General features: G+C 53.5%; 1 protein-coding gene, 1 long non-coding RNA gene and 1 other non-coding gene across 3 annotated transcripts; 1 reads left to right on the plus strand and 2 right to left on the minus strand.

The window, feature by feature from the left end:
• Positions 1 to 31,137: 31,137 nt before the first annotated feature.
• LOC140717744 (dual specificity protein phosphatase 10-like) lies at positions 31,138 to 41,224 on the plus strand. The gene is made up of 4 exons (XM_073031458.1): positions 31,138 to 31,221; positions 31,461 to 32,442; positions 33,683 to 34,012; positions 38,773 to 41,224. Exons 2-4 carry the CDS (start codon positions 31,488 to 31,490, stop codon positions 39,036 to 39,038), a joined length of 1,551 nt encoding a protein of 516 aa, XP_072887559.1. The 5' UTR covers positions 31,138 to 31,221; positions 31,461 to 31,487; the 3' UTR covers positions 39,039 to 41,224.
• Positions 41,225 to 48,547: 7,323 nt separating this feature from the next.
• Positions 48,548 to 48,620, minus strand: trnat-ugu (transfer RNA threonine (anticodon UGU)). The gene has a single exon. It is a non-coding gene; the product is annotated as a tRNA-Thr (tRNA).
• Positions 48,621 to 49,579: 959 nt separating this feature from the next.
• On the minus strand, positions 49,580 to 60,367 carry LOC140717745 (uncharacterized). Its single transcript, XR_012096592.1, has 2 exons — positions 59,513 to 60,367; positions 49,580 to 51,496 (listed from the first exon to the last, which is right to left on the minus strand). It is a non-coding gene; the product is annotated as an uncharacterized lncRNA (long non-coding RNA).
• Between the last annotated feature and the right edge of the window lie 581 nt (positions 60,368 to 60,948).

Genomic DNA, 60,948 nt, shown 5'->3' on the forward strand with positions numbered 1-60,948 from the left:
GGTTGCAGCGGTTAAACATAAACAAGAGAGAATCTGCAGATGCCGGGAAATCCGAGCAACACACACAAAATGCTGGAGGAACTCTGCAGGCCAGGCAGCATCGATGGAAAAAAACAACAGTCACTGCTTTGAGCTGAAACCCTGTGACAGGACTGGAGTGGAAAAAAAGCTGAGTAGATTTAGAGGGGAGAGAGAAACACCAGGTGACAGGTGAAACCTGGAGGGGAAGGGACGAAGTAAAGAGCTGGGAGATTGATTGGTGAAAGAGACAGAAGGCCGTGGAAGAAAGAAAAAGGGGAAGGAGAACCAGAGGGAGCCGATAGGCGGGCGAGGAGATGAGGTGAGCAAAAAGGGGACGGAAAATGGTGAGGAGGGTTGGCGGGGCATTACTAGAAGTTTGAGAAATCGATTTTCATGCCATCAGGTTGGAGGCTACCCAAACGGAATATGAGGTGTTGCTCCTCCACCCTGAGTGTGGCCCCATCGCAACAGCGGGGTGTATTGACGTAGTGGAATGGGACGTGGAATTAAAATGGGTGGCCAATGAGAGATCCCGCTTGTTCTGGCAGACGGAGAGTCGATGTTCGGCCAAGCGGTCTCCCAATCTACGCTGGATCTCACCGATATACACACCGGGACCCCAACAGACTCACAGGTGAAGTGCTGCCTCATTTTGGAAGGACTGTTTGGGGCCCTGAATGGTAGTGGGGGAGGTGGTGTCGTTTCTGTTCTGCTTGCAAGGATAAGTGCCCGGAGGGAGATCATTGAGGAGGGATGACTGGACAAGGGAGTCGCGTAGGGAGCGATCCCTGCGGAAAGCAGTAACTGGTGAGGAGGTGGGGGGAACGTGCTTGGTGGTGGGATCCCATTGGAGGTGGCAGAACTAGTTTCCATGAAACTTCGGTTAATTGGGGCATCCGCTTAATTGGGCCAAAATTCACTCATCCCAAAGTGCCCCAATTAAACGGAATCCACTGTACTGGGAACTTGCTGTGGTCTGTCAGTCAACAAAATTCAACAATTGTGAAGAACCAGATGAAGAACAAATTTAAAGGCGAAAGTACAGATATGGAATGCTGGCATATCCCAGAACAGGAGAACTCAGAGAGGGTGGTGAGAGTGTGGAACGGGCGAGCTGCCATCACAAGTGGTGCACGCGAGCCCGAGTTCACCGTTGCAGAGAAGTTTGGATAGGCAGGTGAGTGGTCGGGGTACGTAGGGCCATGGCCCGGCTGCAGGTAGTTAAATAATTTCAGCATGGAGGAGATGAGCTGAAGAACCTGTTTCTGTGCTGTACTTTTCTACGACTCTGTCCGGGAGCGGAAAAGTCATTGTTCTGGGGCTGTTCCAATCTATTGGCCTCCCAAGTCCAGGTGCAGCAGTGCAAGTCATCCTGACTAACTGCAGACACCCTTGGGTACAGTGGCTGATGTGTCGTGTCGTGCCCTGGGCTCTCCGCCGAGCGTTTCAGAACCGCCTACCTGGCCGCTGGGTCTCAGCCGCCCAGACCACCGGAACTGGCTTCACACGCGAGGACGGGCAGGTGCCCTTCTCACCGGGATAGGAGGCCAGCCCGTCTCTCGCTGCACACCGACCGGAGTGCGGCCGCTGCCGTGTGCATACGCAAAAAATACACAAATCCCAGCAAGTATTTGCAATGTAAACAGCTTCACATAAAGCGGTTTAAAGTGCTTAGGGTGCAGCGACCGGGTGATAGAGAGGAGTGGGGTGGGGAGCAAACCACAATGGCTGATCAGATTAACTACCTGGGGGTAGAAACTTTCAAGATGACGTGAAGTTTTTGTTTTAACAGCCCCTATCACACTTTTGAGAAGGGAACTTTTGGAAAAGGCAGGGTGGGTAGTGGATTTTGTCCTGGACACACATACATCCTGTAGTGCTGGTAGACGGCAGCCAGTGGGACGCCGTTTTCTATTGAATGGGCGAGAATTCACAATCTAGACCGTTACGACCTTCCACATGCACTGCGCTCTCTCTTCAGTTGCCACCCTGCATTCTGCTGTTTTACCTCGTTCTGCCTCAGTCACCGTCATCGTGTGCCGTGTTGTATGACATGGGTGATCACAGTCTCTCCATGACCATGATTGTTCTCGGCAAATTTTTCGGCCTTCTTCTAGGCAGTGTCTGTACAAGACGGTGACTCCAACTACAATCAAAACTCTTCAGAGATGGTCCGCCTGGCGTCAGTGGTTGCATTACCAGAGCTTGTGATCTGCACCGGCTGCTCATACGACCATCCACCACCTACAACAATGTTTAATGTGACCCTGATCGGGGGCTGAGTAGGTGCGACACCTTGCCCAAGGGTGACCTGCGGGCCAGCGGAGGGAAGGATCGCCTCACACTTTGTTGGAGACGTTATCCCTACCCCGACAGTCATCTACCTGGAAGCACTGTATAATAATCCCTGCACCTGCCCCTACACAACCTCGCTCACCTCCATTCAGGGCCCCCCAAGGCCAGGTGAGACTTCACCCGAGAGTCTGTCGGGATCAGCTACTGTGCCGGCTCCCGCTACGTCAGTAAGACCCAACGCATTTTGGTGGGGCCACCTGTCGAGCGCCTTCGCTCCGTCCGCCACAAAAGGTAGATTCTCCTGCTGGCTCCATTTCGCCTCCCCACGGACTCCTCTGCAATGAGGCCCAAAGACCCACACCTCAAGGTTCAACGATCGCGCTCTCCCCCACCCCCCCACTGCCATCAGGTTCGTGAACAAAACTGAACACCCTGACATACTTCAGACTGTATATTTTTCTTTTAACTTGCTTTAGTTTCGTTATGTTTATCTTGTTCATGGTGTTATGGTACACCACAGCCACCACGTACGCGTACCCGTACTGCTCCAGAACACGTGGATGCCAGATCAGCCTCTACAGCCAGCTCAGAACCCACCTACAGACAACCCCTCAGGAGAACATCACAACGTGCAAGTTTCACTTTCTGCTATCAGCTTGTATCCCGTTGTTATGAGGCTACTGAAGTTCAAAGTACACGCACGAGCGTTTTCGAGGGGGCATACTCAGCCAAACTATAGAATAGTAACTGTAAACAGGACCAGTGAACAATCAACCAGAGGGAAGACAACAAACTGTGCAAACGCAAATATAAATAAATAGCAATAAATAACGAGAGCATGAGGTAAAGAGTCCTTAAAGTGAGATCATTGGTTGTGGGAACATCTCAATGGATGGGCAAGTGAGCAAAGTTATCCCCTTTTGTTCAGGAGCCTGACGGTTGAGGGGTAGTAACTGTTCCTGAACCTGGTGGTGTGAGTCCTGAGGCTCCCGCACCTTCTACCTGATGGCAGCAGTGAGAAGAGAGCGTGGCCTGTTTGATTTGGGGGCTGGTCTCTGATGATGGAGGCTGCTTTCCTGCAACAGCGTTTCATGTAGAATTGCTCAATGGTGGGGAGGGCTTTACGCGGGATGGACTGGGCCATTACTTTGTGTAGGATTTTCCATTCAAGGGCGTTGGTGTTCCCGTACCAGGCCGCGATGCAGCCAGTCAGTACACTCTCCACCACACGTCTGTAGAAGTTTGTAAAATTCCTCAATGTCATGCCGAATCTCTACAAACTCCTAAAGCACCAGGGAATGCCCCTAGTATGACAAAATGGACACAACCTCGGTCTACCTCACTCAGGCCTGCACCTTCCTGTTTACCTGCACTTTCTGCGTGACTTCAGTGCTATTCTGTAACTGATTGCACAGATGTGATTAAACGGGGTGGTTTTACTTACTGAAACAGGCCAGGTCCTTCTGACTCACCGAGCCACTGCACCCAGCAACCCCACCGATCTAACGAACCGGTAGGGAGGAAACCCACACGCGTTCAGGAAGAACGGAACAAATCCCTTCCACAGGACGCTGGAACCGAACTCCAAGCTACTACGGTGCCATGCTAATCACACAAAGCTACACTACGATATCATCAGTGTGCCTCCATACGTGGACAATGTTCAGAGATTTGCCAGCTGACCAGCCCTGACTTGGGGAGGGAGGGTCAGGAGTCTCAGCTCCCACACCACCCTTCAGCCACCAGGCCGTTCACAGCAAATACAAACAAACACAACAGTCACTGAAAAATCGACGAACCAACCACCACCATCAGGACAAGAAACTGTGCAAATACAAACCGGAAAAATAACAATCATCAATAATATTCATCGATAACATGAGGATGAGTTTTTGAAAGTGAGTCCATAGCTTGCGGAATCAGTTCAGTGCTGGGGTGCGTGAAGTTGTCCCCTCTGGCTGAGGGGTAGTAACTGTTCCTGAACCTGGTGGTGTGGGACCTGATGGCTGAGGGGTAGTAACTGTTCCTGAACCTGGTGGTGTGGGACCTGATGGTTGAGGGGTAGTAACTGTTCCTGAACCTGGTGGTGTGGGACCTGATGGCTGAGGGGTAGTAACTGTTCCTGAACCTGGTGGTATGGGACCTGATGGCTGAGGGGTAGTAACTGTTCCTGAACCTGGTGGTATGGGACCTGATGGCTGAGGGGTAGTAACTGTTCCTGAACCTGGTGGTGTGGGACCTGATGGCTGAGGGGTAGTAACTGTTCCTGAACCTGGTGGTGTGGGACCTGATGGCTGAGGGGTAGTAACTGTTCCTGAACCTGATGGTGTGGGACCTGATGGTTGAGGGGTAGTAACTGTTCCTGAACCTGGTGGTGTGGGACCTGATGGCTGAGGGGTAGTAACTGTTCCTGAACCTGGTGGTGTGGGACCTGATGGTTGAGGGGTGATAACTGTTCCTGAACCTGGTGGTGTGGGACCTGATGGCTGAGGGGTAGTAACTGTTCCTGAACCTGGTGGTGTGGGACCTGATGGTTGAGGGGTAGTAACTGTTCCTGAACCTGGTGGTGTGGGACCTGATGGCTGAGGGGTAGTAACTGTTCCTGAACCTGGTGGTGTGGGACCTGATGGTTGAGGGGTGATAACTGTTCCTGAACCTGGTGGTGTGGGACCTGATGGCTGAGGGGTAGTAACTGTTTCTGAACCTGGTGGTGTGGGACCTGATGGCTGAGGGGTAGTAACTGTTCCTGAACCTGGTGGTGTGGGACCTGATGGCTGAGGGGTAGTAACTGTTCCTGAACCTGGTGGTGTGGAACCTGATGGTTGAGGGGTAGTAACTGTTCCTGAACCTGGTGGTGTGGGACCTGATGGCTGAGGGGTAGTAACTGTTCCTGAACCTGGTGGTGTGGGACCTGATGGCTGAGGGGTAGTAACTGTTCCTGAACCTGGTGGTGTGGGACCTGATGGTTGAGGGGTAGTAACTGTTCCTGAACCTGGTGGTGTGGGACCTGATGGCTGAGGGGTAGTAACTGTTCCTGAACCTGGTGGTGTGGAACCTGATGGTTGAGGAGTAGTAACTGTTCCTGAACCTGGTGGTGTGGGACCTGATGGCTGAGGGGTAGTAACTGTTCCTGAACCTGGTAGTGTGGGACCTGATGGCTGAGGGGTAGTAACTGTTCCTGAACCTGGTGGTGTGGGACCTGATGGTTGAGGGGTAGTAACTGTTTCTGAACCTGGTGGTGTGGGACCTGATGGTTGAGGGGTAGTAACTGTTCCTGAACCTGGTGGTGAGGGGTCCTGAGGCTCCTGGACCTTCTCCTGATGGCAGCAACAAGAGGAGAGCATGGCCTAGATGGTGGGGGGCCTTGATGGATGCTCCGTGTAGGTGTGCTCAATGGGGGGGGGGGGGGGTAGGCTTTGTCAGCAATGGACTGGAAGTGATCAAGGGGAGGCTGCCCCCAACTTCCGATTCTAGTTTCTGCCCCCCCCCCCCCCAAAGGACCTCAGCCCCAAATGTTGCCCGCTGTATTCCCCGCCACAGATGCGGCCTGACCTGCTGAGCTCCCTCAGCGTTCTGCGTGTAAACAGTAGCAAGCTTCCGCCTTCTCCCCTTTCACCGGGCAGGAAATGCACAGCGGCTTTCACTGGACACCAAGGCAGCCCCTCGTCTTCCATAAACGCGTTCAAATCGGGGTCTTAAACCTTCGCCGTGAATCGTGCACAGCCACGAGCGTGCAGCAGCACAGTTACGAGAAACGCAGACGCGCGCGTGCAATCACAGCCCTACTCGAGGAGACCAACGCCTCAGGAGGGAAGTAAATACAGTAAGCTTGGGGTAAATACAGGCAGCTTCCGTTTTTGCATATAAACAACGTAAGTATGTAGTTTTTTAAAATTTTATTTAGAGATACAGAGCTGAACAGGCTCTTCCGGCCCAGCAAACCACTAATTTAACCCTAGCCTAATCACAAGATAATTTACTCCGACTGATTAACACAAGCCTTGGTACGCCTTTCAGACTGTGGAAGGAAACCTATGCTCCGAGGGGGGAACGTGCAAACTCCTTACAAACAGCGCTGGGGCTGAACTCCAAGCACTGGTGCCGAGCTGTCACTGTGTTGTACTAACCACGACGCTGCCAAGCTACCCCAGAATAGAGAGAGAGAGAGAGAGACACACACACACATTCTCACTCAGTGGTACCACCTGTACCGAATAAAGTAGCCAAAGCCAGAACTGTCGCCGGCAGGAGTTGGGAAATTTGTTAACTGAGTGTATGATCGTGGCATTCTGCTGCAGTAACCCACCCACTTTCAAGGTTCGGCGTGTTGTGCGTTCAGAGATGCTCTTCTGCACACCACTGTTGTAACGTGAGTTACTGTCGACTTCCTGTCAGCTTTAACCAGTCTGGCCAATCTCCTCCGACCTCTCTCATTAACGAGGCGTTTTCACCCACAGAACTGCCCCTCACTGGATGTCTTTCTGTGGTTTTCGCACCGTTCTTCATAAACTCTGGAGACTGCTGGTGTGTGAAAATCCCAGGAGATCAGCAGTTTCTGAGATACTCAAACCCTGGCACCAACAATCACTCAAAGTCACATTTCTCCCCTACTCTGATGTTTGGTCTGAACAGCAACTGAACCTCTTGACCGTGACTGCGTGCTTTTATGCATTGAGTTGTTGCCGCGTGATTGGCTGATTAGAAATCTGCATTAACGAGCAGGTGTTACTGGTGAACCAAGTGGAGTGGCCGCATATAGAAGCTCCACCTAAACCTTTTTGACTGGTTTGCAGGGGTAATTTGGCCCCGACTTTGCAGCAGGCCGAACCAACGTCCGGGAGCAGAAACAGCTCGCTCCAAGGCAACACAGCTAAGGGGATAGTAACTGAATGTGGTCACGGCAACTTTTAGAGGAGAAGGTGGTAAATGTGCCTTCTGCAGATGGGTAGGGAAAGGAGAATGGGGTGTGGGAATAGCACACTTCAACAAATCTCACAGAGATCCCTCGAGCTAAACCCGGGTCAGGGGCAGGAAAGAGATCTCGGTGATCTCATCGCCACCCCGAGCCTGCAATCGGGAGTGGGGGGGGGGGGGGGGGGAAGGGAACAGAATCCAGGAATCCCACTGACAGACACACACACACACACAGAGAACAGGCGGCTCGGTAAGGCAGTGGCTAGCACGATCTACAGGACCAGCAAGCTGGGTTTAATTCCCGTCGCTGCCCGTAAGGGGTCTCCTCCGGGTGCTCCGGTTTCCTCCCACGGCCCAAAGACGTACCAGTTGACAGGTTAACTGGTCATTGCAAACTGTCCTGTGATTAGGCTCAGACTGAAAGGGCTGTAGGACTTTTTCCACTCTGTATCTCAAAAAAGAGATGAGAAACCACCCCCCCCCCCCAAACACTGACATTGCCAAGACCCAGGGGAGCAAATCCCAGGAAATCTGTAACACAGAGAGCTCTCCCTGCCTCGGGGAAGGATCAGCCCTGCCCGAGGAGACAAGACACCAGGGAGCCCTTGCCCCCACCGTCTCCCCCTTACCCCAGATCCAGGCAACCTCAGTTTGCCACATTAAGACGTGGCACGTTAATCCAAAGCACCAAATAAACATCCACATTACAGTCAACAGTGCACAGGGAGCCAATAAAGCGAGCCGCACTTACCTGGTCAGCCTCGTTGAGTGTAGGTAATGGTGTTCTCGTGGACATATCGATAAATTGAAATTCTCCACGCGGGAAAAAAAAACTTTTAAATTAAAAAAAAAACGAAAAATATATACAACTTCTGTTTAAAAAGAAAACTAGCTCAGCTGGTCGAGCCGGACATGGAGGAAAAAGAGAAAATCCACTAGAAGAAACTTTAGTTTTAATTGGGCAAATTGGAAAAAAAAAACGATCAGGAGTTGGGGGACGGCTCGCATGAAGGAAGGCTGCCCGGGGGTGCTGAGGGGCAACCCGGCTGGGGCGTCACTCGAACCCCGAGGCTTCGGGGCCTCCCGGGGTCGTTTTAAACCCGTCAACTTGTGGCGACCGGGGGGATTTGCAGCATAAATACCCGGGTGTGTTTCCTCTCTCCTCCTCCTGCACCCCACCTCCTCCGTGTGCACGGGCTTGGGCCCCGCTCCTCTCCTCGTCCCTCCCACCCGCCCCACGGGGGAACCCGCTCTCCCGTCTCCTCACCGCCGCCGCCGCCGCCGCCTTCAGCGGGAAAAGCGGAACCGCTCGCACACTACCGACCCAGGGTCCGGCCCGGCAAAATGGCCGCCTTCGGCAAACCTCGGCAATCTCCGCCGGCCCGAGCCCCGCCCCTTCTTCCCTCAATGGCTCCGGCGGAAACCGCGCCCCCTCGCGCATCTGACCCGCGTCCCTGCGCCCTCTCATTGGCCGCCCCCTTGACAAACTTTCCCGGGCCCCGCCCCCCCGCGCTGAGCGTGGAGGAGGAAACCACTTCTTCTATTGGCTGCCTCGGAAACTCCGTCACTGCGTTCGAAACCCACGTTAGGCCACGCCCGGCCTTTCTCATTGGTTGCACCTGTAACCACGCCTCCAAACTGTGATTAAACAGAACCACGCCCCCTCCTCTTCCACTGAGACCACGCCCACCCAGTGCAAAAGCCCGCCCCCTCCACCCACACCCGGCCAACCCTTGCTCTCCGTTTCGGTGATCCGCCCCCTTCACTCTCCTAGCCAACTACCTGCCTCTGCGTCAAAGCCGCTGCCAATGAGAGCCACCCGCTCTAATCCCCACCCCTTTGCCCCGCCTCCATCATACGTCACCACCGTGACGCCAGCCACGCCCCTTTCCGATGGACCCCAACTGTCGGAAACCCCTCTACCCGAGGACGCTCGGCAATTTTCGCCGCCTCCGGCCCGAGCAACTTTGAAAACCAGGCCTCTCGCCACTCGGCAACTCTCGGAAAGTTCCGGAAGAGCTCGGTAATCTCCGGCAACGGCGGCGATTCTATTCACCTGAGGTTGGAGGGTTGGTTTCAACATTAGAGCCGATGTCTGGTCCCTTAACCCACCCTGCAACTCTCAAAAGTGTTTGCAGACAATAAAGCAGTGGTGGATTTGTGCCAATTAATTTCCCAGGCGTAGCAAGTGAGAAACAATCGGAATAGGGTCTACTACAATGATATATGGTGCAAAATTTACTGTTTTGCAGCAACAGTAGCGCAGACGTATAAAAAAAACTACTATAAGTAACAAACATAGGTTAATATTGCAAAAGAGAAAAGGGTTCATGAGTTCAAGACTGCTCAGAAATCTGATGGCAGAGGGGAAGAACCTGTTCCTGAATCGGTCGAGTTATATATAAATGTATACATTTTAAAAATTTATTTATTGAGATACAGCACAGAAATACACCCTTCCGGTCCTAAGAGCCATACCACCCAGCAGTCTCCAGATATAACCCTTGCCTAATCATGCGTCAATCTACAATGGCCAATTAACCTATCAATCGGTACGTCTTAGTCCTGAGGGAGGAAACCCACGCGGTCACGGTGGAGAACGTACAAACTCCTCACAGGCGGCGGCGGGAATTGAACCCCGTCACAGAGACCGTGACCGCCACTCTACTGCGCCACTCTTCAGGTTCCTGTACCTCCTTCCCCGATGGCAGTACCTGAGAAGAGGGCACGTGCCGGATGCTGCGGTAGTTAATGGGTTAATCCTTAGCCGGCCCCACGTGGTAGGAGTTCACATATTGTACAGGCAGCGTTCTCGATAAGGTTGAGTTGGAGATCCCGCAGGCTGGTGTCCTGGTGGGCTCTGCACCGTCCCTCAATATCGAACACAACATGGTGTCAGAGGCGGTGGGCCGTCGATGAGTTCAGGCTACAGAACGAAGGAGAATAAGCAAGAATTTACAGTAAGAGTGGTTTTGTGTGCGCACACCCATGGAAAGTACCCAGCAAATTATCTTGCTAATTCTATGCACCATTAGGCAGAGCTGAGAGAACTAGCCAGGGTTGCTGGGCAATGCCTTTGAGCAGCATCCAAAGTGGGTACATTTTAATCATAGCCTGGGGAACTAGCCTGGGGAAGTGCACAGATACACAGGCACAGCAGAGAAGTCAGTCAAACTCTCAGGGAGAGAAAAGAAGACACCTGTAGGTCAAATAAATAAAATAAAACATGAACAAACGAATGGGGAAATGGAGCAAATAGCTGCAGTGCCTGCATCTACTTTACCGAATAAAGCCCCCTGCCACCCCCCCCCCCGAGTCATTAGCTTTCTCTTAACCAGGGGACTTTGAGAGATGGCTCAGTTGAAAGATTTAGGGTTGCAAACAATCTGATTCAGACTTCAGAAGAGTATCAAGTAAGCGCACTGACTTATTGCACGGGTGACAAAGCAGACAATATCATGGGTGGCAAAGGAGACGACATCATGGGTGGCAAAGGAGACGACATCATGGGTGACAAAGCAGACGACATCATGGGTGGCAAAGGAGACGATATCATGGGTGACAAAGCAGACGACATCATGGGTGCCAAAGCAGACGATATCATGGGTGGCAAAGGAGACGACATCATGGGTGACAAAGCAGACGATATCATGGGTGACAAAGGAGATGACATCATGGGTGACAAAGCAGATGACATCATGGGTGACAAAGCAGACGACATCATGGGTGGCAAAGCAGACGACATCATGGGTGACAAAGCAGACGACATCATGGGTGACAAAGCAGACGACATCATGGGTGACAAAGCAGACGATATCATGGGTGGCAAAGGAGACGACATCATGGGTGACAAAGCAGACGATATCATGGGTGGCAAAGGAGACGATATCATGGGTGACAAAGCAGACGACATCATGGGTGGCAAAGGAGACGATATCATGGGTGACAAAGCAGACGACATCATGGGTGCCAAAGCAGACGATATCATGGGTGGCAAAGGAGACGACATCATGGGTGACAAAGCAGACGATATCATGGGTGACAAAGGAGATGACATCATGGGTGACAAAGCAGATGACATCATGGGTGACAAAGCAGACGACATCATGGGTGGCAAAGCAGACGACATCATGGGTGACAAAGCAGACGACATCATGGGTGACAAAGCAGACGACATCATGGGTGACAAAGCAGACGATATCATGGGTGGCAAAGGAGACGACATCATGGGTGACAAAGCAGACGATATCATGGGTGACAAAGGAGACGACATCATGGGTGACAAAGCAGACGATATCATGGGTGACAAAGGAGATGACATCATGGGTGACAAAGCAGATGACATCATGGGTGACAAAGCAGACGACATCATGGGTGGCAGAGGAGACGACATCATGGGTGGCAAAGGAGACGACATCATGGATGACAAAGCAGACGACATCATGGGTGACAAAGGAGATAACATCATGGGTGGGTTAGGACTGACAGATGCTCAGGACATCTCCCTCTGCAACTGGATCCTAGACTTCCTGACTGGGAGACCTCAGTCAGTCTGGATAGGGAGCAGCATCTCCAACACCATCACACTGAGCACGGGGGCTCCCCAGGGCTGTGTGCTCAGTCCACTGCTGTTCACTCTGCTGACCCACGACTGTGCTGCAACACACAGCTCGAACCATATCATCAAGTTCGCTGATGACACGACCGTGGTGGGTCTCAACAGCAAGAATGACGAGTCACCATACAGAGAGGAGGTGCAGCGGCTAACGGATTGGTGCAGAGCCAGCAACCTGTCTCTGAATGTGAACAAAACAAAAGAGATGGTTGTTGACTTCAGGAGGGCACGGAGCGACCACTCCCCGCTGAACATCGACGGCTCCTCGGTAGAGATCGTTAACAGCACCAAATTTCTTGGTGTTCACCTGGCGGAGAATCTCACTTGGTCCCTCAACACCAGCTCCATAAGCAAAGAAAGCCCAGCAGCGTCTCTACTTCCTGCAAAGGCTGAGGAAAGTCCATCTCCCACCCCCCCATCCTCATCACATTCTACAGGGGTTGTATTGAGAGCATCCTGAGCAGCTGCGTCACTGCCTGGTTCGGAAATTGCACCATCTCGGATCGCAAGACCCTGCAGCGGATAGTGAGGTCAGCTGAGAAGATCATCGGGGTCTCTCTTCCCGCCATCACGGACATTTACACTACACGCTGCATCCGCAAAGCAAACAGTATTATGAAGGACCCCACGCACCCCTCATACAATCTCTTCTCCCTCCTGCCATCTGGGAATAGGCTCCGAAGCATTCGGGCTCTCATGACCAGACTATATAACAGTTTCTTCCCCCAAGCCATCAGACTCCTGAATACCCAGAGCCTGGACTGACACCAACCTACTGCCCTCTACTGTGCCTATTGTCTTGCTTATTATTTATTGTAATGCCTGCACTGTTCTGATAGATAGATAGATAGATAGTAACCTGTCGCTGAAACTGCTTCTCTGTCTCTGGATGGTGCTATGTAGAGGATTTTCAGAGTTTTCCATAATTGACCGTAGCCTACTCAGCGCCCTTCGCTCAGCTACCGATGTTAAACTCTCCAGTACTTTGCCCACGACAGAGCCCGCCTTCCTTACCAGCTTATTAAGACGTGAGGCGTCCCTCTTCTTAATGCTTCCTCCCCAACACGCCACCACAAAGAAGAGGGCGCTCTCCACAACTGACCTATAGAACATCTTCAGCATCTCACTACAGACATTGAATGACGCCAACCTTCTAAGGAAGTACAGTCGACTCTGTGCCTTCCTGCACAAGGCATCTGTGTTGGCAGTCCAGTCTAGCTTCTCGTCTAACTGTACTCCCAGATATTTGTAGGTCTTAACCTGCTCCACACATTCTCCATTAATGATCACTGGCTCCATATGAGGCCTAGATCTCCTAAAGATCTGTGCACTTTATGCAGTCCTGTGTAGGTCTGTAGTCTAGTGTAGTTTTTTTTTGGGTTGTTTTTACGTAGTTCAGTCTAGTTTTTGTATTGTTTCATGTAGCACCATGGTCCTGAAAAACGTTGTCTCATTTTTACTATGTACTGTACCAGCAGTTATGGTCGAAATGACAATAAAAGTGACTTGACTCTACTTGTCAGCAACAGGCAGTACTCAGGCACGAAAATGATGCTGAGGTAAAGGAAGAGGGTGTATAAAAGGGACGGTACAAAGCAGGTTCAGCCAGAAAGGGGTGACGGTAGAGCTCAGCTCAGGCAGACCGCAGGAGCTGTGGCAAGCCCCACTTTCACACCGAAGAGCCCCGTCCAGCAAAATGCCACCGAGGCGATAGAGCTGAGGCGCTGCCACAGCCGCCCCAAAGATCCATCCACAAACCTGGCGAAGAAAGCAGGCATTTCGCTGAAAGCAAACGCAGAAACGCAGCGCTGACGGGGCCAGGGAAACGTGAGCTCGGTGTGAGAGGGTGTCAGTGTTGATCAGCTCTACTGCGATGCTCATTGTGAAGCTGGATTCGCTGCACACTGTTCAGTGGCAGGAGAAGTACAAGGGCCTGGGGGGTGGGGGGAGTACCCATCCCACTGGGGCAGGCTGGATTCACTGCACACTGTTCAGTGGCAGGAGAAGTACACGGGCCTGGGGGGTGGGGTGGGGGGAGTACCCATCCCACTGGGGCAGGCTGGATTCGCTGCACACTGTTCAGTGGCAGGAGAAGTACACGGGCCTGGGGGGTGGGGGGAGTACCCATCCCACTGGGGCAGGCTGGATTCGCTGCACACTGTTCAGTGGCAGGAGAAGTACACGGGCCTGGGGGGTGGGGTGGGGGGAGTACCCATCCCACTGGGGCAGGCTGGATTCACTGCACACTGTTCAGTGGCAGGAGAAGTACACGGGCCTGGGGGGTGGGGTCGGGGGGAGTACCCATCCCACTGGGACAGGCTGGATTCGCTGCACACTGTTCAGTGGCAGGAGAAGTACACGGGCCTGGGGGGTCGGGGGGGAGTACCCATCCCACTGGGGCAGGCTGGATTCGGTGCACACTGTTCAGTGGCAGGAGAAGTACACGGGCCTGGGGTGTGGGGTCGGGGGGGGGAGTACCCATCCCACTGGGGCAGGCTGGATTCACTGCACACTGTTCAGTGGCAGGAGAAGTACACGGGCCTGGGGGGTGGGGTCAGGGGGAGTACCCATCCCACTGGGGCAGGCTGGATTCGGTGCACACTGTTCAGTGGCAGGAGAAGTACACGGGCCTGGGGTGTGGGGTCGGGGGGGGAGTACCCATCCCACTGGGGCAGGCTGGATTCACTGCACACTGTTCAGTGGCAGGAGAAGTACACGGGCCTGGGGGGTGGGGTCAGGGGGAGTACCCATCCCACTGGGGCAGGCTGGATTCGCTGCACACTGTTCAGTGGCAGGAGAAGTACACGGGCCTGGGGGGTGGGGGGAGTACCCATCCCACTGGGGCAGGCTGGATTCGCTGCACACTGTTCAGTGGCAGGAGAAGTACACGGGCCTGGGGGGTGGGGTCGGGGGAGTACCCATCCCACTGGGGCAGGCTGGATTCACTGCACACTGTTCAGTGGCAGGAGAAGTACACGGGCCTGGGGGGTGGGGTCAGGGGGAGTACCCATCCCACTGGGGCAGGCTGGATTCGCTGCACACTGTTCAGTGGCAGGAGAAGTACACGGGCCTGGGGGGTGGGGTCAGGGGGAGTACCCATCCCACTGGGGCAGGCTGGATTCGCTGCACACTGTTCAGTGGCAGGAGAAGTACACGGGCCTGGGGGGTGGGGGGGAGTACCCATCCCACTGGGGCAGGCTGGATTCGCTGCACACTGTTCAGTGGCAGGAGAAGTACACGGGCCTGGGGGGTGGGGGGGTGGGGGGGAGTACCCATCCCACTGGGGCAGGCTGGATTCGCTGCACACTGTTCAGTGGCAGGAGAAGTACACGGGCCTGGGGGGTGGGGGGGAGTACCCATCCCACTGGGGCAGGCTGGATTCGCTGCACACTGTTCAGTGGCAGGAGAAGTACACGGGCCTGGGGGGTGGGGTCAGGGGGAGTACCCATCCCACTGGGGCAGGCTGGATTCGCTGCACACTGTTCAGTGGCAGGAGAAGTACACGGGCCTGGGGGGTGGGGGGAGTACCCATCCCACTGGGGCAGGCTGGATTCGCTGCACACTGTTCAGTGGCAGGAGAAGTACACGGGCCAGGGGGGTGGGGTCGGGGGGGGAGTACCCATCCCACTGGGGCAGGCTGGATTCGCTGCACACTGTTCAGTGGCAGGAGAAGTACACGGGCCTGGGGGGTGGGGGGGTCGGGGGGGGAGTACCCATCCCACTGGGGCAGGCTGGATTCGCTGCACACTGTTCAGTGGCAGGAGAAGTACACGGGCCTGGGGGGTCGGGGGGGGAGTACCCATCCCACTGGGGCAGGCTGGATTCGCTGCACACTGTTCAGTGGCAGGAGAAGTACACGGGCCTGGGGGGTGGGGGTGGGGGGAGTACCCATCCCACTGGGGCAGGCTGGATTCGCTGCACACTGTTCAGTGGCAGGAGAAGTACACGGGCCTGGGGGGTGGGGGTGGGGGGAGTACCCATCCCACTGGGGCAGGCTGGATTCGCTGCACACTGTTCAGTGGCAGGAGAAGTACACGGGCCTGGGGGGTGGGGTCGGGGGGGAGTACCCATCCCACTGGGGCAGGCTGGATTCGCTGCACACTGTTCAGTGGCAGGAGAAGTACACGGGCCTGGGGGGTGGGGTCGGGGGGGAGTACCCATCCCACTGGGGCAGGCTGGATTCGCTGCACACTGTTCAGTGGCAGGAGAAGTACACGGGCCTGGGGGGTGGGGTCGGGGGGGGAGTACCCATCCCACTGGGGCAGGCTGGATTCGCTGCACACTGTTCAGTGGCAGGAGAAGTACACGGGCCTGGGGGGTGGGGGGAGTACCCATCCCACTGGGGCAGGCTGGATTCGCTGCACACTGTTCAGTGGCAGGAGAAGTACACGGGCCTGGGGGGTGGGGTCGGGGGAGTACCCATCCCACTGGGGCAGGCTGGATTCGCTGCACACTGTTCAGTGGCAGGAGAAGTACACGGGCCTGGGGGGTCGGGGGAGTACCCATCCCACTGGGGCAGGCTGGATTCGCTGCACACTGTTCAGTGGCAGGAGAAGTACACGGGCCTGGGGGGTGGGGGGAGTACCCATCCCACTGGGGCAGGCTGGATTCGCTGCACACTGTTCAGTGGCAGGAGAAGTACACGGGCCTGGGGGGTGGGGTCGGGGGAGTACCCATCCCACTGGGGCAGGCTGGATTCGCTGCACACTGTTCAGTGGCAGGAGAAGTACACGGGCCTGGGGGGTGGGGTCGGGGGGAGTACCCATCCCACTGGGGCAGGCTGGATTCGCTGCACACTGTTCAGTGGCAGAAGTACACGGGCCTGGGGGGTGGGGGTGGGGGGAGTACCCATCCCACTGGGGCAGGCTGGATTCACTGCACACTGTTCAGTGGCAGGAGAAGTACACGGGCCTGGGGGGTGGGGTGGGGGGAGTACCCATCCCACTGGGGCAGGCTGGATTCGCTGCACACTGTTCAGTGGCAGGAGAAGTAAACGGGCCTGGGGGGTGGGGGGTGGGGGGAGTACCCATCCCACTGGGGCAGGCTGGATTCACTGCACACTGTTCAGTGGCAGGAGAAGTACACGGGCCTGGGGGGTGGGGTGGGGGGAGTACCCATCCCACTGGGGCAGGCTGGATTCACTGCACACTGTTCAGTGGCAGGAGAAGTACACGGGCCTGGGGGGTGGGGTGGGGGGAGTACCCATCCCACTGGGGCAGGCTGGATTCGCTGCACACTGTTCAGTGGCAGGAGAAGTACACGGGCCTGGGGGGTGGGGGGAGTACCCATCCCACTGGGGCAGGCTGGATTCGCTGCACACTGTTCAGTGGCAGGAGAAGTACATGGGCCTGGGGGGTGGGGTCAGGGGGAGTACCCATCCCACTGGGGCAGGCTGGATTCGCTGCACACTGTTCAGTGGCAGGAGAAGTACACGGGCCTGGGGGGTGGGGTCGGGGGGGAGTACCCATCCCACTGGGGCAGGCTGGATTCGCTGCACACTGTTCAGTGGCAGGAGAAGTACACGGGCCTGGGGGGTGGGGTGGGGGGGAGTACCCATCCCACTGGGGCAGGCTGGATTCGCTGCACACTGTTCAGTGGCAGGAGAAGTACACGGGCCTGGGGGGTGGGGGTGGGGGGGAGTACCCATCCCACTGGGGCAGGCTGGATTCGCTGCACACTGTTCAGTGGCAGGAGAAGTACACGGGCCTGGGGGGTGGGGGGAGTACCCATCCCACTGGGGCAGGCTGGATTCGCTGCACACTGTTCAGTGGCAGGAGAAGTACACGGGCCTGGGGGGTGGGGTCAGGGGGAGTACCCATCCCACTGGGGCAGGCTGGATTCGCTGCACACTGTTCAGTGGCAGGAGAAGTACACGGGCCTGGGGGGGGGGTGGGGTGGGGGGGGTACCCATCCCACTGGGGCAGGCTGGATTCGCTGCACACTGTTCAGTGGCAGGAGAAGTACACGGGCCTGGGGGGTGGGGTCAGGGGGAGTACCCATCCCACTGGGGCAGGCTGGATTCGCTGCACACTGTTCAGTGGCAGGAGAAGTACACGGGCCTGGGGGGTGGGGTCGGGGGAGTACCCATCCCACTGGGGCAGGCTGGATTCGCTGCACACTGTTCAGTGGCAGGAGAAGTACACGGGCCTGGGGGGTGGGGTGGGGGGGTACCCATCCCACTGGGGCAGGCTGGATTCGCTGCACACTGTTCAGTGGCAGGAGAAGTACACGGGCCTGGGGGGTGGGGGTGGGGGGAGTACCCATCCCACTGGGGCAGGCTGGATTCGCTGCACACTGTTCAGTGGCAGGAGAAGTACACGGGCCTGGGGGGTGGGGTGGGGGGGTACCCATCCCACTGGGGCAGGCTGGATTCGCTGCACACTGTTCAGTGGCAGGAGAAGTACACGGGCCTGGGGGGTGGGGGTGGGGGGGAGTACCCATCCCACTGGGGCAGGCTGGATTCGCTGCACACTGTTCAGTGGCAGGAGAAGTACACGGGCCTGGGGGGTGGGGTCAGGGGGAGTACCCATCCCACTGGGGCAGGCTGGATTCGCTGCACACTGTTCAGTGGCAGGAGAAGTACACGGGCCTGGGGGGTGGGGGTGGGGGGAGTACCCATCCCACTGGGGCAGGCTGGATTCGCTGCACACTGTTCAGTGGCAGGAGAAGTACACGGGCCTGGGGGGTGGGGGTGGGGGGAGTACCCATCCCACTGGGGCAGGCTGGATTCGCTGCACACTGTTCAGTGGCAGGAGAAGTACATGGGCCTGGGGGGTGGGGGGAGTACCCATCCCACTGGGGCAGGCTGGATTCGCTGCACACTGTTCAGTGGCAGGAGAAGTACACGGGCCTGGGGGGTGGGGGTGGGGGGAGTACCCATCCCACTGGGGCAGGCTGGATTCGCTGCACACTGTTCAGTGGCAGGAGAAGTACATGGGCCTGGGGGGTGGGGGGAGTACCCATCCCACTGGGGCAGGCTGGATTCGCTGCACACTGTTCAGTGGCAGGAGAAGTACACGGGCCTGGGGGGTGGGGTCGGGGGAGTACCCATCCCACTGGGGCAGGCTGGATTCGCTGCACACTGTTCAGTGGCAGGAGAAGTACACGGGCCTGGGGGGTGGGGGGAGTACCCATCCCACTGGGGCAGGCTGGATTCGCTGCACACTGTTCAGTGGCAGGAGAAGTACACGGGCCTGGGGGGTGGGGGGGGAGTACCCATCCCACTGGGGCAGGCTGGATTCGCTGCACACTGTTCAGTGGCAGGAGAAGTACACGGGCCTGGGGGGTGGGGTGGGGGGAGTACCCATCCCACTGGGGCAGGCTGGATTCGCTGCACACTGTTCAGTGGCAGGAGAAGTACACGGGCCTGGGGGGTGGGGGTGTACCCATCCCACTGGGGCAGGCTGGATTCGCTGCACACTGTTCAGTGGCAGGAGAAGTACACGGGCCTGGGGGGTGGTGGGGTGGGGGTGTACCCATCCCACTGGGGCAGGCTGGATTCGCTGCACACTGTTCAGTGGCAGGAGAAGTACACGGGCCTGGGGGGTGGGGTGGGGGGAGTACCCATCCCACTGGGGCAGGCTGGATTCGCTGCACACTGTTCAGTGGCAGGAGAAGTACACGGGCCTGGGGGGTGGGGTCGGGGGGAGTACCCATCCCACTGGAGCAGGCTGGATTCGCTGCACACTGTTCAGTGGCAGGAGAAGTACACGGGCCTGGGGGGTGGGGTCGGGGGAGTACCCATCCCACTGGGGCAGGCTGGATTCGCTGCACACTGTTCAGTGGCAGGAGAAGTACACGGGCCTGGGGGGTGGGGTCGGGGGGGGGAGTACCCATCCCACTGGGGCAGGCTGGATTCGCTGCACACTGTTCAGTGGCAGGAGAAGTACACGGGCCTGGGGGGTGGGGTCGGGGGGGTACCCATCCCACTGGGGCAGGCTGGATTCGCTGCACACTGTTCAGTGGCAGGAGAAGTACACGGGCCTGGGGGGTGGGGTCGGGGGGGGAGTACCCATCCCACTGGGGCAGGCTGGATTCGCTGCACACTGTTCAGTGGCAGGAGAAGTACACGGGCCTGGGGGGTGGGGGGGTGGGGGGGGTACCCATCCCACCAGGGCCTAGAATGACTCACTTCTCTCTGACAACAGCGAGTGTACCGGTCCCATTGACGGACAAAGTCAAAGCTGAACTTGAGAGGGACTTGACGTCACAACTCGAGCAGGTGGACCTCCTGGATGGTTCTGTTCCCAAGCCGAACGGTGCAGCGACGTTGACCTAACAAAACTGAGGTGGGGGGAAGTTTGTTCTGCCCTCTGCTGAACACACGTTGGGTACGCTGGGCGGAACAAAGTTCTTCACCAAACCAGATGCAAACTCAGGGTCCTGGCAGATGCTTCCAGCTCCTGAACTGCACACGGGCGCTACGCCTCCAAGGCAACTCCCTTTTGGCATCCCATCAGCCCCCTGAGATGAGGATGAACCAAATCTCGGAAGGACGGGAAGGAGGAGTCTGCCACATGGATGACAGACGTCTTCGGGGGCGCAAGTGAGGGGACGTGACAGAAGAGCGGGAGCTGTCTTGGAGAAATCGAAACGGGCTGGAATCGCCCCGGAAAAGAACCGGAAAGTGGGAAGTGAATTTCCGAGGCCACCAACTGTCCCCAGAGGGAGTGCAACCAGATTCAGACGAACGGGCAGGAGTTAGGAAGATGGAACGAGCTACGAATGTATCGGAGATCCACAGTTTCCCCGGCACGGTAAGCTAGCAGGGAAAGTTCACTCCAGATCTGGCGGAGAAAGCAAAGCCACTGCTCGACTTCCTCTCCCAGAGAAACAGTTGGACGCGGGCGGGCAGGACACACCTCAGGAGAAGTCATTCTCATCACTTAACACAGAGCTCATCTCTCCCCCAGCATCAGCGTTCTTTGATCTGAACCAAGCCACCGAGGTTTCAGCAGATGCCTCTTCCTTTGCCCTCGGGCAGTGTGTGTGTGCAAACAGGAGGCAAATGCATCGAGACCACTGGCTTCTCCTGAGCAGCGTTATGCCCAAACTTACGTCGGCTCTCGTACGGGTTTGCGAAAGCTTCTGCTACTGTTTGATAGGCACTAAATTCCCACTTAAAACAGACCACAATCCTCAGCTCGAAACACTCGGATGACGTACCTCCATGTCTGCAAAGATTCAGGATGAGGCTCGCGCAATACTGTTATGACATTGGTGGCTTCGTACGAATCACAGGACGCCAGTGTTGCTTCCTCACGGTTGTTATACAGCCGGGCGGTGGGTTGTAACGGGGACAAGCTCCCGCTACTGATTAAACGCTCCCAATGGCTGCACCTCGAACAGCCTCTGACAACCCAGTCCAGCTCCCGGCTTCACGTGTGGCTCAGCCACTAAGCCCGGCAGAACCGTTTCTACTGACAGGAGAAGGGGCGAAGGTGGCTTACTGGCGGGAAGATGGGACTCGTCAACCGTGGTCGGCAGCTCAGTAGGAGAAGGAAATCTCCCACCGCAAACCTCCACTGCCCTGGGGCGATACCCACTCACGGGGAAGGCTTCGGGAGTAAACCCCAGGGGAAAAAATCCAGAGCCAGAGTGACTAAGGCAGCTCTAAGTTGAGTTCAACGCTGACTGGTAACTCCTGCTACCGAACTGTATGGGTCTCTGCGTTCTGCGTTCCTTTGGGTCCATCCGGACGCGTGGAGAGGGGGAGCTTCCTACATGGGCCACAGCTTGCCCTCCGTATCGTTCTGCCCAGGGTCGGGTATCACGTGGAAAGATGGGTTGCTACATCCATGGTCTGCCAGATGTTACGTACCCCGTAACTGGGTCACTTACCAGCAAAGATAGAGAGGTCCATTGAAGTCTGATGGTACTATTTTTAAAAGTCTTTATTTATAAAGAGGCACAAAAATAAGATTAATACAAACATTCAGATAATATACGTCGTCAATACTCAATCTAAAAGTGCGGGTATAGTAATAATCATCAATAAGAAATAGCTCTATCGTTTGTCTAGGGGATACTGTATTGTCTAATGGAAAAATGAAAGTCACTGTCATTCAAGATGCAACTCTTTGGGTTTAAGAGAGATGGTTTTAAATTTGCCCGGGTCTTTTATGAGGCCAATCCGTTGAGTCGGGGGAGTTGGGTCCCCGTTGTTAGTTCAAAGTCTTTTTCTGTGGTATCAGCCACCAGATCCCAGGCAAGGGAACTGAATGCACGTGGCTTCCTTCAAATGGCTTCCCGCTATTACGGGATCGCTAGCGTTTCTTCTGGTGCGTCTGAGGGGGCTGTTCCTACAGCCCCTCTTTTATCCTGACTTGCAGGGTTGTAGATGTCAATCAGGTTGGGGTGACGCAATCCCTTTCTCACCCAGCCCACTTTTGCCCGAAGGCGTCCACGTCGCATAGGATCGCAATCCACAAATGTGTCTCCAAGAGACAATGGATACGTCTCGTGACTTTACATCGCCGGGGAACGAGGCATTCTGCACGTCTCTCTCTCATTTCCTGGGTCCCCTGACCCAACCCAATAGTGCTCTTGCAATTCTCACAAAGGAGGGGGCTGCGGGCCTCACTCAGTCACTATGACGTCGAACGCGTCTTTGGCAAACCTTTCGCGACACCAGATACTCTGTCGAAGTTGCCTTGCGGATGGGAGCCGATTCCACCGTCATGGAAGCTACGTGGAGCCCTTCCTGAATCACCGAGTGAACTGGAGGAAGCGCAGACTGAGTTGAAAAAGAACTAAAACCTGCAGCAAGGTCATACCCTACTGTCAGCTGTTCCAAAGGCCGCTCACACACTCAGACCTCACTGGCTTGAAAGAGAAACCGTTCCCGGTGGTTTGCTGCGAAAGGGCTCCAGGCTCGTCATTCCAGCTTCCACACACGGCAAGATCACCAGTCAGCTCCATCGAGGGCATCAAGACATTTTGCCTAAGAGCAAAAGGCAATCCAAGGGTTGGCAACACACGCTACGCGCTGGAGGAACTCAGCAGGCCAGGCGGCATCTGGGCAGAAGAGTAAACGGCCAACGTTTTTTGGGTCGTGCTTTGGATCTCCAGCATCTGCAGGTCTGAGGTCTGCGAGACCCGATGCTCCGCAGAGATCTTGGGTCGGGAATCTGAATGAGGCCTGTCTGCGGGAACCAGGTCTGCTTCCAAAGCTATAACAGAGGGGATTCGCCGACCGAAGCGTCCTGGGAGACGGAAACATCGGGACAGCAGGCTGTCATCCGTACTCAAGCGACCCCCCACCCCACCCCTCTCTTTGACGAGAGCCTGGCGGTCCCCGAGTCGGAGGGCTCGGACAAGTGACGCGGAAGATCGAAACATCAGAACAGTGGGCTGCTGGTATCTGCTCTCGTTGTTACACGAGTGATCTTTCCCTCCCTCGCCGGTGAGAGAGCGGGCCTGTCTGAGATACCAGAGTGCTGGGTTATGGACTGTAGTTTTTGATGGACCCTCGACCCAGGTCTCTTTGGGGGCTTTTGTCATTGCTCGCAAAGTTGGGGGGGGAGGGAGGAGATTGGTGCTTCTGCTTGTGCATGGGAGGAGGGAGTGCTTCATGGTTCTGGTGTTTCTATCATTCATTCTTTTGGGTTTCTTGTCTGGTGGGTGTCTGTGAAGAGTAAGAATTTCAGGCTGTACACTGTATACATTCTCTGATATTAAATTGAACTATTAAGAGGCAGGACCTTGGTTTCAGTATTAATTGTCAGAAAAAGTCGCCTTCCAAGCTGATTAGAACATGACTGCAATGCAAGGACAATTTCATTATGTGAATTTAAATCATTAAATTTAGGAGGCAGAGTGGGGGTATGTTTCTACCAATGGAGGTATAAGGAGATCCTCCCCTCCATCAGCCTCGGGCAAGGTGTAGCACCTGTTTGGCCCCTCGGTCAGGGTCACGTGAAGCAGTGGGAGCAGGCGGTGGACGGTCGTACGAGCAGCCGGTGCAGATCACGTCCTGGTTGTGCGACCACCGACGCCAGGCAGACAATCTCCGAAGGGTATTGATAATGGCTGGGCTCACTGTTACGAATGAGGAGCGACTCTGATGGGCAGAAGGGTGCAGAGTCGCCCCCCCCCCCCCCCCCGCCTTTCTGAGAATCGCAAAATCGCTATTATTTCGGGTCTGATACCAGGGGAAATGAGAGAGATAAACAGCTCATGTCAGTAATGAGAGAGAGACAATGCAGGGATACACAAAGGTGGAATGTCTCCTCCTAACAAAAGCGGAACGGAACCACTGATTACTGCTATTGTCTCTTGAAGAAGGAATTGTGTATTGAGTACTGTTCTATTCATTGAAACCCCTCAGGGGGCAACCAGAGTGGTCTGGTTGAGGGATTGCATCATCCCAACCTGATTGACGCCTGAGACCCCGTGAGTGGGGATAAAAGTAGGGTCTGGGGAACACCCCTCAGACGCACCAGGAGAGACGCTATGAGACCGGTGGGGGCTTGTGTGTGTGTCCACCCTTGTCTGGGTGACGACTCCACCATGGAACGGTCTAGCTAAAGGACGGAGGGGTCATACGTCAATGGCCACAACAACAACGCATCGACGGATCAAGATCGTAAAAGGAAGTCGGCAAGTCAATAGCTGTTACTCTCTCTCTCTCTCTCTCCAATAATTGCAACATAGTGAACGACAACTACCGCAGCCTGCATGAAATGAACTGAACTTTATATTTCCATCGGACAATTCATTATCCCCTAGACAACGATAGAGCTTATTTAGTATTGATGACGTATATTATCTGTATATTTGCATTGATATTATTTTTGTGTATTTTTACTAATAAATACTGTTAAAAATAGTATCACCAGACTCCAACGGATACTCCTATCTTTGCAGGTAAGACACCCAGTTACGGGGTTCGTAACAACTTGGGGCCTCGTCTCGAGATTTGATACCAAATTGGAGGGCCAGTAAATCGGGCTTTTAAGTCCAGACTTGGATCTGGTCGCGTGGGTAACCAGACGGGAAACCAGCAAAGATGGACGTAGACGAATTTACACAAAACCCGACTTTGAAGGCGCTAGAGGGGGCCACAAAGACGGACTTGGTAAATATTGCAAAAGGATTAAATCTCACAGAGGTGAGGTCATCAATGAAAAAGTGGGAGATGTGGAGGGCCATAACTCAGTATTATATTGAGAAGAATGTGTTTTCGGCTGAGGTATTGGAAAATATCCCTGAAAAGGTACCAGCTATTGGGACGGCTCAGTTAGAGTTGGAAAAATTAAGGTTGGAACAGAAGAAAAGGGAGTATGAGCTCCAGGTACAGGAGTTAGAGGTGAAGAGGGAGCATAAAATTAGGTGAAAACAGCTGGAAGCAGCTGAAAAGGAGAAGGAAAGAGCTGAAAAGCAGAGGGAGCATGAACGTAGGTTACAACAGCTGGAAGCAGAGGAAAGGGAGAAGGAAAGAGCTGAAAAGCAGAGGGAGTATGAGGAGAAGGAGAAACAGAGGCAGCATGAGCTGGACATGGAGAAGTTCAGGCAAGAGCGAAGAGCTCAAGGGCCAGACCGAGAGGAGAGGTTTAATGTTAGTCGGGAGTTTAGGTTAGTACCTCCGTTCGAAGAGACAGATGTCGATAGTTATTTCTTGCATTTTGAAAAGGTGGCAGTGAATCAGAAGTGGCCCAGAGATCAGTGGGTGGCGCTGTTACAAAGTGTGTTAAAAGGGAAGGCACAACGAGCATATGCGGCGTTGTCTGTGGAGGAGGAGGAGTATGAGAATTACGAGGAAGTAAAACAGGCCATTCTTCGGGCCTACGAATTGGTACCTGAGGCATATAGACAAAAGTTCAGAGATTTAAAGAAAGTGTGGAATCAGCCGTGTGCAGAGTTTGCCTATGAGAAGGGTGTGCTCTTGGATCGCTGGTGTGCGGCAGAAAGGGTGGAAGAGGATTTTCGGCGTTTCAGGGAGTTAATTCTGATTGAGGAATTTAAAGGTTGTGTTTCGCATGATATCCGGATGTATTTGAACTGTTACGAATGTGCCACAACTCTGAGGGGCCGAAGGGTACAGAGTCGCCCCCTCCTTTTTGAGAATCGCAAGATCGCTATTAATTCGGGTCTGGGACCCAGGAAATGAGAGAGAATCCACAAGGTTTGGAATGTGTCCTGGCCTCAGCGATACAAAGCCACGGATAACGGCCATTGTCTCTTGGAGACGGAATTGTGTATTGAGTACTGTACTATTCATTGAAGCCCTCAGGGGGGTGACCAGAGTGGGCTGGTTGAGGGATTGCTTCATCCCAACCTGACTGACATCTGAGACCCCGTGAGTAAGGATAAAAGAGGGTCTGGGGAACAACCCCTTCAGACGCACCAGGAGAAATGCTAGAAATCCCGTGACAGCGTTTAATAGCGACAGCCGGTGGGGGCTCGCGTGCGTCCTTTTCCCTTTGCCTGGGGAATTGGTGGGATCGCCACGGAAGAATGGCTTAGCTAAAGAAGAGACACACCAGGAGAAACGTATGAGACCGGTGGAGGCTTGTGTGTGTGTCCATCCTTGCCCGGATGACAAGTCCTCCACGGAACGGCCTCGCTAAAGGACGAATACGGATCAAGAGCGGATAAAGGAAAGCTGGCAAGTTTCTATTCTCAAAATCTCTCTCTCTCTCTCCAACAATTGCAAATACAGCAGTCCCCAAAGGCTGAAGCCTGTATGAACTGAGTGACTTTTATATTTCCATCGGACAATACATTATCCCCTAGACAACGATAGAGCTATTTCTTATTGATTATTATTATACCCGCACTTTTAGATTTAGTATTGACGACGTATAGTATCTGTATGTTTGCACTGATATTATTTTTGTGTATTTTTACCAATAAATACTGTTAAAAATAGTACCAACAGACTTCAACAGACCTCTCTATCTTTGCTGGTAAGTGACCCAGTTACGGGGTTCGTAACAGAACGAGAAGCCAAATAAGTCCATATCCGAATTTGCCAGGTTCGCAGATGAATATGCCCTAACCCACGACAAAGTTTTCCTCGAATAAGAGTTACCAGAAAGACCATGGGAACGGTAGAGAAAGCCCGCCGGCTGAGGCAGAAATTCAGCCGGGAGCTAGTGGTAAAAGTAAGGAGGAAGAAAGGCAAGCTGGCAGGAGGGGTCCTGGCTTGACCTGTTTTAATTGTGAAAAGGTGGGTCATATTGCATCTAAGTGCTTTGCTCCGAGGAAGGAGACAGGAAAAGGGAAAGCAGCAGTCCCTACAGGGTGTATTGTGTCGGTCAGCAAATCGACGAGAAAGCCCCAGGTAGACAGAATACGAGAGGGGTGTGAGAAATGTATTTCAGAAGGGACCATGTCTGTGAAAGAGGGAGAAACACCAGTTCCAGTGCGGATCTGGAGAGATACTGGAGCTGAGCAGTCATTGATTCTCAGTAAGGTACTAGATTTTGGTCCTGAGACGGGAGAGTAGTTTTGAGAGGAATAGGAAAAGGGACAGAAGCTGTACCTTTGCATAGGATCATTATAAATTGTGATCTGGTATCTGGACCAGTTGAAATAGGGGTGCGATCAGAATTCCCGAGAGAAGGCGTGGACGTCCTTCTTGGTAATGATTTAGCAGGGGGTGAGGTGTGTTCAGCCATGAAGCTGACGAGCCAGCCTGTAAGTGTTGAGGTCCCGCCCCTAGGTTCCAAGATCTATCCCGCATGTGCGGTCACTCGCAGCATGTTGAGAAAGGCAGCTGAGAAAGAGACCAGTTTAATTCAGGCCAGTATCGATTTGGCTGAGACGTTTTTACCGACCCTGTACCAAGAGGGGTTAGAGGGTGGTAAAACGGAGAGCAGGGAGGTGAAAGAGAGTAAAGGAGAGGAGGTAGACCTACCCTTAGCCAGGAGGGAATTTATAGAGGCACGGAGTAAAACTAAGAAATGGATAAGGCTGTTAGAAGGTCCAGGGTTGGACATGGATGATCTGTCTGGCTTGACAGAACTGTTTGAAGAAGTTGAAAATTTTAAATGTGTCCCCGATAATGAAATGAGGGCAGTCCTAGATGAAAAGGATGCCATTACCTTGAAGGAGTCTGCTGGGTTAGAAGATGAGGTTGTTTCAACCCGCAGGGTTGAGTTTACTCCAGATGGGAGTTGCCCAGAGAGTAACTGGGAGGATCAGGGGAACTTAGAATTTGAAAAGGGGACGGGTATTGAAAGCCTGGAAGAGGTAGATGTCCCATTTGAGTGTGTTCAAGATGCGGATGCACATGGTACTGAACCTAGTAATGAAACTCAGGAAAAGTCTGAGGTATCTGATTTAGTTGAAAAGGAATGCAGTCCTTTCGGGTCAGATGGACTTGGTTCAGGGAAGAAAGGGTTAACCTTGGTACCAGTGGGAAGTGAGAATTCTCAGTTGTTTGTGTTAGAAGGTGTGTTAAAAGTTAGTGAGGAGATGGGAGCTGGTGATGTGAATATTATTATTGAAGGAGAAGGGAAAAGTGTAGTTCCTACATTGAATAGAGAAAATTTAAAGTCTGGATTGGTTTCAGAAGCAGTAACCAGGCTGAAGGAACAATGGCTTGTTAACAAGGTGCCTGTGAATCAATTACAGTTTGATTTGGAATTTAAAGGTAAACAACTTGCAGATGTTAAACTGAAAACTAATAGAATGAAGGGTCCGGAAGATAAAACTAATGACTTGCTTAAAAATAAAGAATTGTGTGGAAGTTCAGAAGATGGGCTAAGTTTGGAAAACATAGTTGATAAAATAACTCCTATGAAAGGAGCATGCGAAAGCCTATTCCACACTGGTAAGCAAGCTAACCACGTGAGAGTTAAGTGGAAAAGGGGCAAAGGTTGACAAAATGCCACTTTAAATAACAGGATCTGGTTTTAAGGGATTTCAACAAAGCATGTAAATAATAAAGACAACACCATGGAAGATTGACTGTTAAGTTTAAAAGTAAAATAAAGATTAGTATTTGCATAAACTTTTGTGATGTACTACAGAATAATCACACATGTATTGGTTCACATTTTGTATTATATACTTAAGATCACAACTCTTTAGTTTTGTTTTGCTGAAGAAAAGGAATAAAAATAGGTAGTTATTAAATTGGAGTCTGATGCTACAGGAATTTATTAAGGTACAAGATATTAAGATATTAAAGGAAGTGACAATGTAATCGCTAAATGTTTAGTTGCTAAGTTGAATGTATAACTGTATTACTCTGCAGTTAAAAAGAACTCTTTTGTATTGTGTTAGATTCTGAATTTCTGTAAGATCCTGTATTAGTTAATTTTCCCCTTTTGGGTGAAAATTCTTAGAAGGATGGGGGTGTTACGAATGTGGAGCAACTCTGATGGGCAGAAGGGTGCAGAGTCGTTCCCCCCCCCCTTTTTGAGAATCGCAAAATCGCTACTATTTCAGGTCTGATACCAAGGGAAATGAGAGAGATAAACAGCTCATGTCAGTAATAAGAGAGACAACGCAGGGATACACAAAGGTGGAATGTCTCCTCCTAACAAAAGCGGAACGGAACCACTGATTACTGCTATTGTCTCTTGAAGAAGGAATTGTGTATTGAGTACTTTTCTATTCATTGAAACCCCTCAGGGGGCAACCACGGTGGTCTGGTTGAGGGATTGCATCATCCCAACCTGATTGACACCTGAGACTCACTTGCCCATCCATTGAGATGTTCCCACAGCCAATGATCTCACTTTAAGGACTCTTTATCTCATGTTCTCATTATTTATTGCTATTCATTTATATTTGCATTTGCACAGTTTGATCCTGTTCTACAGATTTGCTGAGTTTATAGCAGGAAAGTGAATCTCAGGGTTGTATGTGGTGAAGCGTATGCACTCTGATAACAAAATTTACTTTGAACCTTTGAACATACTAGAGAAAACTCAACTTCTCCTCTCCCAGTTCCACCGTTCACCTCGTACGTCTTCCTTCCCTCCCTGACCTTCTTAGCCTGACTCCCCCCCCCCCCCCCCACTTTCTTTCAGTCCTGGAGAAGGGTGCTGGCCTGAAACAGCGACTGTCTACTCTTTTCCTTCGGCCCTGCCCAGTTCCTCCGGCATGTTGAGTGGGCCACTCGGGACTCCGAGTCAGCCGGAGGGGAAGAAGCTGTTCCTGAATCGCTGAGTGCGTGTCTACCCCCTCCCTGATGGTGGCAATGAGAAGAGGGCACATCCTGGGTGATTGATGATGGACCTCGCCTTGGAGGCATGACTGTTTGGAGATGCCGGCGAGACTAGTGCCCTTGATGGGGCGAGCTGAGTTTACGACTTCTGGGGCGAGCTGAGTTTACGACTTCTGCAGCCTTTTCCGATCCTCTGCAGAGTCCCCCCACCCACCCCACCTTCCCCCAAGACCAGACGGTGATGCAGCCAGTCACAAGTCCCTCCACCGTACATTGTGAGAGATTTTGGTGACGTACCAAAATGCACGGGAGGTTCTGCAGATTCTCAAAATCCAGAACAAGGGAGGTACTCAGCAGGTCAGGCAGCTTCTACGGAGGGGGATAAAGAGTCGATGTTTCAAGCCCAGGCTCTTCATCAGGGCAGGGAAGGGAGGAGTGAAAATGCCTGCCCCCGCCAGTGGCATTAAAATTAGATACTCCTAAGGTATGGGATCTTGCTGTGGGCAGATTCCATTTTGGCTGGACTTCGATACTTATGAACAGCTTCATCTGCCCACCTGGCTATCAGATTTCTGAACGGTCCATGAACACCATCTTAACACACAAAATGCTGGGGGAAGGGTCTCGGCCCGAGACGCCGACTGTTCACTCTTTTCCATAGATGCTGCCTGGCCTGCTGAGCTCCTCCAGCATTTTGTGTCTGTTTCCCAGCCATCTGCAGATTTTCTCGTGCTCACGAGCACCAGCTCACCATTTTACTCTCTTAATCTACGGATTTATTTTAAAACATTTCTTGTTATGACCCACAGTAATTGTTTACGTACTGCATTGTTCCGCCACCAACAAAGCAAGACATTTTCACAACATACAATCAGCGATACTAAACTTGATTTTGGTTCAATGGTCACCTGAGGTTTGAGGAGTGAGCCCCCTGCTTTTGTTCCCGGGGCGAGAGGAGCAGGTACCACACCCCCCCCCCATCAGCTGACCCCGGGGGCAGGAGTCCAAACCCGCTCACCCGGCACCGCGCCGCTTTGTTCCCCTCTCCACTTCCTGGTTCGCTGCCCGCGCACGCGCGGCACGGTCGACCCCCCCTCCCCCCCGCCGCTGGCCGCCCTGCCATTGGCTGCCGATGATGTCACCGGGGCCGACCCTGTCAATCAAGCACAACAAGGCAGCCTCGCCGCCCGGACCCGGAGCGGGCCAAGCGACCGGGCCGGCTTCTCCCCACAACGCCCGCGGCCGGATTAACGTGAGTGAGCTCCCCCCGTGCAAAGGTGCATTCGCTTATTTGCAGAGAGGAGAACGGATTGCATGCTTGGGGGGTGTGTGTGTGGGGTGGGTAGGTGGGAACGCCTTTTATTCCCCCCTTCCCAAGTTCTGTTGTTGTATCGAGTCGATGGTGCAATGGGTCATTTTGCGCGTGTTTCTGTTGTGTTCCTTCCCGCTCCACTTAATCGGACCCGCTCGCTTTGTTGTTTCGCCCCGCAGGTCTCTCCCCGCCGCCGGCGACCTCCGATGTCTCCGTCCCCCCTGGAAGAGCCTCTGGTGATACGGGTGCTGCAGAGACCCCGGTCGTTGGCGCTGCATCTCGGCGAGGGGGTGCCCGGCTTTGCGGTCGAGAGGAGCGCCGGGAGCCCGAGGCTGCGCTGCCGGGGCCAGGCGGCGGCGAGGAAGCCTTCGCTCATGCAGCAGCTGCCCGGCTTGGGGAGGAGAGCGGTGCAGCGGAAAGCAGCCTTGCAGCTGTCGCCGGCCCGGGAGAGGTCGGCCGGCGCGGCCAGCCCCGCCAGCCCGGCGGCCGGCTGCCGGGGCAGCATGCACCCCTTGAAGTGCGGCTGCCGGGGCTGCTGGCGGCTCCTGCGCCGCGAGGACTCGGGTTCCCCCGCCTCCTGCCCCGCCTGCGTCCCTTGCAAAGCCGGCATGAGGGCGCTCGGCTGCGGTGGCGGCGGGGCGGCCGCTTCCACGCTGCGGCGGCTCGGCTGCCTGCCCGCCCTGAGCTGCCTGTCCTGCGAGCCGGGCGTCAGGTCGCTGGGATCGAGCTGCAGCTTCTGCAGCAGCGACCCCATCGTGACTTACAACCCCAGGGCGGGCGCGGAGGCCGAGGGCAGTGGCCGCCGGCTCTGGCCCGATCAGCTGGCCAAGAAGATGACCGAGTCCAGGGCGCACCAGCAGACCGGCCTGATCCTGGACTGCAGCGGCCTGATGGAGTACACCAAGATGCAGCTGCACGGTGCCATCAGCCTGGGCTGGCCCGAGGGTCCGGGTCCGGGTCCGGGCGCAGGACCCGCGGGGGCGGCCGAGCCCGCCAAGCTCACCGTCTTCGACCTGCTCTCCAGCCGGGACGCCAAGCACCGCCGCTGCCAGGACAGGGGCCGGCCGGACTCGGGGCCGGGCAGGTCGGGACGCCCGGCGGTGCCGCACTCGCTGCAGCTGGTGCTCAGCCCGCTCGGCGCGCAGGACAAGGACGCGCAAGGTAGTATTTAATTCTGCCGCGACCTGCCCCCTCTCTACCACCTTACCCTCGTCCCCTCTACACTCCTCAGTCTCCCCTCTCTACGCCCTCCCCCCCACCACCTCACCCTCATCCCCTCTACACCCTCCCCCCTCTCTACCACCTCACCCTCATCCCCTCTAGACTCCTCAGTCTCCCCTCTCTACACCCTCCCCCCTCTCTACAACCTCACCCCCCTCTGCACTCCTCAGTCTCCCCACTCTACACGCTCCCCCCCACCACCTCACCCTCGTCCCCTCTACACTCCTCAGTCTTCCCTCTCTACCCCTTCTTCCTCTCCCTAACACTATCTTCCTGCCTTTTATTCTCACTCTCGTTCCCCTACCCGCTCCTTGTTCCCCTCACCCCATATCCTTCCCTCTCTTCCACCCTTCCCTCTGCAATGGGGAGCAGTAGCCGGAAAGGTGCAGGACAACTGCCCCTGGGAGGAGGGAGTGATAACTGCCCCTGGGAGGAGGGAGTAATAACTGATGTTATGCCCCATGGTGTCTGAAGACTAACACCTGGATCAAGGGAATGGGTTCGGCTGGAAATCCGGAGCATCACACTCAAGATGCCGGAGGAACTCAGCAGGCCAGGCAGCATCTGTGGAAATAAATAGACGGTCGATGTTTTTGGCCGAGCCCCCTCGTCAGGACTGGAAAAGAAGGGGGAGGGAGGATGCCAGAAAAAGGTGGTGGGGGGAGGGGGGGAGAGAGGCTACCTGGAAGGCGAAGCCTGCTGTTTGGGAGAGGATCTGATCGGAGAGGAGAGTGGGCCGTAGGGAAGGAGAAGGGGGCCCAGCGGGGAGGTGAGAAGGTTCGAAGCGGAAGGGAGGGGTGGAATTTTTGCTTGCCAGAAGGAGGAATCAGTATTCGTGCTGTCAGGTTGGGGGGTACCCAGACACAGTTTACGGTATTCCCCGCTTGGCCACGGGGAAGTCCCGTTTTCGGTGGATGGTGCGCAGGTGCTTGACAAAGCAGTTCCCCACCCAATTTGTGATGGGGTCCGGGGTCTTGCCGGAGTAGAGGAGGCCGCATCGGGAGCACGCGTAACAAATAGAAAGGTTAGATTGCTCGATATATTTGAGACTCTTGGGGCCCACGGGTGACAGAATCGCGCAGGACAAGGTGGGAGGGATTGATCTCGGGAGTAGGTTAAAGGGTTAGCAGAACTTGGTGGGCCGAAGGGCCTGTAATGCCCCCTTTCTCTTCCGTTCCAGCCGACGCCGGCGAGGGTCTAGCCTCCGTCTCGGGGAGCGAGCCTCCCAGGGGTCCGGATGCCCGGAGCATGCCCCTCGACCCGCTGACCCCGGACATCGAGAGCGTCGAGCTGAGCCCCATCCTGCCCTTCCTGTACCTGGGCAATGAGCGCGACGCCCAGGACCTGGCGCGCATGCAGCAGCTCAACGTGGGCTTCGTCATCAACGTCACCACCCACCTGCCCCTCTACCACGCCCAGGGGGGCGCCCTGCGCTACAAGAGGCTTCCCGCCACCGACAACGGCAAGCAGAACCTCCGGCAGTACTTCGAGGAGGCCTTTGAGTTCATAGGTGAGAGGTCGGTGGGGGTTGCTCGCCAGAGGTTAACCAAAGACTTGGCAGCAGAATTTGCCCACTGATTTATTATCCCTCTCCCCCCCATCTCCTGCCTTCCCCCTGTAATCTTAGATGCCCCGACTAATCACCTCCACTTTAATGACCCAATGACTTGGCCTCCTTTGTAGCAATGAATTCCACAGATTCATCGTCCTCTTCTCATCTCTGTAATAAAGGGACGTCCTTCTATTCTGAGGCTGTGTCCTCTGGTCCTAGACTCCCCCACTACAGGAAACATCCTCTCCACATCCACTCTATCTGTGTCCTCTGGTCCTAGACTCCCCCCACTATAGGAAACATCCTCTCCACATCCACTCTATCTGAGTCCTCTGGTCCTAGACTCCCCCACTATAGGAAACATCCTCTCCACATCCACTCTATCTGTGTCCTCTGGTCCTAGACTCCCCCATTATAGGAAGCATCCTCTCCACATCCACTCTATCTGTGTCCTCTGGTCCTAGACTCCCCCACTATAGGAAACATCCTCTCCACATCCACTCTATCTGTGTCCTCTGGTCCTAGACTCCCCCACTATAGGAAACATCCTCTCCACATCCACTCTATCTGTGTCCTCTGGTCCTAGACTCCCCCACTATAGGAAACATCCTCTCCACATCCACTCTGTGTCCTCTGGTCCTAGACTCCCCCACTATAGGAAACATCCTCTCCACATCCACTCTATCTGTGTCCTCTGGTCCTAGACTCCCCCACTATAGGAAACATCCTCTCCACATCCACTCTATCTGAGTCCTCTGGTCCTAGACTCCCCCACTATAGGAAACATCCTCTCCACATCCACTCTATCTGTGTCCTCTGGTCCTAGACTCCCCAACTATAGGAAACATCCTCTCCACATCCACTCTATCTGTGTCCTCTGGTCCTAGACTCCCCCACTATAGGAAACATCCTCTCCAAATCCACTCTGTGTCCTCTGGTCCTAGACTCTCCACATCCACTCTATCTGTGTCCTCTGGTCCTAGACTCCCCCACTATAGGAAACATCCTCTCCACATCCACTCTATCTGTGTCCTCTGGTCCTAGACTCCCCCACTATAGGAAGCATCCTCTCCACATCCACTGTATCTAGGCCTTTCAATATTCAACAGGTTTCTAGGCTGTAGCGAGTACAGGACTGGAGCCATCAAGCACGCCTCACACGTTAACCCTTTCATTCCCGGGATAATTCTCATGATCCTCCTCGGGGACCCTCTCCAAAGCCAGCACAGTGTTGCTGAGCAGAGAGATCTCGGGATCCAAGTTGACAGCTCCTGAAAGTGGCTCCGCAGGTCGATAGGGTTACGCAATGATTGCTTTTATTAGTCGAGGCATTGAGTTCAAAAGTCAGGAGGTTGTGTTGTAACTTTATAAAACTCTGGTTCGGCCACATCCGGAGAATTTCACGCAGTTCTGATCGCCCCACTACAGGAAGGACGTTGAGGCTTTGGAGAGGGGGCAGAGGAGGCTCACCCCGATGCTGCCCGGTTTAGAGGGCGTGTGCTATCACGAGAGGCCGGACAAACCCGTTTTCTCTGGAGTGTCGGAGGCTGAGGGGAGATCTGATCGAGGTTTATAAGATTATGAGAGGCATTGACGGAGTGGACAGGGAGTGTCTGTTTCCCAGGATTGAAGTGTGTAATACTAGAGGGCATACATTGAAGGGGAGAGGAGGGTAGGTTCAAAGGGAATGTGAAGGGTGAGTTTTAGAGAGGGGTGGATGCCCAGTACGGTGGCAGAGGCAAATACATTAGAGGCTTTTAAGAGACGTTTGGATCGGCATGTGGAGGTGAGGAGGATGGAGGGATATGGACATGGGGGGGGGGGGGGATTAGTGTTTGGATGTTTTTGATTTGCTTTTTAGCTGGTACAGCACAACATTGTGGGCCGAATGGCCTGTTCCTGTGCTGTATTGCTCTGTGTTCGATGCTCTGTCCTTTCTTGGATGTGAGCCCAAAATTGCTGACAATACTCCACGTCAGGCCTCACCAGTGCTTTCTCGAGCCCGAGCATGGAACCCTTGCTCTTGTGTTCTATAGTCCGTTCAAAATGAATGCTCATATTGCATTTGCCAGGACTGAACCTGCAAGTCAACCTCCGGGGAATCCTGCTCGATGATATCCCCCCCCCCCCGAGCTCATTTATGCATTTATTCCCCAATCTGGCCTGGCCTCTCTCCTGCCTATCACCTCCCCCCTGGGTCCCCTCCTCCTTCCCTTTCTCCTGTGGTCCTCTCCGATCAGATTCCTTCCTCTCCAGCCCTTCACCTTCCCCCCCACCCGGCTACCCTCCTTCCCCCTCCCCTCACCTGTTTATTCTGGCGTCTTCCCGCTTCCTTTCCAGTCCTGCTGAAGGGTCTCGACCCGGAACGTCGACTGTTTATTCCTCTCCACGGATGCTGCCCGGCCTCCCCAGTATTGTGTGCGTTGCTTTGGTGGTTATACACAAGCCTTTGTTCCACATTATACAAGTCTTCTGATTCTCGTACCTGTCCACATACATTTTTAGACGTTGTAATTCTATCCACGTGCCCTGGCAGCTCGTTCCATCTTCTCACCGCCCTCTGCGTGGAAAAAATTCCCCATGAGGCCTCTTTTGAATCTTGCCCCTCTCACCCTAAATCTATATACCTCTAGTTTTTTTGATCCTTTAGGGATAAAGGGCCTTCAAAGTTCAAAGTAAATTTATTACAAATAAATGTCGCCTGGAGGTTCGTTTTCTTGTGGGCATTCACAAGTAAAGAAATACAAGCCATTGTGTATATTTAAAGCAGAGGTTGATAGGTTCTTGAAGAAGGCAGGAGAACGGGGTTGAGAGGGATAATGGTGGAACAGGCTTGATGGGCCGAATGGCCCAACTCTGCTCCTATATCTCATGCCCCCTTGATTTTATACCTTTTAGATGGTCATCCCTCATTCCTCTTTGCTCCAAGGAGTAAACTCTGCCTGTGCAACCTCTGCCTTGAGGGTTTCCCAACCTGGCTGAGCTAACGGTGGGGGTCCATGGCACTGAAAGAGGGCTGGGAAGCCCCTGCCCGAGAACTCGGGCCTTTGAATCTTCACAAGTCTAGGTTGCTCGCTCCGCTGCCTTGCGGCGGGTAGAGGTTACCATGACGGGTAGAGTTTAATGCCGTCTACAGGGGTGTCCGCAGACGCTTGGGAAGCAGTTGGCGGGCACAGAGGTTCAGGTGGCCGACATTGGTTATACAGGAAAGGCCACAGTTAGAACAAGATCCAGTGCAGTGCGACGAGGTCTTCGTGTTACTATGGCGATTGCAGATTAGTGGTTTAATGGCGATTAATACTCTCTGGCCACTTTGTTAGATATACCTGCTCGTTAATGCAAATATCCAATCAGCCAATCGTGTGGCAGCAACTCGATGCATTAAAGCATGCAGACAGAGTCAAGAGGTTCACACCCAATGTCAGAACGGGGGAAGAAACGCGATCTGAGTGACTTTGACCGTGGGATGATTGTTGGTGCCAGATGGGGTGGTTTGAGTATCTCAGAAGCCGCTGATCCCCTGGGATTTTCATAAACAACAGTCTCCAGAGGTTACGGAGAGCGGTGCGATTAAAGCATCAACCAGTGAGCAGCAGTTCTTTTGGAAAAAAAACAATCTTGTTAACGAGAGAGGTCGGAGGAGAACGGCGTCTGGCCGTTCTCCTCCGACCTCTCTCGTTAACGACTGGTTCGAGCTGACAGGAAGGTGACAGTAACTCACGTTACAACAGAGGGGCGCAGAAGAGCATCTCTGAACGCACAACACGTCGAAGCTTGGAGTGGACGGGCTACAGCAGCGGAAGACCGTGAACGTACACTCCGTGGCCACTTTACTAGAGAGAGCAGAGAGTGGCCACTAAATCCATTTAGTGATTCGGGTTTTGCTAGTTGGTTCAAGAGCTCGATGGTCAAGCTGGCTTCCTCCCTCCCAAGCTGTGTACCCTTCCCCTGTACCGGTGATGAGTGGTTGGGGTATCAAAGCCAGCAGGAAGGGGTAACCCTGCCACCACTCCCAATCCTCCCGAAGGACTCTCGCACGGGGCCTGAATAAAATTTGTACGCACCAAAATGCTGTGGTAATATTCATCCACTGCTCTACCTCCGTCGGGTGAGCGAAAAGGTTTAATGAAGTTATACAAGACATTGGTCAGGCCTAATCTGGAGTATTGTGAGCGGTTCTGGTCACCGGCCTACAGGAAAGATCTCGATAAGGTTGAGCGAGTACAGAGAAGATTTAACAAGGATGTTGCCGGGTCTGGAGGGCCTGGGTTATAGGGGAAGGTTGAACAGGTTAGGACTTTACTCCCTGGAGCGTAGGAGAGTGAGGGGAGATTTGATAGAGCCGTACGAAGTTATGAGAGACAAATAGACGCGAGCGGGCATTTTCAACTGGGGCTGGGTGGGACTGGAACCAGAGGTTGTGGGTTAAGGGTGAAAGGTGACTTGCAAGGAGAACGCGAGGGGGAGCTTCGCTCGGAGGGTGGAATTAGCCCGAGCGGTGGATGCACGTTCGATCTTCAGAGGAGTTTGGATGGGTACAGTGGAAGGAGTCGTTAGCGTCAGATCAGGTCAGCGAGGCGGTGCCGGGGGGGGAGGGGGGGCAGCCCACAAGCGTGGGAACAGACGTGGCCGTGAGGCATTTGGTGGGAGGCTGGAGGGGAAGGGGGGGTGTTTCTCTCTACCGACTCTTCCGATGCCTCTTTCTTTTCCCTCACCAGAGGAGGCCCAGGAGTCGGGGAAGGGCGTGCTGATCCACTGCCAGGCGGGCGTGTCGCGGTCGGCCACTCTCGTCATCGCCTACCTGATGAAGCACACGCTGATGACCATGACCGACGCCTACAAGTACGTGAAGGGCAAGCGCCCCATCATCTCCCCCAACCTCAACTTCATGGGGCAGCTGCTGGAGTTCGAGATGGACCTCAACAAGGGCCTGACGCCCCGCATCCTCACCCCCAAGCTCACCGGGCTGGAGACGGAGGTTTAGACCCGCCCCTCCGCTGCTGGGGGGCTTCGGGAGCCAGCCGGCAAGGGGGTGACCGACCCCGAGCCCGTCTCCGCTGCGAGACTCTCACACTGTGACGAACTCCTGCCTGCCGACCTCCAGCACCCCCTCCTGCCCACGGGGGGTGGGGGAGGGAGGAGTGCTGTGGGAGTGGTCCGTTCCCCGGTGGGGAGGGAATCTATTCTGAGACTCTTTACTGTGAATTGCGTTGCTGGGCGGGCGACTTGCCGGGCCGGACGGCCGTCTCCCCGTCGGCTGGGCGCCCTGCTCGGCGGGGGAGGGCACTACCTCTGTGGCTCGAGGCTCGTTTCCTCGAGCCCTCGCTGTGCTCTGGCCCTCCCCACCGCACGCCGGGGGCGGGGTCACCCCGTCCCCTGAGGGTGGCCACACGTGGCACCAGCAGGCTCTCCTGGGTGGCTCCCCATGGGTACGGGCGGGCGGGGGGGGGCATCGCGCAGGCCCGACGGGTGAGAGAGTGGGAGGCGGAGGGTGTTGGCTGGCCCTACCTGCGTGTGTGGACGGGGGGAGGATTGGACCAACGCCGGTGGGTGAATAGAAACCGTCTTCCACACGAGGGCACCCATACTTAGGGGAGAATGGGACCCTGGATGGTGTTGCACAGGTAAGGGGGAGTAGAAAGCTTCTGCCCCGAGGAGAGAGAAGGGCCCCTCTGTGCCAGTCAACTTGCCTCAGGCTGAACGGTGCCAGCGGTCTCCCTGTTTGATGCCTCCCGCTGAGGCTTTGGACCCTGGGGGACGCCGTTTCAGGGCCGTGCTCGGTGAACCCGACAATCCCCGGCGAGCAGATGTGACCCACGAACCGCGTTCACCTCAATCCATTCAGCACGGCTTCTGCCTCCTGATAAAAGTCTTCCATTGCTTCAAGGAGCGGGTTTATTTTCGGGCACCCTGGCCCCTGGGGGGGTGGGGCCCCTCTCGTCAACCTCTGACTCTCACCTGTAAACCCTCTGCGTAGGACCAGTGCAGAATCTGACTAGGCGGTGTGGAGGGAGCTTCACTCTGTGTCTGACCCCGGGAGTGTGTGATGGGACGGTGTGGAGGGTCTGACCCCGGGAGTGTGTGATGGGATGGTGTAGAGGGAGATTCACTCTGTGTCTGACCCCGGGAGTGTGTGATGGGACGGTGTGGAGGGAGATTCACTCTGTGTCTGACCCCGGGAGTGTGTGATGGGACGGTGTGGAGGGTCTGACCCCGGGAGTGTGTGATGGGACGGTGTGGAGGGAGATTCACTCTGTGTCTGACCCCGGGAGTGTGTGATGGGACGGTGTGGAGGGTCTGACCCCGGGAGTGTGTGATGGGATGGTGTAGAGGGAGATTCACTCTGTGTCTGACCCCGGGAGTGTGTGATGGGACGGTGTGGAGGGAGATTCACTCTGTGTCTGACCCCGGGAGTGTGTGATGGGACGGTGTGGAGGGTCTGACCCCGGGAGTGTGTGATGGGACGGTGTGGAGGGAGATTCACTCTGTGTCTGACCCCGGGAGTGTGTGATGGGACGGTGTGGAGGGAGATTCACTCTGTGACCCCGGGAGTGTGTGATGGGACGGTGTGGAGGGAGATTCACTCTGTGTCTGACCCCGGGAGTGTGTGATGGGACGGTGTGGAGGGAGATTCACTCTGTGTCTGACCCCAGGAGTGTGTGATGGGACGGTGTGGAGGGTCTGACCCTGGGAGTGTGTGATGGGACTCTGCCTGACTCGGGAGTGCGAGAGGATAGGATGTGACCCTCTCTCTGATGCAGACTGCCCCTGCATTTTGCACTAGTGAACCTTCATTGCTGGGCACAGGAGCTGTGAGTGCTGTCACTGTGGGAGGCCATGCTGTGCTGCCCAGCTGTCCGAGCAGCGGAGGGTGGGAGATGGCGGGGGAGTGGGGGGACTTTACATGTCGGAGACAGGGGAGACGTTGTGGGCCTGGTCCGTCCATTGCCATTACCTACCTCCTCTCCCTGCCACGCACTGCACCAAATTATACGATGAACCTGCTCACATCGGTGACCTCAGAGCCGTGGGTCAAAGGTGAATCTTTGACCTTGGCTAGTGATTTGTGTCTATGTGTCAATTTGTGTCGTTTATCTTGCTATTTATTTATTTGTACCCTATTGGTGGCGAATTTCCATCAAGTTATTTATTAAAATTCAATTTTTAAATACGTCTGTTTGGTGAGTCATCCCTGGACGAAACACGGGGTTGAGAGGAGAGATGGAATCGTGGTGTGGAATATCTAAATGCTGAGGCTTTGGTCAGACTACACCTGGCGGATAATGAACAGTTTTGGGCCCTTTATCTAAAAAAGGCTGTACTGATATTGGAGAGGTTCCACAGGAAATTCACAGTGTTCTCAGGAATACAACGGTTGATGTATCTGGGCCTGTACTTGCTGGTGTTTAGGAGGAGGGGACAATCTTATTGAAACCAGTCAAATATTGAAAGGCCTACATAGAGTGGATGTGGAGAGGATGTTTCCTATAGTGGGGGGAGTCTAGGACCAGAGGACACGGATAGAGTGGGTGTGGAGAGGATGTTTCCTATAGTGGGGGGAGTCCAGGACCAGAGGGACACAGATAGAGTGGATGTGGAGAGGATGTTTCCTATAGTGGGGGAGTCTAGGACCAGAGTGTCCAGATAGAGTGGATGTGGAGAGGATGTTTCCTATAGTGGGGGAGTCTAGGACCAGAGGACACAGATAGAGTGGATGTGGAGAGGATGTTTCCTATAGTGGGGGAGTCTAGGACCAGAGGACACAGATAGAGTGGGTGTGGAGAGGATGTTTCCTATAGTGGGGGAGTCTAGGACCAGAGTGTACAGATAGAGTGGATGTGGAGAGGATGTTTCCTATAGTGGGGGAGTCTAGGACCAGAGGACACAGAGTGGATGTGGAGAGGATGTTTCCTATAGTGGGGGAGTCTAGGACCAGAGGACACAGATAGAGTGGATGTGGAGAGGATGTTTCCTATAGTGGGGGAGTCTAGGACCAGAGGACACAGATAGAGTGGATGTGGAGAGGATGTTTCCTATAGTGGGGGAGTCTAGGACCAGAGGGCACAGATAGAGTGAGTGTGGAGAGGATGTTTCCTATAGTGGGGGAGTCTAGGACCAGAGACACAGCCTCAGAATACAAGGAATCCCATTAGATCAGAGATGAGTTGTGGGAACGTCTCAATGGATGGGCAAGTGAGTGTAGTTATCCCCTTTCGTTCAGGAGGCTGATGGTAGAGAGGGTAACTGTTCCTGAACCCGGTGGTGCGAGTCCTGAGGCTCCTGTACCTTCTACCTGATGGCAGCAGAGTGAAGCTAAATATAATGAGTGTCGATCCTAATTTATTTTGCTGCTAACTTAGCCTAATTGAGATAAAGTAGCACCATTGTACACTTGGGAAGGCAAACGATTGACCGATGATCCAGCCATTGTTGGGAGAATCTCAGATGGAGATGGGCGAGCGTACAGGAGCGAGATATACCAGCCAGCGGAGTGGTGTTGTAGTGACAACCTGGCACTCAATGTCAGTAAGACCAAAGAGCTGATTGTGGACTTGAGGAAGGGTAAGATGAGGGAACACACACCAGTCCTCACAGAGGGATCAGATGTGGAGAGAGAGAGAGAGTGATTTCAAGTTCCTAGCTGTCAATATCTCTGAGGACCGAACCTTGAACCAACATATCGATGCCCAAATAGGAGGCACGACAGTGGCTGTATTTCATTTGGAGTTTGAGCAGGTTTGGTATGTCAATTAAAACACTTGCAGATGTCTACAGTTGTACGGTGAAAAGCTTTCTAACTGACTGCATCACTGTCTGGTATGCGGGGAAGGTGCTATCATGCGGGATCGAAGTAAGCTGCTGAGAGCTGTAAACGTACCTCCAACGTGGGCACTAGCCTCCACCTGCATAGTTTCAAAAAAGGTGGTGTCCATCATTCAGGAACTCCCCCTCTTCCCCCCCCCCCCCCAATCACTCAGGACATGCCCTCTTCTCACTGCTACCATCAGGGAGGCAGGGAGGAGGTACAGGAGCCTGAAGACACACACTCAGCGATTCAGGAACAGCTTCTTCCCCTCTGCCATCAGGGAGGAGGTACAGGAGCCTGAAGACACACACTCAGCGATTCAGGAACAGCTTCTTCCCCTCCGCTGTCAGATTTCTGAACGGACATTGAACCTGTGAACACTACCTCACTTTTTTTATTTCTATTTTCTGCACTTTTAATTTTGTGTGTGTGTGTGTGTGTATATATATATATATATATATATATATATACACATACACACACACTCATTAAAAACTCAGTTTTGTTCTCTACTATTATAAAATGAAAAAGGATCTTGTGCTTTCCAGTGTATATGATGTGTACACTGTTCTTGGGTTTAACATGGACCCGACTGGAAGCCCGAGAAGAGTTTAACACCATAAGACATGGGAGCAGAATTAGGCCATTTGGCCCATCGAGTCTGCTTCACCACTTTATTACGGCTGATCCATTTTCTCTCTCGGCCCCAATCTCCTGCCTTCTCCCTGTATCCCTTCGTGCCCCGACCACGCGAGAATCTCTCAACTTCTGCCTTTAATAAAGACTTTGGCTGCACAGCTGCTCTGGCAACGAATTCCACAGACTCACCACCATCTGGCGAAAGGATTTCCTCCTTGTTTCAGTTTTAAAAGGAGGGGCAGGGTGAGCAGGCAGATGTCTTGGTACACGTTGGTACGATATTAGGAAGAAAAAGCAGAGAGGTTCTGAAAAGAGAATTTAGAGAGCTCGGTAGGAAACTGAGGAGTAGGACGTCCAGGGTAGTAATTCCTGGATTGCTGCTTGTGCCACGAGCCAGTGAGGGCAGAAACAGGATGATGCGTGGCTGAGAAGCTGGCGTAGGGGGCAGGGCTTCAGGCTCTTGGATCTCTTCTGGGGGGGGGTATGACCTTTTCGAAAATGACGGGTTGCACCTGGACCCGAGGGGGGACCAATATTCTTGCGGGTAGGTTTGTCAGAGCTGTCGGGGAGGGTTTGGGACGGGGATGGGAGCCGGAGTGAAGGGACTCCAGGATAGGACGGATGGTAAAAAAGCAAAGATAGCGTGCGATCAGACTGTCAGGAAAGACAGGCGCGTGATAGGACAAAATGGCAGCCAGCAGGGTGAGTATCAGTGCATTAGGGATGCAGAAGCAAAATACGGTACTCGAAGCGTTAGATCTCAATGCACAGATATATGGCAGGTGATCTTTACGGGGAGAAGGCCGGGAACTTGGGTTGAGGAGGAGATAGAGAAAAAGGATCAACCATGATTGAATGGTGGAGCAGACTCGATGGGCCAAATGGCCTCGCTCTGCTCCGATGTCTTATGGTCTATCTTGTTGCACTTTTACAGATTGCTAGGTGCAATAAGGCCATCACTGAATCGTGATTGAAGGATGGTTGTAGTTGGGAGCCAAATACTCAAGTTTACATGGGTGACATGGCTCTGCTGGTAAAGAATGACATCAAATAGGAAGATGTTGGATCCTTGTAGGTTGAGTAAAAGGACACTAATGGCAGGACTGCCAATGGTAGCTAGGATGTGCACCACAAATTCCAATGAGAAAAAGAAAAAGCATGTCAAAAGGGCAATGTTATGACTGTCAAGAGATATTTCAACATGCAGGTCAATTGGGAAAATCAGGTTGGTAATGGATCTCAAGAGAGTGAGTTTGTTGAAGGCCTACGAGATGGCTTTTCAGAGCAGTTTGTTGTTGAGCCTACTAGGGGATCAGCTATACTGGATTGGGTGTTATGTAATGAACCGGAGATGATTAGGTAAAAGAACCCTTAGGAGGCAGTGATCACAATATGATTGAGTTGAACTTGAGATTTGATAGGGAGAAGGTAAGGTCTGACGTAGCAGTACTTCAGTGGAGTAAGGGAAATTAGAGCGGTATGAGAGAGGAGCTGGCCAAAGTAAATTGGATGGAGATGCTGGCAGGGATGTCAGCAGAGCAGCAATGGTGTGAGTTTCTGGGAAAAATGAGGAAGGTGCAGAATAGAATATTCCAATAATGAAGACATACTCAAATGGCAAAAATAGTGCAACCACGGCTGACAAGGGAAGTGAAAGCTATTGTAAAAGTAAAACAGAGGGCATACAACAAAACAAAACAAAAAATAGTGGGAACATAGAGGATTCGGAAGCTTTTACAACCCTACAGGGAGCAACTAAAAAATAATCATTGCAGGTAAAAGTTGAAATACGAAAGCAAATAATATCAAAGTAGATAGAAAAAGCAAAAACCTATCCAACCTGGTCTTAAATATATTTACTGAGGCAGCCTCCACTGTTTCACTGGGCAGAGAATTCCACAGATTCTCCACTCTCTGGGAAAAGCAGTTCCTCCTCATCTCCGTCCTAAATCTACTCCCCCGAATCTTGAGGCTGTGTCCCCTAGTTCTCATCGCACCCACCAGTGGAAACGACTTTCCTGCCTCTATTTTATCTATATTTCTATAAGATCTCCTCTCATCTTTTCTGAATTCCAGCAAGTACTCAATCTCTCCTCATAGTCTAACCCACTCATCTCCTTACTTTGGGGTACCTTATCGACTGCCTTGCTGACATCCATACACACTACATCTCCTGCTCTACCTTCATCAACGTGTTTAGTCACATCCTCAAAAAAATTCATTCAGGCTCGTAAGGCGCAATCTGCTTTTGACAATGCCGACGATTCCTAATCAATCAAGTCCACTTAAAACAAAGATGGGAGGAATTTCTTTGGCCAGAGGGTGGTGAATGGAGGCCAGTTTTGATAGGTTCTCGATTGGACATGACAACAAATGTTATGGGGAGAAGGTCGGGAGTGGGGCTGAGGAGGGGAGAAAAAGGATCAGCCATGATTGAATGGCAGAGCGGAGTTGACGGACAAATGGCCCAATTCTGCTCCCATGTCTCACTGATGCTCCTCTACATAGGCAACATCCTTTCCACATCCACTCTATCAAGGCCTTGCACCATTCTGGTTGCATCACTGGCTACAGCAACTTCTGAGTGGACATCAAGATCAGTTTGCTGCTCCCCTGAGGAACCATGGGTCACCAGTGATCTGAAGACTCTTCTCAACCACAAGAAGAGAGCCTTTAGATCAGGAGACAGGGGGGGACTGAAACATGTCCAGAGGGAGCTAAAGGAGAAGATCAAGGCGGCTAAAGAGGAATACAGGAGAGAGCTGGAGAACATGTTTGGGCAGAGTGACCCACGGGAGGCGTGGAGAGGCATGAAGAATATTACTGGCCTCAATCGGCCTGGCTGGAGACCCTTGGAATGTAGCCATGAATGGACTGATGTATTAAACCAATTCTTCAATAGGTTTGACGATTGCCCTCCTGTTCACACCCCTTCAGTACACCAGTCCGAATGCAGAGACACTCAGTGCTCTCTCAGCACGAGCCCATCCTCTCCCCTCCAGTTCAACACAGGCTACCACTGTCTACACTCCCTCCTTGCCCCGAACCTACCACCCACACCTCCACATACCAACTGCTGTCATCCTGATCTTCACCCCCCCCCCCAGCCCCCACCTCCCACCAACTCAGGGGTACGTTTTTTATGCAGAGAGTGGTGAGTGCGTGGACTGGGCTGCCATTGATGGTGGTGGAGGCAGATACAATAGGGTCTTTTAAGAGACTCCTGGTTGGGTACATGGAGCTCAGAAAAACAGAGGGCTATGAGTAACCCTGGGTAATTTCTAAGGCAAGGACATGTTCGGCACAGCTTTGTGGGTATAAATGGGTGTTTCTCCCGTGGGCAGTCAGTGGTGAGTGGGGTGCCGCAGGGGTCGGTGCTGGGCCCGCAGCTGTTTAGCATTTACACTGATGATTAAGGAAGAGGGGACTGAGTGTAGCGTAGCAAAATTTGCTGATGACACTAAACTGAGTGGAAAAGCAAATTGTACAGAGGATGTGGAGGGTCTGCAGAGGGATATGGATAGGTTAAGTGAGTGGGCCAAGGTCTGGCAGATGGAATACAACGTTGGTAAATGCGAGATCATCCACTTTGGAAGGAATAATAGAAGAGCCGATTATTATTTAAATGGTGAAAGATTGCAGCATGCTGCTGTGTGGAGAGACTTGGGAGTGCTTGTTCATGAATCACAAAAGTTGGTTTGCAGGTACAACAGGTTATTTATTAAGAAGGCAAATGGAATGTTGGCCTTCATTGCTAGAGGGACTGAATTCAAGAGCAGGGAGGTCATGCTGCAACTGTACAGGGTACTGGTGAGGCCGCATCTGGAGTACTGCGTGCAGTTCTGGTCTCCGTACTTGAGGAAGGATATACTGGCTTTGGAGGCAGTGCAGAGGAGGTTCACCAGGGTGATTCCAGGGATGAAGGGGTTAACCTATGAGGAGAGATGAGTCACCGGGACTCTCTGGAGTTCAGAAGAATGAGAGGAGATCTTATAGAAACATACAAAATTTTGAGAGGGACAGATAAGATTGAAGTAGGAAAGTTGTTTCTATTGGTAGGTGAGACTAGAACGAGGGGACATTGCCTCAAGATTCAGGGGAGAAGATTTAGGACGGAGGTGAGGAGAAACTGTTTTTCCCAGAGGGTGGTGAATCTGTGGAATTCTCTGCCCAGGGAAGCAGTCGAGGCTTCCTCACTAAATATATTTAAGAAACAGTAGGTAGGTTTTTATATAGTAAGGGAATTGAGGGTAATGGGGAAAAGGCAGGTAGATGGAACTGAGCTTACGGACAGATCAGCCATGATCTTATCGAATGGCGGGGCAGGCTCGATGGGCCGGATGGCCATTTCTTATGTCAGCTCTTCCATTGTATCCTGGATAACGGACTACTTGACCGGCAGACCACAGTTTGGGCAGCTTCAGAGCTGTGTGTCAGGCGTGGCGATAAGCAGCACTGGGGCCCCCACGGGGCACTGTATTGACTCCCTTCCTGTTTACCCCGTATACCTCGGACCTCCGACACAACACTGAGTCAGTCATGTCATCTGCAGGAAATCTCTGATGACTGGGTGGGAGAACGGGAGGGTGAATACAGGGCCCTGGTGGAGGACTTTGTCAAATGGTGCAAACTGAAAGCTACTGTGACACTGTAATTTCCTTTGGGATCAATGAAGGATCTATCTATTTGAAAGGCTTCAGCGCGGGTCACTCACCCTGCGTTCTTCTGACTTCCAGTGAAGACAGGACCAGAGTCTTCAAAAACTCTTCATGCGACAAGCCGCTCAACTCTGGGATCATGTTCACAAACCTCCTCCGGACCCTCTCCAGCGCCAGCACACCCTTTCTCAGATCAGGGGCCCCAAAACTGCTCAGGATACAGCCTCATAAAGCCTTTATAAATCATTCTAGGACTTACCACGCCGCGGAATTAATAAGTTCCGGGACACATGCCGCTGATGTTATACCCGGTTCGGGATCTCGGGTACATGAATGACATTTAACACAAAAAGAAGGGGGAAGGGAAGGGAAAAAAAAGGAATCCCGAGGAGGCCCCAGCGAGGATCGAACTCGCGACCCCTGGTTTACAAGACCAGTGCTCTAACCACTGAGCTATGGAGCCAGTTGCAAGGCAGCGCCTGAAAATAACGCCAAAAGCCGGTAGAGAGCGCAGGCGGGCCGGCCGGCCGGACGCTCCACCTCGGTCCCCCCGGTGCCATTGAAACCTTCCCCAGGAAGGCCGCCAGGGGGAAGCCCCGGACGGGCGGCTGAGAGGGCGGGATCATCTTTAAAGGGGCAGACCGGCGTTTAAAGCGGTTTCCGGCAAGGGCTGATAAACCCACGCGAGGTGCGCTTTATTAAAGAGACCGCACGGCCGTCAAGATGAGCATACCTGCCCCTCTCGAGCCACAGGTGCAAAATGCTGGAGGAACTGGGGGAAAGAGGGCAATAGGGAGACCCTTCTTCAGCAGGCCTGAGATGCTGACTGTTTACCCTTTCCCACCGGCGCTGCCCGGCCTGCCGAGTCCCTCCAGCGTTTTGTGTCCGTGCCTTGCTCCGGATTTCCAGCATCTGTGCAGATTTTCTCCTGTTTTCTCATGCACCCACGGCTGCTTTTCAGCCTTCTTCGTGTGAAGATTATTTTCATATATTTAGTTGTACTTTCTTGCATTTGCAACAAAACAAATCTCAAGGTTGTAGTTCTGATAGTAAATTTTTAGTCTGACTTTGAGATATGTTTTATTTTTTAAAAAATATGAACTGCAGAAATTCTCTGATGACTGGGCGTACAAAGGGAGGACGGGAGGATGAATACAGGGCCTGGTAGAGGGTGGTGTAAACTGAACTATCTGCAGCTCAACATCAGTAAGACAGAGGAGATGGTGATGGACTTTAGGAAGACTAAGCCTGCACTGCTCCCTGTTACTGTTGACGGTGAGGACCGACCAGTATCTGGTGTGTCCGTGTCGTGGTTACTTGAAAGGACCGGGAGACGCAGACAAATCTTCGAGAAGTTTAAACCATTATTTGCAAACACAGGCTGAGGCAATCGATGAACTTGTCACCGAAAGCCCCCCGAGCTCCGGTGTACAGCATTCTTTATAGTCATTTCTTATCTCAGTTACATTTCGGTTTCATCAGCATACCCAATCAATTTTTAATTGCATATCATCTATACATTAACTAATCAATCGCTCTTGCCTAGCTCTCGGTGCGCCACCAGTATTTCTCTCCAGTTCGCATTGGGGCCCTATTCCTGGCCAAGGTTATTTTTTCCAGACAACCTCCCTCACATTACAATTCCTGCTCGCACCATCCTGTCCGCCACCGTTATCTCTTACTAAACAAAGGCTGAGTGTAATACATGGAGTACATTTCAGCTAATTAGAGCAGCTAGCTAAACAGGTGTCCTGTAAGTGCCACAGTATGTAGCAAAGAGAGTACAAAGTATCTAGTAAAACAATACATAACAAAATGTGTCTGGTAGACTAATACATAGTAATATTGAGTACCTAGAAGTGATTACATAGTGTAGTAAATAGCTAGTACATAGTGGTTATATTTCAGGAATATATAATGATTATGTCAGGTATATTTCTCAATAGCGTTCACCAGGATGACAGACTTGAGCGGAGCACCAACACAGAGGCCGTGTACAAGAACGGCGAGAGTCGCCTCTACTTCCTGAGGAGACCGAGGCCCTTTGGAGTATGCAGGCCTCTCCTTCACACGTTCTACCAGTCTGTTGTCGTCAGTACATTTTCTATGCGGTGGTGAGCTGGGGCAATGGCATCAACACGGGGGATACCGACAGGCTCAGTAAACTGATTAGAGAGTCTGGCTCCGTTACGGGAGTCAAACCGGACACACTGGGGGCCGTGGTAGAACAAAGGACCCTCCGGAAAACCCTGGCAATGTTTCTCACCCTCTGCACTTCTATTAAGGTGGAGGGGGGGGGGGGGGTATATGGGAGGCAGGGTTTAAGGGTCGGCACAACATTGTGGGCCGAAGGGCCTGTACTGTGCGGTACTATCCTGTGTTCTATGTTCTAAGCACGCCACATTGGCCGAACAGAGGGGCACTTTCAGTAACAGACCGAGACAACTGCGCTGCTCCGAATAGTGCTATATGAGATCATTCTTACCCTTGGCCTTTAGGTCCTGTAGTGAGTCAACAACCTACATCATGACGGCCCCACCTGTTAACTTATTTTTTAAATCTTTCTTACTTCTCTTCTGAAATTTGTACATCTGTGCACTTGTAATGTTACTGTGACACTGTGATTTCCTCGGGGATCAATACAGTATCTATCTATCTCCAAAAAAGAAAACTAGACACGGAGACTGACAAACAACAGAGGAAGACAGGTTTAGAGCCCCGATGGTTGTGGGGGTCTCCGCTGCGGGCTGTATCGAAGGGGCTGACTCAGCATAGGGGAGGGAGACTGGAAACCCGGCTGAGCGGTGTAATGACAACAACCTCTCACTCCGTGAGACCAAGCAGCTCATTGTAAACTTCAGGAGAGCGGAACCATCGCAGGATCAGAGGTGGAGAGGGTCAGTAACTTTAAATTGCTGGACGTCGCTATCTCCGATGACTGTCCCGGGACCCAGGATGTCAATATAATTGCGAAAAGAAAAGCACAACAGCGCCTCTATTCCCCTCAGGTGTCTGTAGAGGTCTGACCTGGCAAACTTCCCTCGGCGTGCGGTGGGAAGTGCGCTGACTGGCTGCATCACGGCCCGGTATGGGAACTGAAAATCCTACAGAAGGTAGTGGACATCACGGGTAAAAACCCTCCCAACCATTGTGCATGTCTACATGAAACATCACCGCAGGAAAGCAGCATTCACCAAAGACCCTCACCAGCCAGGCCACGCTCTTTTCTCACTGCTGCCATCAGGTAGAAGGTATGAGAGTCAGAATCAGGTTTATTCTCACCGGCCTGTGTCGCGAAATTTGTTAACTTAGCGGCAGCAGTTCAACGCAATACGTAATCTAAGAAAAAATAAGTAATAATAATAATAAATAAGTAAATCGATAAATACATACATTGGATAGATTAAAAATCATGCAAAAAGCAGAAATGATATGTATTTCAAAAAGTGGTGTCGTGTCCATTTAGGAATCGGATGGCAGAGGGGATAAAGCTGTTCCTGATTTGCTGAACAGCTCTATCTGAGGTTCTACCAACAATCAGCACATTTATAGATGGTATTTGAGCCATGCCTCGCCACACAGTCATGTGTATATGGAGAGCAGAGCAGTGGGCTAAGCACACATCCCCTGAGGTGTGCCAGTGTTGATCGTCAATGAGGTGGAGATGTTATCACCAATCTGCACAGATTGTGGTCTTCCGGTTAGGAAGTCGAGGATCCAATTGCAGAGGGAGGTACAGAGGCCCAGGTTCTGCAACTTCTCAATCAGGATTGTGGGAATGATGGTGTTAAATGCTGTGTTATAGTCGATGAACAGCATCCTGACGTAGGTGTTTGTGTTGTCCAGGTGGTCTAAAGCCATGTGAAGAGCCATTGAGATTGTGTCTGCCACTGACCTATTGTGACGATAGGCAAATTGCAATGGGTTTGGGTCCGGGTCCTTGCTGAGGCAGGAGTTCAGTCTAATCATGACCAACCTCTTGAAGCATTTCATCACTGTCGATGTGAGTGCTACCAGTCATTAAGGCAGCTCACATTATTCTTCTTAGGCATTGGTATAATTGTTGCCTTTTTGAAGCAAGTGGGAACTTCGATCCGTGGCAGTGAGAGGTTGAAAATGTCCTTGAATACTCCCACCAGTTGGTTGGCACAGGTTTTCAGAGCCTCACCAGGCACTCCATCGGGACTTTCCCCCTTATGAGGGTATACCCCCTTTGAAGACAGCCTAACATCGGCCTCTGAGACAGAGATCACAGGGTCATCAGGTGCAGCAGAGATCTTCACAGCCGTAGCTGTGTTCTCCCTTTCAAAGTGGGCAGAGAAGGTGTTGAGTTCATCTGGTAGTGAAACATCTCTGCCATTCATGCTATTGGGTTTCGCTTTGTAGGAAGTGATGTCTTGCAAACCCAGCCAGAGTTGTCATACATCCAATGTCGCCTCCAACCTCGTTTGAAATTGTCTCTTCGTCCTTGAGATAGCCCTCCGCAAATCATACCTGGTTTTGTGGTACAGACCTGTGTTGCCAGACTTGAATGCCACAGATCTAGCCTTCAGCAGACGACGGACCTCCTGGTTCATCCATGGCTTTTGGTTTGGGAATGTACAGTAAGTCTTTGTGGGCACACACTCATCCACACAGACTTTAATGAAGTCAGTAACAACTGCAACATACTCATCCAGGTTCGAAGATGAATCCCTGAATACAGTCCAGTCCACCGATTGAAAGCAGTCCTGTAGGCGCTCCTGTGCTTCCCTTGTCCAAACCTTCTTGATCCTCACCACTGGTGCTGCAGTCTTCAGTCTCTGCCTGTACTCAGGGAGTAGAAGAACAGCCAGGTGATCAGACTTCCTGACGTGAGGGTGTGGAATAACACGGTAGGCATTCTTGATGGTGGTGTAACAGTGATCCAGTGCGTTGTTTCCTCTGGTATGGCAAGTGATCTGTTGATAGTAATTGCTTAGTGATTTTTTCAGACCGGCCTGCTTAAAATCTCGCAAAACGATGGTGAAGGTGTTAGGGTGTGCCTGTTGATCCCATTGCTCAGATCATCTAAAGCCTGATTGATATTGGCCTGAGGGTGGAATGTATACCGCTACCAAAAAGATCCTGGAAATCTCACGTGGTAGGTAAAATGGTCGGCACTTAACCGCCAGGTATTCCAGGTCTGGTGAGCAGAATTGGGACAGCACTGATGGTAGACTTTGGGAGAGGGAAACCAGAAGTCCAGTATTCATCGTAGGATTGGAGGTGGAGAGGGTCAGTAACTTTAAATTCCTGTGTCACTATCTCAGAGGACCCGTCCTCATGATTTTGCATACCTCTATCAAAGCTCCTCCCAATCTTCTACATTTCAAAGAATAGATGCCAAACCTATTCAACCTTTCCCTATAACTCAGGACCTCCAGGCTCGGCATACGACTGTGCCGCAACACACAGCTCGAACCACATCGTCACGTTCGCCGATGACATGACCGTGGTGGGTCTTGTCGGCAAGAACGACAAGTCAGCTTACAGAGAGGAGGTGCAGCGGCTAATGGACTGGTGCAGAGCCAACAACCTGTCTCTGAATGTGAACAAAACAAAAGAGATGGTTGTTGACTTCAGGAGGGCTCGGAGCGACCACTCCCCGCTGAACATCGACGGCTCCTCGGTAGAGATCGTAAAGAGCACCGAATTTCTTGGTGTTCACCTGGCGGAGGATCTCACCTGGTCCCTCAACACCAGCTCCATAGCAAAGAAAGCCCAGCAGCGTTTCTACTTTCTGTGAAGGCTGAGGAAAGTCCATCTCCCACCCCCATCGTCATCACATTCTACAGGGGTTGTATTGAGAGCATCCTGAGCAGCTGCATCACTGCCTGGTTCGGAAATTGCACCGTCTCGGATCACAAGACCCTGCAGCAGATAGTGAGGTCAGCCGAGAAGATCATCGGGGTCTCTCTTCCCGCCATCATGGACATTTACACCACACGCTGCATCCACAAAGCTAACAGCATTATGAAGGACCCCACGCACCCCTCATACAATCTCTTCTCCCTCCTGCCATCTGGGAAAAGGCACCGAAGCATTCAGGCTCTTACGACCAGACTATGTAATAGTTTCTTCCCCCAAGCTATCAGACTCCTCAATACCCAGAGTCTGGACTGACACCTTACTGCCCTATTGTCCTGTTTATTATTCATTGTAATGCCTGCACTGTTTTGGGCACTTTATGCAGTCCTGGGTGAGTCTGCAGTCTAGTGTAGTTTTTTTTCTGTGTTGTGCTTTAACGTAATTCAGTCTAGTTTTTGTACTGTGTCATGTAACACCATGATGCTGCCTGGATTAGAGTGGGTGCAGAGGAGATTCACCAGGATGCTGCCTGGATTAGAGAGGGTGCAGAGGAGATTCACCAGGATGCTGTCTGGATTAGAGAGGGTGCAGAGGAGATTCACCAGGATGCTGTCTGGATTGGAGAGGGTGCAGAGGAGATTTACCAGGATGCTGTCTGGATTAGAGAGGATGCAGAGGAGATTCACCAGGATGCTGCCTGGATTAGAGAGGGTGCAGAGGAGATTCACTGGGACGCTGCCTGGATTAGAGAGTGTGCAGAGGAGATTCACCAGGATGCTGTCTGGATTGGAGAGGGTGCAGAGGAGATTTACCAGGATGCTGTCTGGATTAGAGAGGGTGCAGAGGAGATTCACCAGGACGCTATCTGGATTAGAGAGGGTGCAGAGGAGATTCACCAGGATGCTGTCTGGATTAGACAGGGTGCAGAGGAGATTCACCAGGATTCAGCCTGGATTACAGAGGGTGCAGAGGAGATTCACCAGGATTCAGCCTGGATTAGAGAGGGTGCAGAGGAGATTGTCAGGAGGGGCCGGATGGACCCACACTCAACGATTCAGGAACAGCTACTTCCCCTCCACCATCAGATTTCTGAATGGACATTGAACCCATGAACTCTACGTCACTGTTTGTTTTGTAATTTCTGTTTTTTCCACTACTTATTTTCATATAACTATTTATTTATATACATACTTACTATAATTCACAGTTATTTTCTATTATCGTCTCTTGCATTGTTCTGCTGCAAAGACAACAAATTTCACCACACATACCAGTGACATTCAATCTGATTCTCATGTGTCAGGGACAGGATTCCGCTCGAACTCTGCACTTCACAGAAAAGTTTTCCAGCAAACACAAAGTACACTGCAGATGCTGTGGTCAAATAAACACGTACAACATGCTGGAGGAACTCAGCACGTCGGGCAGTGTCCATGGAAGCGAGCAGTCAATGTTTCGGGCCGAGACCCTTCGTCAGGACACACACACACACACTCACACACACACAGACCCTCACTGGGAGATGGTCCCACACACACACTGACCCTCACTGGGGGACGGTCCCACACACACACTGACCCTCACTGGGGGACGGTCCCACACATACTGACCCTCACTGGGGGACAGTCCCACACACACACTGACCCTCACTGGGGGACGGTCCCACACACACACTGACTCTCACTGGGAGATGGTCCCACACACACACACTGACCCTCCCTGGGGGACAATCCCACACACACACTGACCCTCACTGGGGGACAGTCCCACACACACACTAACCCTCAACGGGGGACAGTCCCACACACACACTGACCCTCACTGGGGGACGGTCTCACACACACACTGACCCTCACTGTTAGACGGTCCCACACACACACACACACTGACCCTCACTGGGGGATGGTCCCACACACACACTGACCCTCACTGGGGGACGGTCCCACACACACACACACACTGACCCTCACTGGGGGACGGTCCCACACACACACACTGACCCTCACTGGGGGACGGTCCCACACACACACACACTGACCCTCACTAGGGGACGGTCCCACACACACACACTGACCCTCACTGGGGGACGGTCCCACACACACACACTGACCCTCACTGGGGGATGGTCCCACACACACACACACACTGACCCTCACTGGGGGAAGGTCCCACACACACACTGACCCTCACTGGGGGACGGTCCCATACACACACTGACCCTCACTGGGGGACGGTCCCACACACACACACACACTGACCCTCACCGGGGGACGGTCCCACACACACACACACTGACCCTCACTGGGGGACGGTCCCACACACACACACTGACCCTCACTGGGGGGACGGTCCCACACACACACTGACCCTCACTGGGGGACGGTCTCACACACACACTGACCCTCACTGGGGGACGGTCCCACACACACACACACACTGACCCTCACTGGGGGATGGTCCCACACACACACTGACCCTCACTGGGGGACGGTCCCACACACACACACACACACTGACCCTCACTGGGGGACGGTCCCATACACACACTGACCCTCACTGGGGGACGGTCCCACACACACACACACTGACCCTCACCGGGGGACGGTCCCACACACACACACACTGACCCTCACCGGGGGACGGTCCCACACACACACACTGACCCTCACTGGGGGACGGTCCCACACACACACACACTGACCCTCACTGGGGGACGGTCCCACACACACACACTGACCCTCACTGGGGGACGGTCCCACACACACACACACACTGACCCTCACTGGGGGATGGTCCCACACACACACTGACCCACACTGGGGGACGGTCCCACACACACACTGACCCTCACTGGGGGACGGTCCCACACACAGACACACACACTGACCCTCACTGGGGGATGGTCCCACACACACACTGACCCTCACTGGGGGACGGTCCCACACACACACACACACTGACCCTCACTGGGGGACGGTCCCACACACACACACTGACCCTCACTGGGGGACGGTCCCACACACACACACACTGACCCTCACTAGGGGACGGTCCCACACACACACACTGACCCTCACTGGGGGACGGTCCCACACACACACACTGACCCTCACTGGGGGATGGTCCCACACACACACACACTGACCCTCACTGGGGGAAGGTCCCACACACACACTGACCCTCACTGGGGGACGGTCCCATACACACACTGACCCTCACTGGGGGACGGTCCCACACACACACACACTGACCCTCACCGGGGGACGGTCCCACACACACACACACTGACCCTCACTGGGGGACGGTCCCACACACACACACTGACCCTCACTGGGGGGACGGTCCCACACACACACTGACCCTCACTGGGGGACGGTCTCACACACACACTGACCCTCACTGTTAGACGGTCCCACACACACACACACTGACCCTCACTGGGGGACGGTCCCACACACACACACACACTGACCCTCACTGGGGGATGGTCCCACACACACACTGACCCTCACTGGGGGACGGTCCCACACAACACACACACACTGACCCTCACTGGGGGACGGTCCCATACACACACTGACCCTCACTGGGGGACGGTCCCACACACACACACACTGACCCTCACCGGGGGACGGTCCCACACACACACACACTGACCCTCACCGGGGGACGGTCCCACACACACACACTGACCCTCACTGGGGTCGGTCCCACACACACACACACTGACCCTCACTGGGGGACGGTCCCACACACACACACACTGACCCTCACTGGGGGACAGTCCCACACACACACTGACCCTCACTGGGAGATGGTCCCACACACACACACACTGACCCTCACTGGGGGACGGTCCCATACACACACTGACCCTCACTGGGGGACGGTCCCACACACACACACACTGACCCTCACCGGGGGACGGTCCCACACACACACACACTGACCCTCACCGGGGGACGGTCCCACACACACACACTGACCCTCACTGGGGTCGGTCCCACACACACACACACTGACCCTCACTGGGGGACGGTCCCACACACACACACACTGACCCTCACTGGGGGACAGTCCCACACACACACTGACCCTCACTGGGAGATGGTCCCACACACACACACACACTGACCCTCACTGGGGGACAGTCCCACACACACTGACCCTCACTGGGAGATGGTCCCACACACACACACACACTGACCCTCACTGGGGGACAGTCCCACACACACTGACCCTCACTGGGAGATGGTCCCACACACACTGACCCTCACTGGGGGACAGTCCCACACACACACACACTGACCCTCACTGGGGGACGGTCCCACACACACTGACCCTCACTGGGGGACAGTCCCACACACACTGACCCTCACTGGGAGATGGTCCCACACACACACACACACTGACCCTCACTGGGGGACGGTCCCACACACACACTGACCCTCACTGGGGGACGGTCCCATACACACACTGACCCTCTCTGGGGGATGGTCCCACACACACACAGTCCCTCACTGGGGAACGGTCCCATACACACACTGACCCTCTCTGGGGGATGGTCCCACACACACTGACCCTCTCTGGGGGATGGTCCCACACACACACACTGACCCTCACTGGGGGACGGTCCCATACACACACTGACCCTCTCTGGGTGATGGTCCCACACACACTGACCCTCTCTGGCGGATGGTCCCACACACACACACTGACCCTCACTGGGGGACGGTCCCACACACACACTGACCCTCACTGGGGGACGGTCCCACACACACACTGACCCTCACTGGGGGATGGTCCCACACACACTGACTCTCACTGGGGGACGGTCCCACACACACACTGACCCTCTCTGGGGGACAGTCCCACACACACTGACCCTCACTGGGGGACGATCCCACACACACACACTGACCCTCACTGGGGGACGGTCCCACACACACACACACTGACCCTCACTGGGGGACAATTCCACACACACACTGACCCTCACTGGAGGACGGTCCCACACACACACTGACCCTCACTGGGGGACAATTCCACACACACACTGACCCTCACTGGGGGACGGTCCCACACACACACACTGACCCTCACTGGGGGACGGTCCCACACACACACACACTGACCCTCACTGGGGGACAATTCCACACACACACACACACACACTGACCCTCACTGGGGGACAATTCCACACACACACTGACCCTCACTGGAGGACGGTCCCACACACACACTGACCCTCACTGGGGGACGGTCCCACACACACACACTGACCCTCACTGGGGGACAGTCCCACAAACACAGACACACTGACCCTCACAGGGGGACGGTCCCACACACACTGACCCTCACTGGGGGATGGTCCCACACACACACTGACCCTCACTGGGGGACGGTCCCACACACACAGACTGACCCTCACTGGGGGACAGTCCCACACACACTGACCCTCACCGGGAGATGGTCCCACACACACACACACACTGACCCTCACTGGGTCGTTTGACGTATACATACCGTCTCTCATTGGGGAACCTCAGTGAGGGCCAGTTTGTCTGTCTCAGTGTGTGTGTATGCGAAATAACGAATAATGATGTGCACTTTGTTGGCGCTGCCAGGAAGGCCTGACCACGGCTGAGTTCCACCTGCAGGTTGAGGAGATTTGCTATGTCACCTTCAACACTTTTACAGCTGTACCGTGGAGAGCCGTCAAACCGGCTGCATCACCGTCGTATGGGGGGGGCTTCCGAACCGGATCAAAGTAAGCTGCAGAGAGTTGTACAATTCGTCAGACCCATCACGGGCTCTAGCCTCCATAGTATCCAGGATATCTTCAGGGAGCGATGCCTCAATAAGACAGCATCCATCACCCAGGACGTGCCCTCTTCTCATTGCTACCGTCAGGGAGGAGGTACAGGAGCCTGAAGACACACACTCAACGATTCAGGAACAGCTTCTTCCCCTCTGCCATCAGGGAGGAGGTACAGGAGCCTGAAGACACACACTCAACGATTCAGGAACAGCTTCTTCCCCTCTGCCATCAGGGAGGAGGTACAGGAGCCTGAAGGCACACACTCAACGATTCAGGAACAGCTTCTTCCCCTCTGCCATCAGGGAGGAGGTACAGGAGCCTGAAGACACACACTCAACGATTCAGGAACAGCTTCTTCCCCTCTGCCATCAGGGAGGAGGTACAGGAGCCTGAAGACACACACTCAGTGATTCAGGAACAGCTTCTCCCCCTCTGCCATCAGGGAGGGGGTACAGGAGCCTGAAGACACACACTCAACGATTCAGGAACAGCTACTTCCCCTCCACCATCAGATTTCTGAATGGACATTGAACCCATGAACACTACGTCACTGTATGTTTTGTAATTTCTGTTTTTTGCACTACTTATTTTCATATAACTATTTATTTATATACATACTTACTCTAATTCACAGTTATTTTCTATTATCGTCTCTTGCATTGTTCTGCTGCAAAGACAACAAATTTCACCACACATACCAGTGACATTCAATCTGATTCTCATGTGTCAGGGACAGGGTTCTGCTCGAACTCTGCACTTCACAGAAAAATTTTCCAGCAAACACAAAGTACACTGCAGATGCTGTGGTCAAATAAACACGTACAACACGCTGGAGGAACTCAGCACGTCGGGCAGTGTCCATGGAAGCGAGCAGTCAATGTTTCGGGCCGAGACCCTTCGTCAGGACACACACACACACACTCACACACACACAGACCCTCACTGGGGACAATTCCACACACACACTGACCCTCACTGGGGGATGATCCCACACACACACTGACCCTCACTGGTCCCACAAATACACACACTGACCCTCTCTGGGAGATGGTCCCACACACACACACACTGACTCTCACTGGGAGACGGTCCACACACACACACACTGACTCTCACTGGGAGATGGTCCCACACACACACT

Source organism: Hemitrygon akajei, chromosome 28, assembly GCF_048418815.1.
Source record: "Hemitrygon akajei chromosome 28, sHemAka1.3, whole genome shotgun sequence".
Taxonomy (NCBI): Eukaryota; Metazoa; Chordata; class Chondrichthyes; order Myliobatiformes; family Dasyatidae; genus Hemitrygon; species Hemitrygon akajei.

Bases quoted from the DNA above. Each gene is read 5' to 3' on its own strand.
- LOC140717744 (XM_073031458.1), top strand. From the start codon at position 31,488: ATGTCTCCGTCCCCCCTGGAAGAGCCTCTGGTGATACGGGTGCTGCAG. The intron at 32,443-33,682 runs GTAGTATTTAAT...CTTCCGTTCCAG, and splicing joins GCAGGACAAGGACGCGCAAG to CCGACGCCGGCGAGGGTCTA. The intron at 34,013-38,772 runs GTGAGAGGTCGG...TTCCCTCACCAG, and splicing joins GGAGGCCTTTGAGTTCATAG to AGGAGGCCCAGGAGTCGGGG.